Source organism: Zalophus californianus, chromosome 17, assembly GCF_009762305.2.
Source record: "Zalophus californianus isolate mZalCal1 chromosome 17, mZalCal1.pri.v2, whole genome shotgun sequence".
Lineage (NCBI taxonomy): Eukaryota > Metazoa > Chordata > Mammalia > Carnivora > Otariidae > Zalophus > Zalophus californianus.
The window spans coordinates 48,360,091-48,410,691 of NC_045611.1; the positions used below are offsets into that span (position 1 = coordinate 48,360,091).

General features: G+C 53.4%; 1 protein-coding gene across 9 annotated transcripts; it reads left to right on the forward strand.

Annotated features, from left to right (window-relative positions):
- Positions 1-11,535: 11,535 nt before the first annotated feature.
- Positions 11,536-46,007, forward strand: POU2F2 (POU class 2 homeobox 2). Of its 9 annotated transcripts, XM_035725325.1 has the most exons (16): positions 11,554-11,616; positions 18,807-18,872; positions 18,978-19,012; positions 19,155-19,211; positions 22,472-22,588; positions 22,826-23,107; positions 35,899-36,004; positions 36,102-36,193; positions 37,628-37,789; positions 38,025-38,166; positions 38,255-38,403; positions 38,482-38,658; positions 39,875-39,941; positions 41,195-41,396; positions 41,534-41,607; positions 41,863-46,007. In XM_035725325.1, exons 1-16 carry the CDS (start codon positions 11,589-11,591, stop codon positions 42,219-42,221), a joined length of 2,115 nt encoding a protein of 704 aa, XP_035581218.1. In that variant the 5' UTR covers positions 11,554-11,588; the 3' UTR covers positions 42,222-46,007. The 9 variants fall into 9 exon arrangements, with proteins under 9 accessions (XP_027474711.1, XP_027474712.1, XP_027474714.1 ...); XM_027618910.2 differs by lacking the exon at positions 22,826-23,107 and having other exon boundaries at positions 11,536-11,616; XM_027618911.2 differs by lacking the exon at positions 22,826-23,107 and having other exon boundaries at positions 11,536-11,616; positions 37,676-37,789.
- The last annotated feature ends 4,594 nt before the right edge of the window (positions 46,008-50,601 follow it).

The following is a 50,601-nucleotide window of genomic DNA, read 5'->3' on the forward strand; positions in this document are numbered from 1 at the left end:
CTCAAGTCCTGCCTCAGCTGCTTGTCCTCATAAAGGATCCATGTAACTGACACATTCCACACCTCTGCCGAGCCCTTGCTATGTGTCAGGCCCCCTGTTGGGCACTGGAGATAAAGCAGTGAACAAAACCGACACAGTCTACTTTTCGTGGAGTTGACGATTCAGAGTTGATGTGGATCTTTAAGAATAAATATCAATGAAATGCAAAATCAGAAATTGTGATAAATTACTCCAAAGAAGAGACAATTATAGGGAGCCAACAGAGACCGGGCAAGACATTTAAGTGGAACCTTGAAAGAGGAATAGGACTTAACTACACAAAGAGTCTTCCAGGTAGAGGGACTAGCACATGCAAAGGGCCTGGGGTTGCAAAGAGTTTGGTTTGAGGAACAGAGAGGAGGCAGTGTGGCTCAGTGCGGGGTAGGTAAAGCGGAGAGTGGTAGGGGAAGAGATGAGAGGTGAGGGCAGGAGCCGGATCACACAGGACTTTGTGGCCTGGGTTAAGGGGTTTGGGTTATTTCCCCAATGCAGGGAGGCTCCTAAAGTCTTAAGCAAGGGAGTGACGGCCTGATTAAGTTTTAGAAAGACCCTCTCGGGGGGCGCCTGGGTGGCTTAGTCGTTAAGCTTCTGCCTTCGGCTCAGGTCACGATCCCAGGGTCCTGGGATCGAGCCCCACATCGGGCTCCTTGCTCGGTGGGAAGCCTGCTTCTCCCTCTCCCACTCTCCCTGCTTGTGTTCCCTCTCTTGGTGTGTCTTTCTCTGTCAAATAAATAAAAATAAAAATCTAAAAAAAAAAAAAGAAAGACCCTCTTGGGGTGCCAGGGCAAGAGGAGACTTACGGGGGTCAGGGAGACCTGCAGGGAGGAGGCTGGAGATGGCGCCACCCTGGGGGTGTAAAGGAATCAGAGGGGGCTTTCGGGAGGGTGCTCATATAGAGGCTTCGAGTAGCGGAGCTGCCAATCCAAGGTCGCACGGCTGGTCAGGCAGAGTGAGAGTCTGACCCTGCACAGCCCTGAGCCTCTCGTCTCACCAGAGCAGTTTTTTCTCTAGGAGGCCAGGGGCAGCCTCTGGGAGGCAGAATCCTGGGTTGCATATTAAGTGTTTTCTACACAAACCTCAAAGTGTCTGCTGTTTTCAGCCACTGAGGAGAAGTTCACTGCCGGACAGAGGTCCTGCATGGAGGTGACCGAGAGGCCTTTCTTAGGATACTGCCCGGAGGTGGCAAGCTCTGAGCAAGGTGGTATAAGGGTAAGTTGGTCCACAAGTGTTTGCTGTCCTCACAGCTGACCTTGCTGTGTGAACCTGGAGAATGCACTGGGGCCCCCGGGGACACTGCTCAGTGTGCATCCCAGTGTCCCTGTGACTCGGCAAGGCAACCAACATGGAAGCTCTTAGCGAATGGCTCCTATTGGCAGGAGGCCATAGCTGGGACGGGGATGGGAGGCACCTGGATGTCTCAGACAGCAAGTGCAGGCCCAGGCCAAAGGGAAGAAGAAGTGGGCAAGGGTCTGGAAAGAGGTAAAGCAGGTGGATGGCGACAAGACTTTGGAGTCCAACTGCCTGGGTACCGACCCTGGTTCCATCTGTATCAGCCCAGGGAAATGATTTGACCTTGCTGAGCATCAGTTTCTTCATCTATAAAATGGGCATGTTGATATGGTTCTCTTGTAGAACCCCTCAGTGAGAATATTCAATGAGAAAATGAGTGGAAAGTGTTTCTAACCAGTGGGTGCGGGATACCTCCTTTAACACTGAGCTCCCTAGAAATCGTCCCAAATCGGTAAATGGTTGTCACACCAAAAACCTACACATGTCCCTTGATCCTTCACTTTCCTTCAAGTGTCCAGAGCTCACAGTTTGCTTCCACTGTGGCAGGGACTGTCTCATACAATGTGGGCCAACCCGATTCCATCAAGTTAAACACCTCTGGATAAATGTTTGTGGGGCACCTCCTGCAGGCAAGGCCCTCTGTGGATGCTGCACAGAGGCCACACAGTTCCAGGAGAGGCTCAGAGAGGTTGGGTGGCTTACTTGAAGTCACACAGCAAGGACTCAGCAAGTTTCATAGAGGCTGAGAGAACCCCAGGACCCACTTCTACTTTTTGGGTTTCCCAGTATGCTGAGAATAAAGGAACACCAAAATGGACTTATAGACTTGTGCTCTCAATGACAACAACATGCCAAATAACTAATATTTGCCAGGTCATGTATTAAATTATTTGATTTAGTAAAACAAAATTCTTAGTGTCCCCCAGGTCATGTGGTCTGGCAGTGGCACCCAACTGTAAAGTCAAAAATGGGAGTCTTGTTCAATGAGGCCCTTTGTGAAAGGGATAGCTGGCCCATGGGACACCCCTGCCGGTTCCTCACCGAACCCCGCCACTGGGACCTTACCTTACCACCTATTATGTGACTCCAAAGTGGACACCTTTTCCGCCATGCTAGTTGCTTTTGCAGAAATGCAGGGAGCATGCCTGGGGTTAAGAAGAGCCGGGCTCTGAAATCCACCCTGCCCCTTCCTGGTCTGGGCGAGTCCCTGCCCACTCTGGCCCACCTCAGGCTGCTTTTCTGGAAAGAGGGGAAAGGAACAGCACCTGCTTTATTGGCTCATTGGGAAGATGCCAAGAAATGATGCAAGGAGAGCACAGAGCACATGCCTGCATAAAGCAGGCGCCGGCTGGCTCGTCTTACTGCTTAGGATAGCAGCAGACCGCCTGGGGGGCCCCCTGCACGGTGGTTTGAGAACTCCTCACGGGCGGGGTCCCTGGCTGATGTGCTCAGTGTCCTCAGCTCCTGGCACAGTGGGCCCTCCGTGAAGGTGTAGAGCTGAATTGCACAGAAGAGGCTTTGGGCCAGGCTGAGCAGGGGCTGGGGGCACCAGGAAGGACAGGGGAATTTACTGGAGGGCCTGGCCTTTGATTTCTTCTCCACCCCCGTCCGTCCCCTTGGGAGGCCAGGCAGGCACTCCCATTAGCTACCTTTTGCATGTGTGGAGGTCACTGTCCCTTAGCTTATTCTTAAGTAAGTAGCTACCGAGTGCCTCCTATGTGGCAGGCGCTGGGGACATAGAATGAACAAGTCAGGCAAGAGTCAGAGTGATTATTTGCATGGTTCCAATCTGAATATTGAATGGCGAGTTCATGGGAACACATTATTTAAAATAAATGAAATAAGCAAATAAATAATGGCAGGGGGATTGCCCAGCCAACAGTGGGAGTATGTGGTGAACTGAAGTCTATGATTAATGCAATTTTGGGCAGCAGAGGCCCTTTTAAAAGGCAACATAAAACCGAGCAGGACAGACAGGCTGTCCTGTCCTCCTGGCATGGACATTCAGGTGGGGGGAGGCAGATTATAAACAAGCACATAACCCATGAAAACTTGAGTGTTAGTCAGCGAGAAGTGCTGGGAGAGAATAGAAGGGAAGAGAGGAAAGGCTAACGTGAGGCAGGATGACCAAGATCTTTCTGTGTCAAAGACATGTAAGTGGAATCCAGGAATGAGGGAATGCACCACAGAACATCTGGGGAAAGGTGGCACCAGGCAGGGGCAGAGCGCGAGCAAAGGTCCTGAGGCACAACAGAGGCACGATGGACGGTGATGGGGTAGAGGCAGGCTGGGGTCAGGTCACATGGCAGGGTTGAGCGGTGGCCAGTTAGGATAAGGAGTCTCAAAGCTGGCATATTTATTTGGTCAGATCCCAGGCTTGGGCCCTTAGTACCCTGGACAGCGGCTTGGTACTCGGAGCTATGGGGCGCACCCTACTGAACAAGGACTTGTGTGAAGGTCTGCTTCTGTGCAGTGAATTAGGGGCGGGTGGGGAGCAGATGATAGTACGATGTGTATGAGCTGGCCCCTGCCCTCAGGAAGCACAGTCATGCGGATGCGTCATAAACGTACAGCTTAATCAATCTTTATTAAGCAAACATCTTTGCCGTCACCACTTGGGTTGGGATCAAGAAGGCCCGCCAGCTTCCAGCAGCCCCCACCCCTACGTGGCCCTTCTCCAACAATACCCCCCACCCCTGCTGGAAGTAACGACTGTCCTCACTTTGGGGATAACCATTTCTTTGCTTTTCCTTTGTAGTTAGCCACCAATGTCTCATTTAATGTATTCTAATTTTAATTAAAAAAATGAATACGATCTGATTGTAAAAATCAAAACCATAACAGAAAAGGTTAAAAACCCTCTGCTTCCCCAGTCTGGTCCCCTCACTCTGCTTCCCCCCGGGCTGGTCCTCCACGAAAGGTAACTGTCATTAGTCAGTTACTTTCAGACCTTTCTCTCTTCATTTGTCACTACCTGCGCACCCACAGAAAATGTGTGGCAGTGTTTGTAGACGTTTCACATAAATGACATTAAATTGTATAAATCCTTCTGCAAAGTGCTTTCCCACTCAGCAGTGGCTTGGAGAACTTTCCAGGTCTACATCTGGAGGTCTATGTCATTGTCTTTCACGACCACATACTGAGGATGAATATACTTTAATTTACTCAGCCACTGTCCTATTGGTGGCATCCAGGTTGTTGCTGATTTTCCTCTCTTTCAAACCTCGATGTGATGAACACTTTGTGAACTTGCTGAACTCTTCGTGAATGGTGGCAAATATTACATTTAAGATTAATGATGTTCCTGTCAGCCCATGGTACTGCCCCCATTTCAGAGAGGTGGAGCTTGGGCTCAGAGAGGTGAATTCACTTGCCCAGGGTCACACAGCAAGTGAATGGAGGAACCAGTTTGCAAATCCTCATATGGTTGACTCCTAAACCAGGGCTTATCTACGCTGTACAGATAATTACAGTCTGCAGGGTGGGTGCCCTAATGCAATGAACATCCCTGGTGCCCTGCCTGCCTGCAGGCCCAGTGCTGGGCTCTGACTCCACAGTAACGGATCGGACCCCACCCTGCCGTCAAGCCTTGCCCTGTGGGGCAGCCTCATTGGGAAGTAATTGCAATGCAGTGCCGTTGCTGCTAAAGCCCAGAATGCTGCCTGGACGGTGGGAAGATGAGGTCATTTACTATTAATCGGGCCTCTGGTGGAGTCAGAGAAGGCTTCCAGGGAGGTGAGATTTGAGCTGAGGCTGACAAAGGAGGCAGGAAGGCCGGGAATGTAGGGGAATCCAAGGTGTTGACCAGAGGAAGAAGGCGAGCTCTGAGGGCAAAATGGCTGCCCAGGATGGCAGAGGCCCTCAGCCACTTGGGCTTGGAGAGCCAGCCTTGGACTTCATTCTGTGGGCTTTGGGAGCCCAGAGGGATTTATTCATTCAACAGAGAGGGCTGGAGCACCTTCTGTGTGCCAGGTACTATTTTAGGGGCTGGGAATACTACAATGAACAAGACAAAGACACCTGCTTTCGGAGAGCTTCCATTTCAGAGGGGGAACCAGACAGTAAAACAAGTGGAAAATAGTTGAGTTCCAGAGAGCACTACGAAGAAAGTGAAACCAGGTGATGTTGTGGAGAGAGACGAAGGGAGGGCCTCTCAGAGGAGACAGCCTTTGACTTGAGTTCTTAAGGACAAGAGGAATGGGAAGAGATGGGAACAGTATTCTAGGGGAGGGCTCAGCAAGGTCAAAGGTCCCGCGGTGGAGACAGACTCAGCTTCCTCCAGTGTGGCTGGTGTGAGGTGCTCTCTCTCTCTCTCTCCGTGGGGGAGAAGTGAAGGCCTGCAGGGCCCAGGAGGCTGTGATGGTGCAGGGACTGGGCTTGTCCCAGAGGCAGGGCAGACTGGAGAGCCCGTGGACCAAGGACAGTGGCCCTTGTGCTTCAGCCTTTGGACAGCTCCCACCCTGCCTGTGGGATCGCGGTGGCCTTGAGTCATGCTGGAGTATGGGAAGTCTGGGCTGGATTGGTGTGGACAGCATGGGGGTGGGTGGGGGCTCCTGGGCCAAGGGCGGTGCCTTGTCAGGGGAAGGCCCTGGGCCAGGCACCTGCTTCTTTAGCCTCCTTGGAGGCCCTGGTGGGTACGTGTTGATAGATGCCAAGGGTCCTATTCTCAGAGGACCTACAATCTCAGAGAGACATGTACAAGCCAGGAGGAGGAGCAGTGAGCTCAGCACAGCAGTTTAGGCACAGGCTTTGGGGTCAAAGAGCTTGTGTGTATTCCCCAGCCTAACTGTGACCATGGCACTCACTTTCCCTCACTTCTTTAAAATGGGGATAACAAAAGACCCTAATAAAAGGTGAGAAGTCAGTGGAGCCCTGTGTATCCTCAACCAGGTCCTCCTTAGAATAAGCCTGAAATACATTCCCTTTGTCTCCCTGTATTTGTCCTATAGCTAGTTGATCCATCAGATTATCTTGCTCATTCTTGTTTCATTCAAGCAGAGATTATTAGAGCTGGAAGAAGCCTTTGTGAGGTCCTCCAGCCCACCTCCCACCTAGAGATGGGGAAACTGGGGCCCAGAGCATGCAAGGGGCTGCCCTAGGTCACCAAATGGCCAGTTCAGATAGGGATCTGCTTGGCCTTGTGACTTTTGTCTTCTTGAAGTCATATCACAGTGCTTCTTGATTTCTTCTTATTTGAGGTGAACTCTTGGGAATTCTGGCAGGTTTTCGGAAATTGGCGTCACGAGGTTGAGGGTGATACAGCAAAGAATGCTGTGTCCATGTGAATTTATTAAGCATCTGCCGGCTTCCTGGTCCATAGACCTCGCTGCTTCTGACACGCCTCTTCCCAATCTTGTCCCCAGCACTGACCTGGGCATCTGCTTTCCTTCCCATTGTCTACCGGTGATGGTCTCAGTATTTACCCAGCCACGTGCCCAGTCGTCCACCTACAGGCCCACAAGAGTCCTGTAGAATCTCGCATGAACGTGGACCCTCATGGCTCCAACCTCCCTGTCATCTCGCCCATTGTCCCAGTCTTCTCTCTGCTCATCCTGTCTCCAGATTCCACCCACCAGCCTGTCCTCATGCCACGGATCTCTCTTACACACACTGTCCCTGCTCAAAAGTCTTCCACCTACAACATCAAATCCAGCCTCAAGGCATGTATGGCACCCTGCCCAGATCTTTCTCATCCCAGCTTGAGGTCTCCCTTCTCTTCAACCTTTCGAAGGTGGGGAAAGGTACTTCTGCGTTCCTGGGCTTCATCCTTGACTCCTCCCCCCACTCCCACCCACCCCACCTTCAGCAAATCACCAATCCTGTTGGGTCTACTCTCAAAATTGCTTCTAGGAACACCTGTTCCTTCTCCCCCACCCCCACCACCCTGGTCCCAGCCATCATCCCCTCCATCTCACGTGGACACTACCCATTTCCTCATGGCTGACCTCCCTCACACTCCAGCCCTTCATTTTGGCCTCCCACAGTGGCCTGAATTGTCCACAAAACATTCACAGAACCACATCACTTCCCTGCTTAAGACCCTCTCGGTGGCATCCCGCTGTGCTTGCAGTAAAATCCAAAATGCGTGCCTGGCCTGCAAGGCCGTGGGGTCTGGCTTTGCCTCTCCACCTTGTCTCCTCTATCCGCCTTGTCTGCCCTTCACCAAGCCATCCGCGCCTCCCTTTCCACCTTTTCTGTTCCTGTTGTCGGCAGTGCGCTTCCCCACATTTTTGCCTCAAGAAGACCTGACTGCTGTATAAATGCCACCTCCTCACAAGCCTTCTGTACCACACCACCCTCTGTCTTCCATCAGATTATTGGGCAGCTTTCAGCCCAGCTCATCTCTAGATCCTCAGCCCTAGCCCAGGGTTTGGCACCAGGGGACACGCAGGAAATGTCTGAATCGAAGGACATGGAAGGGATGGCCTACCTTCAGCCAGGAGCTGATGAGTCAGAGGGAGTCCACTGCATTGTTGAATATCAAGACTAAGGGCTGCGGGAGTGGGGCTGTGGGCCGTGATGGGATTTGGTGCTCCTGAGCGGGCTTCCTGCTGTCCACTGGAGGACAGGGAGCATTTCAAAGCTCGAAGGAGGCCCATGATTCAGTAGAGAGAGAGAGCAAGCTGTGAGGAGGACAGGTCTGGGTTTGAATCCTGACTCCACCATTCACATGCTGTGTGATGTGGGGCAAGTGACTTCACCTCTCTGAGCTCTAATTCATCAGTAAAATGGAGATGATCATAGACCTTACTTTCTCAAATTGTCATGAAAATTAGAAATAATGTATTGGCTCAACGAGCACAAAGTAGACAGAGCTGCTGCTGCTGCTGCTGCTGCTGCTGGTGGCAATGATGATGGTGAAGAAGAAATATTTTTAAGTCCCTGGATGCTGGGTGCTCCGAAGCAGATCATGGGGTGGTTGCAGCTTGACCTTGACTTATGGCCACTGGAGAAGCAGTTTTGAGGGCAGGGTGGAGGGTGAAGTAGGTGTGTAAACAGAAAATGAAGGCTCAAGCCCAGACACCAGGAAGGTGGGGGAAGAGGTGGGCAAACAGTGCCCAGGGTAGGACGGGGCTCGGTTTGGTTCGAGAGTATCTGAGGCCCACTGGACGACGGCCTTGCAGTAGGACTAGCCAGACACCTCTCTGTCTCTGCGTCTGTCTGCCATTCCTTATCCTGTTTTCCTATGTGTTTGGGTCCCTAAGCCAGTTTTCCCTGACACCCCCCTCCCCCCCCGCCTCCCAAAGGCTGCTCAGCCTGTTCTCTGCTGAAGGCCGACTGTTGAGATGCAGAGGAAGGTTGGTATCAATGAATCACCAGTTCCTCTCCTGGCCCAGCTCTTGACTCAGTGTGGCCTGCATCCCTGTCTTCCTGTCTCCTGCCAAGCTGGGGGTCTGAGGGGCCTCTCTGAGCTCCCACACACGCAGCCCTAAGATGAGGCAGCACTTGTGGAGAAAGACCCCTTGGGTCCCCACGCAGAGCAGGGACATATTGGGGGCTGAGTGGAGAGGTCACCAGAGACAGTGGGAATCCTGAAAGAAGCTGGGGAACCAAGCCACAGAGAGGGTCCCCAGAGGCAAGAGAGAGGAAGAGGCCATGGCTGGGGGCCCTGAGGGGTGAAGAATCCCGCTCTGCTGTCCCCGGTGGGCTGGCTGCTCCCCCCCCCCCACTCCCCGCCGGGCCCCCAGGGGACCTCGCTCTAATAATGTATTTGATCGACTCGCCGGCCGCGTACAAGCGATTATTGTCTTGTCGGGAGTCAAACGTATCGATCCGGTGAGAAATATGAGCAGAGCAATGGGGCCCGCGTGTCAGTTACCAGCCCCGCTGGCCCTGGGGAGCCCCCTACGTCTCCTTTAATTACCGCTCAGCCCTGAGCCCAGCCTGGCCTCCCCTACACCGCCTCCCTCCCAGGCTCCCCGCACCCCGAGAGGCCCCCACTGCTCCCCAGCTCCCATGTTCTACCTGCCTTGCTCAACATGGCTTGAGGCCTCTTCTCTGGCTGAGAGGCCACTACCCACCCTGCCTGGGCCTCCCATTCCTGGCTGCCAGGCCTGCCCCACCCAGTGGCCCCAAACCCTATCCCTCTGTCCTCTCCCAGCAGGCAGACATCTCAGACCCATTCTTCTTTCACCTCCGGACTCCAGCTCAGGGACTCAGTCGGCCTGGGAGGCGAGAGGTGTAGGGCGATTTTATCCCTTGGGGGAGGGCTTGAGGCCTGCCCTCATTTCCCCACTCAGCTACAGACCTGGGAGGGCAGTGCCAGAAATGGGTGGTACTTCTCTTCGTGCTCACCCTAAGGGGCTGACACCCAGTCGTGTCCAAAAGCGTGTACTTGACATGGATGACATTGACTATGTCCATGGTGGACCACGGGGGTGGCTTGGTAGGGTTCTGGCCCCCCATAATGTCCTTGTGACCCTAATTTCCAAGCCCCTCAAGATATAAATCCTAAATCAAAACAGAACCTTACAGGGTCAAGACAAGACTCCAGTACTCACTGCCACCAGCCAGACTGCTGTCCGGAAAGCCGTCATGTACAGAAACCCTGCATCTGAAAGAGAGATGGGGTGGACTAGGAGGCAGGAGGTCTGATTTGAAGCTGGGTTGATGCTGTGTGGTCTCTGGATCTCCTCATTGAAACAGCTGTTATGAAATGGGATGTTGTGGAGTGTAGATGGCTGGGAACTGTCCCCTCTGTGTACAGATGTAAAATGTGCCGGTCATCCCCAATGAGTGGGCCCGCCTGCCTGCCTGGGCGTGTCTGGGTGCACAGGGCCTGTGTGCAGAAGGAAGGGCACTCATGAAGGTCTGCCTGTGTGTTCTGTCCTGTCCGAGTGTGCATGGGTGTGAGCGTGGGCACACATGGCCGGAGGCGCGCCTGGGCACACACGTGTAGATGTGCCCTTGTGCCCACGTGAGGGAGCAGAGGGGTTTCTGTACACAGGAGTCACGGATGGTGGGTAGAGAGGGTTGGTGTTGGACCCTGGGCACATAGAGGAGGGTTCCCGTGTGTCTGCGTGTGCACACGTGTGTGTGAAGTTCTGGGGCCCATGTGTGTAAATACTTGAGTGTATGTGTCTGTCTGGGTGAGTCCAGGTGTCCGTGTGCGCGCGTGTAGTTTGGGGGTGTCTCTCAGCGTGGGCGCGGCGAGTCCTGCGGGGCCTAGCGCGGGCCGGCGGGCTGTTTGGAGGCGCCAGGTGGCCTGACAGCCTCGGACCGGGCGCGGGCAGGAGGAAGAGGGCAGAGGACTCGGCCGCGCCTTTGTCTGCGCCGCCGTGCGCGGGGAGTCCTGCGCCTTTGTGTGACCCTCGCAGGTGTGCGCGCGGGGGCGGGGGGGGGCGGGGAGGGGAGCGGAGGGAGGGGCTTTCTCCTCCGCAACCGGCCCCGCCCTCCGGCCTATTGGCTGGGCGCTGCCGCCCTCTGGCGGGCGCGGAGGGAAATGCTGGGCCGGGAACGCAATTCTGAGAAAGGCCTGCGGGCAGTCAGGGGACCCGGGGCTCTCTTCACCCGAACCGCCTCGGGCGCCCGCATTTGCCCCCTGGTGGACGTCTTGCCACTCTGGGCCAAGGCCCCGCCCTGTCTCCCGCACTGCCACTGCCACTGCCCACGGGCACCGCTTCCTCTCAGCGGACGGACGCCTCACCTGGCGACAGGTGCGTGGCTGGGTACCTCCCCTCCCACAGCCTTGCAGGACGCCCACCACAAACGTCTCCTCCCGCTCTGCTTCTTGGCTTCATCACTTCTTGGCTCTGGGCCCTCGGAAAGGCCACCTCAGTTCTCTGGCCCTCAGTCTTTTCGTCTGTAAAGCGGGGCAAATAGTGATCACCTCAAGAGATGGTGCCTGTCAAGTGCGCCTGTCAAGCCTGGCACTGGGAAAGCCCCCCCACCAAAAAAAACTTCTAGCCAGGGTTAAGTGTTGTTGTTGTTGTCATGGGCCCACCCTCTCTCCCAGACCCATATGCCCTGTTCCAGATGTGTTTGCCTTGGTGGAGGCCGCTGGAGGGCTGGGGCTGCTGTTGCAGCACCTCCCAGAGAGTCTGTTTATCCTGTGCCCTACTACCCCCACTTCCCCAACACACACATGGTTTGGGGTCCGCCACCTCCTGAGGTGGGCCTTTGGGCCAGAGTATTTTCCCTTCTGAAGGGGGCGGACCCTGTGGTTTCCTCCCCGGGTGACTTCCGGCTGAGAGGGCTTGGCCCCCAGAGAGGGCGGGGAGATGACACAGTTGTTCCCCCAGCCCTGCGGGGCGGGCAGCATGGTTCACTCCAGCATGGGGGCTCCAGGTAAGGGGCCTGGGGCCAGCGCCCTCTGCCTGCCCTGCCCTTCCTCCTTAGCTGTCTCCTCTTAGTTGCTTTCACTCTGTACCTCAGCAGCTCCCCCTTTCCCACCCTGGGTCCGGTCCCCACCCTCAGCTCCTCTTTCCCCTTCCCTTCCACTCCAGACACCTGGGGGCTTCTCATCTCCCCCCTCATTTGTGCTGCAGTGTTCTGGGCTCTGGGGGCCGGGGAGGACGGAGCCCCGGTGTTGGCAGCAAGCTCTTGTACGGAGGATCAGTGGGTGGGCTTCTTGGGTGGGGGCTGCAAAGGGGTGGGAACACTGAACTGCAGCACTTTTCAGTGTGTGTGAGTGTCTGTGCACGTGTGTATGTGAGTGTATGTGAGTGGTAGTTCTGAGGCCTCCGAGTGTGCCTGTCATGTGTGTGTGGCATTGTGGGCTCGCCTTGGCAATGACCTCTTGGCTCACTGCCTCCCTTCATTTGTCTCAGATGTTACCTCCTCAGGGAGGCCTTCCCTGACCTCTGTGTCTGGACTGGCAGCCAACCCCACCGTTCTCAGTCCCCTTGCCCCTGCTTTGTCTTTCCTTTATGGCATTTATCACCGCCTGAGAATGTGTCATACATCAGTTCACCGAGTGGATGTTGGGTGCCAGACACCATACAAGATGATTTGTATTTGCTGGCTCATTTGGTAAAATGTGTCTATCTGTGCATAATGATAGTCATCTCCCAGCAGTGTTGATGGGACAGTTAAATGAGGTAATGTGTGTAGATGCTTAACACAGTGCCTGGAACAGAGCAAGCGTCAGTACTGCGTGATTGTTTCGTTTGCGGCCTTATAGGCGTGAGTGTTGGTGTGTGTCACATTCGTGAGTGTCTGTGGGGATGAGTCCTGGTTTGCCGTGGGCCATCCTATCTGCATCCGTGTGCAGGGGCATCCCTGGGATCCTTCAACAACATATATTTACTGAGCCGTTCCATGCTGGGTGTTGGAAATACAACTAAAAAAGGGAGTTTCGGGTCCATCCTTCTAGAGTTCCCAGTCGGGGGAGACAGACCTGTTGCCAGACAGTGGAGGAGGCACAGGGAGAGGGGTCAGGGGTGGGATGCTGGAGACACAGGGAGCCATGGGAGCCCAGTTGAGCCAGTGAGGTGTAAGAGAGGGCTTCCTGGAGGAGGGGACGTCTGGTCTGAGATGTGAAGGTTGAGTGGTTATGAGCAAGGCAAAGGAGATGAGGGAGGGGGTTGTGATGGAGGGAAGACTACATGCAGGATGGCACGTGATTACTTATTGAGGTGACTGTATATGCAACTGTGTGTATGTGCACACATAGCAGTGTAGACCCAGAGATCTGGGGTATCTGCACCCGCATGCCGTCTGCTCCACCACGGACTCATCCCTGTCTGGGGTTGAATGGGGGCCTCGTACGTGCTCAGTACTGAATTAGACCCCTGGCTGGGGATTTCTCACAGAACTGCCCTGCCTGGGAGGCCCACCTGCATTCCCTGCCTGGATGTGAATTAATACACTGCATGGTCTTGGGCAGATCACTCGTCCTGCCTGGGCTCAGGCTCCGCACCTGTGAACTGGGTTCATGGGTCCACTCTGGCCGTCTCCCAAGATGAGCTGATTCTGGGCGTGTGAGTGTGCACACATATGTGTGTATATCTGTCTGAGGGGCCTGGGTATGTGTGTGTCTGCCTATTTGTGTCAATCTGTGTGTCTGTGAGTGACTCTGGATGTGTATGTGCACATCTGTGTGTATTTGAGTAACTGTGTGTGTGTGTGTGTGTTTGTACGTGTGTCTGTGTATGTCTGTCTGAGCGACCTGAGTGTATGTGTGTATGCACATCTGTATCTATCTGTATGTCTGTCTGTGAGTAACTCAGGTGTCTGTGTATCTGAGTGACCTGGGTATGTGTGTGTGTACATGTACGTCTGTTTGTGTATCTGTGAGTGACTCTGGGGCGTGATTTGGGGTCTGTGTGTGTGTAAGTGCAGGTGTGCATGCACATGTCTGGGTGTGTGTTCTACCAGTGTCATTGTGTCTGGGCGTATGTCTTCTCCACAACCATTCCTGCCTGAGGTCTGTGCACACCTGTCCCTGTGTGTGTTTGTGGGTCTCTGTCCTTGTCTGAGCCCTGCCTGGCTGAGGCTGTGGTGTGTGTGCGATGTGGCAGCCCTTACCTGTTGCTGGCACAGCTGTGGGGCCACCCTCTCTTGTTGTGTCTGCTGCCTCTCTCTCCATCCCTTCCTCCTGACGGCTCAGAAGTGTTCACTCCCTTGAGGCCACCCAGGGACAGATGCGGTGCGGTGGGGGTGTGAGGTGCTGCTTCTAGGGAGGCAGGGACTGGGCCAGCTGGGCCCACAGAGGTTCCCGGCAGTGCAAACACTGCCCACAGGGGCTCCCAAGCTGCAGCTTTGATTGAAGCCGGCTCTAAAGGCAGGAGACCCAGGGGACAGGCCAAGAGGGGCCAGGAGGGGTGAGGGGCAGCCCTTGGGCCCTCTATATTTAGCCACATTTTCGGTAAGTGCTAACGAGAAGCTGGCCCAAGTCTGCTAAAACCGGCTGGGGGAAATGCAGAGGAGAAGTGAAAGTCCGGGGAGGGAGGGGCGAGGGAGGGGTGGGGAGGGCGGAGGGGACCCAGAGTCCCAGGCCTGAGGCAGTGGGGCAAGCGAGTGTGACCCCAAGGGTGTGGGTAGCCCTGGGTGTGTCTGACTCCAGGATGGTGGGATTCAAGGGGCCCGGTAGAATTCTGCATTGCTTTTTCCTGCCGGGCCCTCTAAAGAGTTATATACCACCTGGGATGGGAGAAGGGAGGGGTGACTATGGTCATATAACCAAGCAGCCTTTCTGTGTGAACGAGGCCTTGAAATGAGCTTCGGAAGGCGCCAGGGAGCTGGAGCATATTAGATCACCTGGTGGGGGTAGGGGTGGGGACTTTTCAAAATCCAGATATCCAGGTCTTCCCTTGTCCCATTGAAAGCAGAGTGTCTGGGTGGGAATAGGTGTCAGTGTTTCTCTAGAGTCAAGAGAGAGGGGCCTGGGCCAAGGCCGACAGCCTGCAGGACGGGCGCCTCAGCAGGCCTCTTAAGGGGATTGCCAATGCCCTTAGATGTTAAGGCATCATTTGGCTTTGGATCTGTGGTGGAAATGGAGTCCCCTCTTCATCCTTGGTGGGGATGATATGACACCCTTTTCTCAGATTGGGTTCTGATGGGGGCAGGAGGAAAGAAAAGCAAGACAGGCTTGGGCGAAGGGCAACACTGGCCATTTTGCTGTCGACCCAGCCAAATGCTGCAGGGGTGCCTGGGCTGTGTGCGAGTTGGGGTGGGGGGAAGAATTAGGGAGAACAAGGGAAACAGAGTGGTGGAGATTTCCTCTCATGCCACCTTTGCCTCCTCAGCCACTATCCCTGCAGAAATTACTTTAAAGGTTTAGGTTGGAGTTGCTTGGGGAATGGGGCTCAAGGTCAAGGTGGCAGGTAGCAGCAGGGAGAGAGGCTTGTCTGGGACAAGATTGGGTCCTGGTCTGTTAGGGATTCTTGCATGCGTTCATTCATTCCAAAGACACAGTCCCAGCCAGGGCTGTTGGGCTCTAAGGAGCTCACAGTCTGGGGCAGGGGGAATCCATTGCTCAGGGGGTCAGGGTGTGTTAGGGGGCAGAGGCAGGGGGTTCCCAGATGAGAGAGACACTAACCACCTGAGGAGTCAGGGAGGACTTCACAGAGGAGGTGATGTATGAGCTGGGACCTTCAAAAGGAGCAGGAGTTTGGTAATGGAGAAGAAAAGGTCGCCAGGTAGGGAGAAGAGCAGAGGCTAAGGCCTGGAGGGTGGAGGGAGATCAGAGCCTCGGGGCACCCTTGTGCACTCAACCCACACGTCCTGGGCTGGGCAGTGTTGGGGACCCCAAGATGAGTCAGACCTGCCCTCAAGGGGTCCTAGTCTGATGGGGGAGATGTACTGGGGCCCAGATGGCTACAGCCAGGGGAGAGGGCCGGGCCAGCGGGAGCCGGAGTGGAGGGAGCCGCCGTCATAGAGGACAGAGCCTGTGCTGGGGCCTGAAGGATGAGTAGGAGGTCGCCAGGCAGACAGAGTGGGGGACAGCCTTCCAGGAGGAGGGAGACAGACAGCAAGACCGAGGCAGGAACAAGTAGAGAGAGAGCCGCAGGGAGGGACGTTCAGCCAACATTTAGCACCTACTCTTCTGAGCTGGGGGACACCAGGGGGCCAGCAGTGAGTCAGAGCAGGCCTGCCCCCTGGTCTGGTGGGAAAGGACAGTGACACAGAAGGCCACGGCCCTGTGGGCTCAGGGCTAGGACAGTGGGAAGGCAGGGCCGCGGGAGGCTGTATTATTTTCCCAGGGCTGCCGTCACGGACTACTGTACGCTGGGTGGCTTAAACAACAGAAATTAATTTTCCTGAAATCTGGAAGCTAGAAGTCCAAGGTCAAGGTGGCAGTGGGGGTGGTTTCTTCAGAGGTCTGTCTCCTCGGCTTGGGAGGGCTGACTTTGCCCTGTGTCTTCACATGGGCTTCTTTCTGTGAGTCTATGTCATCCCAGTTTCCTCCTCTTATGAGGACACCAGTCATATTGGATTAAGGCCCACCCTAATGGTCTCATTTAACTTGATTACCTCTTTAAAAACCCTATCTGGGCTTTTCCTGGGGAGATGGGGAGCTGTGGAAAGGTTCACGGCCGGGTTGTGGGAAGGATCTCCCTGGGGCCGGATGGACACTGGCTGGGAGGAGGGGCCGGGGAGGGGGTTGGAGCAGGGGTCTCAGGGATGCTAGGAGGGGTGGGATGCAGGGCCCCACTAGCATCAGCAGTTGCCGGGAGCTAGGCCAAGTTCTGGGCCATTTAGAGGCAGAATTAGGCAGGACTCCTGCCTTTGATGTCCCAGAGTCAGGAGTGTGGTCTCTTACCTGGGACTAGGACCTGGGCCCTCCTCCTGTGCCTCAAATGATCATTAGCCACTCACCACCATCCTAGCGCCTAGAAGCAGGGCCTGAGCTCCTATAGCATCCTGGGCCCCTGCTCCCCACACCACCCTCGCCAGCCTATGCCTTAATAGTACTGTGTACTGGCTTTTTTTTTTCTTTAAGCTTTCAATTTTTTTCTTTTTTTATGTGAAAACATACCTACAGTAAGTGCTCAGATTTTAAGGGTGCAGCTTGATGCATTTTTCCCTATGTATAGAACCACATAACCACCAAACAGATGACAATACCGAATATTTCCAACCCCCTGCAGGCCTCCTCACCCTCATTCCCCGTCAGCAACCCCCAGACGTTACCCATAATCTGACCTTGGCCATCTGATATCATCTTGCCTGTTTCTGAGCTTCCTGTAATTGGAATCCTACTGTCTGTCCGCTTTTGTGTCTGATGTCTTTCCCTTGGTGTCGTGCCTGCAAGATTCAGTGGTGCGTGTGATGCAGGAGTTTCTTCCTTTTCTTGCTGTGGGGCGTGTCATTGTATGGACATACCACATTGTGTCCATCCGCTGATAGGCCTTTGACTTGTTTCCAGTTTGGGGAAGGGGCTGCTGTGTGCCCATGGGTTTGGGGGGCAGGATGCTCCTCTGTCTCCCCAGGATGCTCGGGAGTGGATGTGCTGGGTCCTAGGGAGGGGGCACCTAGTCAGTTTTCCTGACTTGTGCTTATATCGATTTAGACTCCCATGAGCAGTGTGTGACCCGGCTTTTTAATCAAGAATTTTAAACCAGAGCAGCGTTTCATGTCGGGTAACCCTCAATTGCAAAATTCCTGGACATTTTTTTTTTTCCAGTTGCTGAGGACGTCCTAGCTCTTGTTAGCTGAACTTCTTTCAATATCTTGGGTGCAGAACGCGCTTGAATTGGACAGCCCCTTTGATAGGGCATCGTGGTTTAGGCAGGGATGTGGAGTGAGTGGTGGGGGAGACCTTGGGGTCAGAATCAGGGTCACGAGTAAGGTCTGAGGCCAAGCTGGGAGTCAAGGTTAGATGAAGGACTTGTACCATCTGGGTGGGAGTTGGGATTCAGGGTGGGTAAGGGGACTGAGAATGGTTAGGGAAGAAGCCTAGGTTTGTGTGGGGTGTAGGACCAGAAAGGTTTGGGTTCGAGTTGGCGTCAGTCAGGGTGAACTTGAGTAGGGGTGACAGCTGGAGATAAGGTGGGTGGAAGTCACAGCAGGGGGCCCACTAGACCATAGCAGTCCTGATTAGAAGCGGGAACTCTGGAGTCATGAAGACAGGTGTCCAGTCGGGGCACCTCTGCTGTCTCATTGTGTTCTCGGGCCCTCAGTTTCCTCCTCTGTAAAATGGGGGTGATATTAGCACCAACTGCTACTGTGAGCTCTGAATCATACTTAACACTGTGCTCAGCACTCGTAAGTGCTCACCTTTCCCTCCTCAGCATCACAGTGTTGTGAGGGCAGAGCAATGCTTTGTGGCCCCAGGGCCAGCTTGCTGTTTGCCCCCTCTCCTCATGTCCTGGGTTTACCGGACGATAGCAGGGGATTGCATTTGTAGGCTGGGGCACCCGGCTTGGATCTGGGTGTGCAGTGGGGATTCAAGGCTTAAGTCCTGGGTGAGGCCTAGGATTAAGTCCGAGGACCTGGTTAGGGGCAGAGCCAAGTGGTGTTGGAGTCGGAGTTCCAAGTGGCAAGTGGGGCTGCCGGGCCTGTGAGCTGAATGTGAGAAAGGAGGCCGGGAAGCCAGGTGGGGGTCAGGTGTGGACAGGAACATTGTGGGCTGAGGGAGGGGCAGGGGGTGCCAAATCCCACGCAGAGATGAGAAGACTCACTCCTTTGGGGATGCTGCAGCCCTTCACACCCCCAGGCCCCACTCAGAGTGGAAAACATGTCTCACCCGAAACCTGGTGAGGCAGGACGGGCGCGCCTCGGGAGGAGGCCCAAGGCTGACTCGCTCCTGTGGAACATCACCCACCTCCTCCTGGGCACCGAAGCCTTCTCATGACCACCGGCTGCCTCCCACCCTGCCCCAGGGCCTCACTGGAGGTGGCCCTCCCCGTGCCACCTTCCGCAGGGGTGAAAAGGATCCCTTTCTTGTCCCGCCAGAGGAGGGCAGAGGCCCAGTAAGGAGGGCATGTCTCCTGGAAAGAGGCACTTACAAGGTGGCAGGGGGTGCGGGGGATTTGGGCCCAAGAGCCCCCCAGGCTTCCCTCACCCCACTTACATCCCTCTTCTATTCCCAGAAATAAGAATGTCTAAGCCCCTGGAGGCCGAGAAGCAAGGTCTGGACTCCCCATCAGAGCACACAGGTGGGTGGGGAGGGGAGCAGGGAGGGCAGGGGGCCTGTGGGGTGGAGGGAGCTGCGGGGCTGTGGGGGGCACAGGTGACGACTCACTCTTTCCCTCTCGTTGCAGACACTGAAAGAAATGGACCAGACACTAACCATCAGGTCAGGAGGGAGTGGATGAGCAGGAGGGGCTGGGAGGGGGAGAAGGGAACAGAGCAGGGGGGCCCCTGTGGGGGAGGGGCATGGTGTCAAAAGCTGCTTCACCTCACTCTTCCCATTCCCCACCCCAACTTTTTCTTCCCAGAACCCCCAGAATAAGACCTCCCCATTCTCCGTGTCCCCAACTGGCCCCAGCACCAAGGTAAGAACCTATCAGAACAGCCAGGGCAGGGGAACGAGAAGGGTGTCCTGTGATGTGTTGGCATCTGGGAGAGGGTCCCGCACACCTTTGTGGGCCCAGGGCCTGAAGGGGGGGCACGGAGCCCCGACACCTTGGTGACAAGGCTCCTCCCGCCCCTTCTCACACTTGGGCTCCCGCCCCAGGCCTGTGACTCACCCAGGCTCCTTCCCCTTCCCTGGGGGGTGGGGGTGGCCAGGGAAATCCCCCCCAGAGCCCCAGGGCGATGAACAACAGGAAGCTGAGGGCCCCACCCCCATCCCAACTTCCCTGACAGGGGCCTGCCCTACCCCCTGCCCCCCAACACACACACTCAGGGGCCATCCAGTAGAGGGGGGTATGGGATGGGGGGCAGACTCAGGGAGGATGGCTGAGGTTGATGGGGAGGCTGGAAGTGGCCAGACAGAACAAATCCCTAATCCAGACGGGGCCCTGCCTGTTTCTGGGCACTGCTGGGCTTCCTGAGGTGTCTGGGGCCCAGGCCTCCATGCTCCAGCCTGGTGGGGGCAGCCGCAGGCCCAGAGGCCTGAAAGCAGCATGGAAGGCAGGGGCAGAGGGGTCCTCTGCAAGGGATGGGGCTGGGGGCCGGGAACTCCTCCATGACCTTGGGAAAATCACTCCCCTCTGCCCCCCACCGCCCCACTACCGCTGGGCTTCTCGGTTTCCTCTTCTCTAACATGGGGGGCTGTCAGATCCGATGGCCTCTCAGGTGCCCTGATGCAGCTTAGTGGGTGGGTATCTTGTACTGAATGACTTGGCCAGGGCCCAGGGGAGGAGGGCTCTGGCTCTGGCCTCCTTCCCTCTGATCTTAGGCGCAGTTCTGGCCTTAGGCCTCAGAGCAGACCGAGTGCCCATTGTCCCGACCCTTTCCTTCCTCAGCTGTGTCTTTGCAGCCTCTCCCAGCCCCACGGCAACCTTGCTTCTCTGTGGGGAAACCAGGGGAGCCCTGGGAAGGAAGGGTCCTTGCCGCCCTTCCCCGGCCTGGACCCTGGTTCCTCGGGAAAACCAGAGGCAGAGAGGGCGTTGACCTCTGACTCCGGGCCTCTGTCCACACCTCGTCCTGTTCGAGGGCAGCCTCTGCTTTCCCCAACTGCAGTGATTCATGTGCTCCCGTCACGATTTCAGACACATCCACACACCACTGTGTACAATTACTTACATCACAATTGTGTTAATTGGCTTCAGTTTTAAAAACATTTTATTATGGAAAATGTTAAGCAGATACAAAAGGAGAAAAAAAAGAGTATCATGAAAATAAGCCCCCAGGTACCCATCTATCAGCTTCAACAATTTTCAGCTTGTGAACTGGCTTGCTTTTTCAGCAGCTCAAATAAATGTTTTTTAAATGGAAATTTCATGAATGGAAAACCAGAATCTCTTGCCATGGAAATAAATACAATGATTTTTTTTTTCTTAAGTAATCTCCATAGTCAACGTGGGGCTCGATCTCACGACCCCGAGATCAAGCATCTGTGCTGCACCGACTGAGCCAGCCAGGTGCCCCAACACAATGATTATTAAAATATACCCAGAGACTCTTGCCTGCTGATGGGTCTAAGCCTGAGGTCTTTCCTTCATTTGTTAGAAAGGGAGATGAGCAGTGTTGGGGGTGAGACGTTAGAACCATCCTAGCACCTAGTGGAGGCTTTCTCAAGAGAACCAGAAGGAATGAAAGAAATCTGAAAGAGGACTAGTATCCTCACCATGTTGGTTGTTTTTTGTTTTTTAAATGGAATGTGACACACGCGGTGATCCTTAGTGGATTTTCACAAACTGAACACCCATGTTGCCCACACCAGATCAAGAGGCAGAACACAACCAGACTTCCAGGGGCCCTCGATTCCCCACCAGGGGATGCTGCATCCCTGCATCCCGTAAACTTTCTGACATTTGTCTCTATTCCCTGGGGCATGCCATTCACCCTCTGTGATTTGGCCTTTTCCAGGGCTCTGTTCATCTCTGAATTCCAAATGCTACACCCCCCGCCAAGCTGCTGTGTCACGTTGCACAAGTCACTTTCCCTCTCTGGACCCCCTTTTGCAAAATGGTGCTGGGACATTGGGCTGAAGGATTAGGGATTGTCCTTCAGCCCAGTGTTCCCTCTGGGCCCGAGAGTGTGATTCTGCAAGCCATGCCTCCCCCCAGCCCCACATGTCCTTTACCAGCCAACCTCTCAAGTAAGCCCACCCTGGAAGGCCAGGACTGCTCTATGCTGGTCTGTCCTATGTATTTGATGCGAGGTGCATCTACATCCTGCACAGAGAGATGAGGAGGGGCTCAGGGGCCTTATGGGGTGGAGGCTGAAAGCTGGCAGCCTCTGGGCCATATCTGGCCTATGTATGTGCTTGGCTGGTCCTGCCAGAGTTTTTGGCACGCTTTTTTTTTTTTTTTTTAGGTTGTTTTTGGGTTTTGCTTTAGATTTTGAAATGACTGGTTGGTGGGAGCAGAGGAGGAGCTGGGCAAGCTTCCCCTTCAGGAGGGCCACACATGCCACCAGCCCATCTCATCCTCGTCTGCCCATGCCACCCGTTTGCACTGTCTGCCTCTTTCCATACTCATTTGAATTCCGATCCAGGTTCCAAGGCGGTGATTTTTTTTTCATAACCTAAGACCTGTTCTTCCAATGAAGTCCTACTTCATTAATGAGAGATGCACCTCCGGCTAAAGCATCTGCCTTCGGCTCAGGTCATGATCCCAGGGTCCTGGAATTGAGCCCCGCATTGGGCTCCCTGCTTAGTGGGAAGCCTGCTTCTCCCTCTCCCACTCCCCCTGCTTGTGTTCCCTCTCTCTCTGTGTCTCCCTCTCTCAAATAAATAAATAAAATCTTTAAAAAAAAAATAAAGCAGATGAGGGATGGGGACCTAGAACGCTATTCTTTGATGCCCTGAGTCCTCTGCTGGCACATTCCCCATTTCACAGATGGGGAAACTGACCCCCACCCCCAGAGGGGAAAACTGCTCTCCAAAGGTGCCCCTCTCCTATTTGGTGCAGGGGGGTGTGTTAGCCCTACTGATTGATGAGGAACCTGAGGACAGAGGGGGGGCCTAAGATCCCCAGTCGGTTGGCGCAGGGCCTTGCCTCTACACCCCCCAGCCTACTCCTCCTGTGCCGGCCCGAGGCTGCCATTGCCACACACGTGCCCTCTCTTTGGTTCACAGGTGGGCATTCTCTCTGGCCTCCACTTAACATTCTGGGGTCCCGGACCCTGCCTCTCTCCCCCCCAGATCAAGGCTGAAGACCCCAGTGGCGACTCAGCCCCAGCAGCACCCCCGCCTCCCCAGCCGGCTCAGCCGCATCTGCCCCAGGCCCAACTCATGTTGACGGGCAGCCAGCTAGCCGGGGTAAGTACTCGGGGAAGGACAGGGAACGTGGGACTCGACCAGCCGCCTCCCATCTGTTACAGGACCCGTGGCAGGGGGTGTCCCACCAGGGCCACCACCACTCTCTCACGCCCTCCTCCTGCCCTCCTCAGGCCTCCTGGAGGACTTGCCCTGCTTGGCTCGGGCACTAACCCCTCTCTGCCTTCTCTGCTCCCCCGCCCCCGCCCCTCCTCTGGCCCTGCCGCCCGCGCCCCACAGCTCACAGCGCTGATGCCAGCTCAGCAGCAGCTCCTCCTGCAGCAAGCCCAGGCCCAGCTCCTGGCCGCCGCCGTGCAACAATCCAGTGCCGCTGCCGCCGCCGCCGCCGCCTCCTCCTCCTCCTCCTCCTCCTCCTCCTCCTCTGCCTCCTCTGCCTCCTCCTCGACCTCACAGCCCCCAGCCTCCTCTGGGGGGGGCGACCTGCCACCTCCACAGCCTGCCAGCCAGCCCCCTGGGACCCCACAGCTCACTCTCTCCCAGCCCATCCAGCTCACAGCACAGGTAAGGGCAGCCCTGGGGGGCAGGCAGGCCCCAGAGCAGGGCCCGCAGAAGCACGGTGTGCAGGGGGCTGACCGGTCTTCGTGGACTCTTCTGAAGGCCGGTCATGTGCCAGGAAGCCACGGGGGATGCTGCCACCTGTGTCTCCGTGGGGTAAATTGATGCTCAGAGGGAGGATGTCCTCCATGTGATGGTGTGCCTGGCTAAGCGCTTTCTGTGTATCTCACTGAGGGCTCCCAGCCACCTGGGAGGTTGGCCCCCATTATCCTCAGTTTCCGGCTGAGGAAACGAGGAGTCACCTCTGTGGAATGGTGCCCATGTGGGCCCAGAAGGAAAGGCTGAGACTCTGAGCCAGTGCCCTATAATGTGTGCTCTGGCGTATCCAGTGAGAGATGCTCTTTCAGAAAAGGGGCCCCTGGCCACTGGGTCAGGGAATGCTGCATCTGCTCTGGCCATTCTGGAGACTTCTGACATATACTGAATCATGAGTTCGTGGCTGTATTCATTTCCCAGGGTGCCATGACAAAGCCCCACAAACTGGGTGGCTCTAGGGAGAATCTCTCTCTGCTTCTTCTAGCTTTTGGTAGTGCCAGAAATATTTGGCATTCTTCTAGACGGATCGCTCCAATCTCTGCCTCTTTGGTCATAGGGCCATCCTCTGTCTGTGCCTGTCTGTCTCCGCGTTCACATTTCCCCTTCTTATTATAAGGACACCAGTCGTTGGATTAGGGCGGACCCTAATGACCTCATTTAACTTGATTACATCTGCAAAGACCATGTTTCCAAATACGGTTGTATTTACAGGCACCAGGGGTTAGGACTTCCGACAAATCTTTTTGGGAGACCCAGTTCAACCCAAGATAGTGGCCCACAAATTTCCTGTAAGGATAGTCTGTGGAACAGAGTAGGTAGAACAGAGCATCCCCTCCTGTTGGGCCTGCTCTCTCCGTCCACACTTTTCCCTGTCACCCACTTGTGCTATCTGCCTGGGTTCCGTAAGCATTTGAGTCTGTGGCCCATGTTCCAGCGCAGTGAAGGTCCTGAGAAGTCCTGCAGCAAGGAACCTTGTTTAACGTCCCTTAACCCTGTGTTCCCCACAATGACTGCTCTTTGGATCGCTTTTCTTTCTCTCTATCCACCGCCTTCCATGAAACCCCGGGGGCAGATGCTGTCTACACAGAGAAGGTGTCCAGTGCCCACAAGTTTGTCCCTTGACAGAGTTCAGCTTCCAATGGGCCCATTCCACTACTGACCAGCTCTTCCACTGAAGACTGTCCTTAACGCTGAGCTGGGTCTGCCTCCTTAGAGCTTCCCGCTTCTGGGCCTGGTTCTGCAGAGACACACAGAACAATCTGTGCCCACTGCTCTGTGACGGCTCTTCCAGACTTAGCCCCGTGGTGCCTGGCTCGCCACGTAACTAGAGTCTGGCAGGTGCTGCCTTTGTAGCAGGCTAACAGTGACCTTGAATCCACAAATCCTCATCCCCGGCGAGGTCACCCCAAGGGGCAGAGCAGCCTGGGAGTTAGGGCTCGGACCACATGATCTGGGGCTGCTGCCTGTAGCCATCCTTCCCACCTCCCCCCCCCACCCCCCCCCCAGAGAGCCCAGCAGCAGGGGAGTGCCTCTCAGCACGTACAGCTCTCCATGGAGCAACGCCAACGCTCAGGACTCCTCCCTCCCCCAGGTCTCAAGTATCCCTGCCCCTGCTCCTGTTCTCCTGTCTGCCTGGAAGTTGGCTCCCTCCCTTTACCTGGACGGCTTCTTTTCAGCCTTTAAGCCTCAGCTTGGGAGTCCACACCTCCAGGAAGTCTTCCAAGACTTCCCTCCCTCCAGCTGGTTTGATTTCCTGCCTCCTGCCTTCTTCGGAGGCCCCCAGCCCTTTTCCTTTGCTTCTGGCCCTAATCACCAGTGCTGAGTCCACATATGCCCGAGGAAGTGTCTGTGGAAGGGACAAGGACTCCAGGGAGAGAGGAGGGACAGAGCAGCCTCGTGCAGGCCAGCAGCAGGCATTCCTTCTGTTCTTACACTCCTAGAACCACCTCCTCCAAGCTCCCTGCCACCTGCTGTCCAGTCCAGACTGATTCTCAAGGCCTCCTCCAACCCCTTCCTCTCGCTCCTCCCTTCCCAGCTCCCATCTGCTCCGGTCTGCCTTTTGCAACTGCAAAGCTTGGCCAAGGTTGTTTTCTGGGAGTTCTGTCACCCTGTGACCTCATTTCCCTAACAGACAAATGTTTCTCCCGTACCACCAAGAGCTCTAGGCACCGTGCCAACCAGCTGCAGTGGGTACTGCAGTCCTCCAGTCCTCCTGCCTTAGCTGCCCACTGCAGCTCCAGCTGTCTTACCCCTGGGCTTGACCCTCTCTTCCTCAGCCCGTGTCCTGCGCCCACCCATCTGCTTCCCATGCCCGCTCCGCTCTGTCCTGTGGTCATTTCAGACATTTCCCGGCCTCCCGTGTGTCAGGCCCTGGTGGGAAGCTAAAGGCTTAGGAATGACTCAGACCCTTCCTTGCCCCCTCAGGGCTCCCAGTCTTCTAGGGAAACAGACACACCAACAAACCACTAAGAAATGTTTTACTTGAACAATACTAAGAAAGTCAAAAACACCCCTAGACCTGTCATTTTAAAAATTACATAAAGTACTAAGGGAGAGTCCCCCATCTGTCCCTCGAATGCCAGCTTCCAAAGTAATGTCAGCTAAACCGTTTGGCAGGAACCTTCCCTGCATTTTCCTAACTCGTATAGAGAAAGGGATGATTATAACACATTTCTATAATTTGTGTGTCCAGTGCTCAGCACGATGCTTTCCACCAAGGGGGGGCACGTGGATGTTTACTGAATCAATGAGGGATGTTTTGCTGTAGCTTTTCAATCAGGGTGGGGAAGACATCTCTCCGGGGGAGTAATTCAGAATGTCTGGGGTAGCGGTAGGCATTGATTGAAAATTTACATTAACCGTTAAAACATCATTTTGTATTTGGAGAGAAAAGAAAAATCCCTATTTTCATAATATGACTGTGGCATATAAAGCTTGACAAAATCTTTTAGGCGGGCAGGACCTAGTGAGTTCAGGTTTCCCAGAGAAACCTACTGGATGTGGTAGGAGTGTGGGAGAAGACAGGTGACCTGTGTCTGAGGGAATCAGAGAAGGCTTCCTGGAAGAGGTGGGATCTGACCTGAGCAGGGACAAGTAGGAGTTTACCAGGTTTACGAAGTGGAGAAGACTGTTCCAGGCATGGAGCATAATGTGAGAGTGCAGTGGGCTCTGGGAGTGGGGGGTCGGGGGCCAGCAGTGGATGACAGAGCAGGATGGGCTAGGAGGGGTGGCAGCTGGACCAGACTCCATGCCAGGTGGCTGAAGAAGGAAAGGGGTATTTGGCTCAGATCACCGAAGAGACCCAGCCTGGAACACAGGGCCTGGCCCCAGGGGCCTGTCTCTTTTTTCATTCTGAGGCAGGCAAAATGCGCGCCTGCCCGCTTCGACTTGCAGCCACTTGTACCCGGGGAGATAAAACCCTCCCACCGGCCAGGGTTGAGTTAGTGTCCTCAACCCCTGAGAAGGTAGGGTCAGCCCCCCTGGACCATGTGACCTGAGAATGAGGGAGGGCAAGTCCCCAAGAGGAAGAGATGGATCCTGTTGCTTGAGGAAGGGGCAGTGGGTGCCAGGTCCGCCACACCTGGAGGCGTGTCGTCAGTGTGCCCACAGGCCCTGGAGTCCAGGAGCCGGGCTGGGGCATCCCAGTCGCCCCACAACTGCGGGATTGGGGTCTGCTGTTGCTCATCTATCCTGACATTTTAACATGAAGAAGTAGCATGGGATGTAACAGAATGTGCAGAGGTCGTTTTTGCTCCCTGTTGGGTGGGTCTTGGTTTGTGGTGTTCTGCCCCAATCGCTGGGACTTCCTGGGCTCCATGTGGCAGGGTCACCTTTGGGGGAGGAGGCACATAGAAGAACTCCTGCTAGAGACAGGCCACCTCTGCCCATACCACCTGCCCCCCCTCCAAACTTTAGGGCTTCCTCTAGTGAAATGACTAGAATAACATAGTCATTCATCCAGCCCTTATTGAGCACCTTGTATATGCCAGGTGCCTATTCATGGCCCCAAGGGGACAGCTGTGAACAAGGCAGGGGTGGCTGCCCTTGAGGACCTCATGTTCTAGTGGGGAGACAGACAGTAAACAAGTAAACAAACGAACAAGACTGTTTTAGAGTGAGTGTCCTGAAGAAAATGAAATAGGCTGGTGTCTTTGAGGGAGGTGGTCAGGAAAAGTTTCACTGAGGAGGTAGCCTTTGAGAGCTGAGGCCTGAATGAGTCAGTCATGAAGAAGCCAGGGGGAAAACTGAGGAAAAGGCAACAGCAAGTGCAAAGGTCCTGAGGTGGAAGGCAGCTTGACATCAGGGCCCAGAGAAAAGTGGTATGTCTGGAGCAGAGCAAGTTAACAGGAGACAAGTAAGAGGTGAGGGGTCTTCTAGGATAGATCGAGGGGTTTGGAATGTATGCCAGGTATGATGAGAAGCTGTTGGGGGGTTGTTAAACAGGTGAGTGGCATGAGCCAACTGACCCTTTACAAAGCTCCCTCCAGCTGCCATGGGGAGAATGGACTGTGGGGGACCAGAGTAGAAGCAAGGGGCCCAGTGGGAAATGCTGGCAGGCATCCAGGCAGGGAGGTGAAGGTGATGGTGGGGGTCTGGAGTGCTATTTTATATGGATAGGGTAGATCAAGGATGACTCCTAGAATTTTGGCTTCAGCAACCGGAGGGTGGTAAGGTGATTTCCTGAGTTGGGGAAGGCAGGGGGGGGCACAGGGTGTTTTGGAGGGCAGGAGTAGGGAAGCAGGAGTTTCCCTTTGGACGTGGCAGGGGATAAAGAGTCTATTCACCATACAAGTGGAGACATCAAATAGGTAGACGGGCATTTGAGGCTGGAGCTCAGCGGGGAGGCTGGCTGGGGACTGGCAGTTATGAGTTGTCAGGCAGAGGACGGGGCTCCCGCCCTTGAGAGCTTGTGCTTGAGGGGGGTGACAGCAGGGGAGTGACAGGAGGGTGTAGGGGCAGCAGATGCTTGTGCTGGGGGAGTATGTTGTGATTTCCCAAACACCTTGCAGATACTAATATTACTCAGGCCTCAGTACAATCCAGTAAAGAGTCAGACATTCTTATCCCCATTTTGTAGATGAGAACACTGAGCCCTGAGAGAGCTATGACTCAGTAGTAATGACTACCATTTATGCAGGACCACTCGAGTGAACAGAGACCAGGCTAAACATGCTACGTGTGTTGCATTTAATTCCTATAATAGCCCCAGGGGGTAAGAGTTATTGTGGTATCACCCGAGGAAATGGAGGCGTAAACAGGGTAAGGGATGCCCACAGTCCCCCAACTGTGTGAGGGACAGCCGGTGTCTGGCCGTCTCCAGGACACCATGCACTGTTACCCTATACAGTTAGGGAAGCCAAGGCCCAGAAGAGAGCTGCCTTTCCCTGAGTCACGCAGCGAGAAGCAAGCAACAGGGCCTAGGCTCAGACCCCCAAGGTTCCCAGCTGGCAGGGACCCTGGCACTCTTCTGACCGCCCTCCCACCTAGCTCCCTCCACACAGTTCTGGGCCAGTCGGGGTGCCGTTTCTCCCAGGTGGCTCCTGGGACAGGTGCTCTCTCCCTTCCCAGGCAGCCCCCTCCACCACGGGGCCACCTGTCATGGGTCAGAGAGTAAGGAAGCCCGTCCTCACTCTGAACGCAACTGATGACAATGTAGTTTACGGGGTCCCCCAGACACCCCCCTTCCTGTTCTCTCCGCCCTGGACTTAATTCTAAACTGTCCATGTCGTGGGATGGGGTGTCCAAAACTGGTCATAGCTTGCCGTCTCAGGGATGGCCGGTGAGTGTCACGCAGACACCATCCCAGTCTGGGTGGCTGCCAGAGCATGTGTGGGGGGCCTGCAGTTGGGGGGGGTGGGGAGTCGGCCCTGTGCGCTGGAGTGAGGCGCTGCACCTGGGCCCAAGCGGCCACAGCAGGGGCCAGGCCTCCTCTAGTTCCTTTTAAAGGCTTTTTTCCACCACCACCCTCCCCCGACCCTCAGGTGGAACCAAGCCCAGATGGGAAAGTGGACAATTATACTCCTGTTCACCCGTGTGTCACGTAAATAGAGCGTCAGTCTTTCTGCCCGACTGTGGCCAAGATCCCAGTTGCGGCAAAGTACAGCCTGAAACCCCATCAATCAGTCCTAGGTTTCACTCATTCATTCACTGGAAATTCATTGATCGCCTGCTGGGTGCCCACACTGGGGTTGGGGTGATCAGAATCCAGCGATGAACGAGAACCGGTCTCTTCCCTTCTCAGCTCTAATGGGATGTGCTAAGCCCTCTGTGCCCGTTTTTCTCACAGGTCAGGAACGGAGCAGATGATCCACTAAATATCCTGGCCAGGGGCCCTTCCCCAGTGTCTCCACTTCCTCTGACTGCTCCACCATCTTGACTTGGTCCTAATGCGCCCCCAAGTGGCTTCAGATTGCATGCTGCTTGTAGATTATGGAGAAATGGGGCCTCCTACTGGTTAACCCCAGTCCTGAGCCAGCACAGCACCCAGAATCTTCTGTCATTCTGCAATTTCTTAGTCAGCAAACATTTCGTGAACATCCACCATGCCCCAGCACATTTTTGCAAGGGGGATACAGTGAGGAATAAGGCAGACAAGCCTGTGCCCTCCCAGAGCTGGCACCTACCCATAGCTGACAATTGCTATGAAGGAAGAAAAAGAGTATAATGTAATAGAGAGAGATTGAGGAGAGGAAGACTCCTCATCAGAGCGGGTAGCCAGGGGAGGCCTCTCACAGGAGGGGGCGTTTTATAGAGACTTGCATGATGAGGCGGGGCCAATCATGTGCAGATCAAGAAGTGGGAGGGCAACAGCATGTGCAAAGGCCCTGAGGTGGGGACCTTTTTCAAGTTCAGTAACAGGAAGGAGACCACTGTGATTCGCTCCGAGTCAAGGAGTGAGAGTCCTGGTTGATGAGGAAGGCCAGGTCATCCAGGGCCATGGCAAGGAGTTGAATTGTCTTACAAGTGTGATGAAAACCAGTGGAGGCTTTATGGTTAGATTAACATTTCAGAACAGGAACCCCCTGGAGGGGTCTGTGGATAGAATTCAGGGGAGTCCATGAACTTGGATGGGAAAAAATTATGTCTCAACTTTTACTATCCTCTAACTGAAAATGTTATGTTTCCTTCTATTATGAATAGACCACAGTAGCATTAGCGGGGCTCTGTCACCAATGGAATCCACAGGTATTTCTATACACAGAGACCTCAAAATATTGTTTTTACTCATCATTGCTTTGAAATTACAGTAGTCATCAGATGTGTTGCTTGATCTTATTATTTAATGGACTAATAAAGAAACCCATAGGTTATTATCACAATTCAAGATGTTGGATGACTTTTTCATATATAGTTGATTTCATAGGAAATCCTATGCATTTTATTTTACCCATTCTTTAACTCTGAGAAGGGGGCAGTAGGTTTTGTCAGACATCAAGTAATTCAGAGCACAGAAAAAATTTAGAACTTTTTTGTTCAGGCTTGCAGATGTGTTGGATGGGGGAGAGAAGGGATGGAGGGTATCGGGACTGCCCCCTAAGTTTCTGGTCTGAGTGACAGTGAGTGGGGGTGTGGTTGGGTTTTTCATGTGGACTTCTCACCATGAGGCCCTCTGCAAATTGGGATGCACTTTCCCCACCCTTTTCCTCTCCAGGGGAGATGCAGAAAGAAATCTGCAGACACCTCTCTTTTAGGCTTCTGGGGAGAAAGGGGGTTTTCACTGAGAGTCACACTAGGGAGAGACAGTAGTTAACAAATACTTAATTAGCAAGGTAGTCAGAAAAACGTTGGTGATAAGTTTTTATATCTGGCTTTATTCCTTGATTCAGCTCAGTGGGCATTTAATGGGGGCTGACCAGATTGTGTTGAGGGTTAGGGATATGAGCAGAGTAAGACCTGGCCTCTGCCTTCTAGAGTTATAGTGTAGCAGAGGAAAATTGTACATAAGCAAATGCACTGCATCGCGAGAAATGCAGGGTAGAGCAGGGTGGGTTCAGTTTTGTGGGGCCTGATTTTTATACAGTGTGCAGGTCTTTTTAGAGAAAAGGAAGACAAAATTATGAGACCAAAATTAGGTACGGGGACTTGGAAGGATCCGTTGTGAAGGGGTGGGGGGCCTGAAATCCAGGCTTCACTCACATCGTGGCCAGGCCTCATGTGGAAGGGACACCACCATGTGATTGATCAGATGGAGAGGCTCTGAAGACAAGGCAAGAATGGACACAGTTTCAAAGGATAGAGTATTGGGACTTCAAACCCCTTAAGCTGTATTCTTAGATGACGAGTAGCTAGAGAGAAGAAGTGAGAGGTCAGGAGCATCTGGGTACTCTGTCCACTTTCTGAGGCACAGGGAGAAGGCAGAGGCCTTTGCAGTGGACGGGAAATAGCCTTGAACAGTCAAAACACGAATGGTTGGGAAAACAGGGATGTCGGGCAGAAATGAGTGTTCGGTTGGGTAGGTGGGGGTGGGACATCTTTATTTCTTTATTTAGGCTAGGTAAATGTTCAAAACTCAAGAGATATGGAAGGATTTACAGTGTTGCCAGTTTCTGGTATAGTTTCCGAGGTATAGTCTATGCATACGCAGGAAATACCTAGAAATACTTAAAAAAAAAATGCAAACAGTAGCACATCATACCCAGTGTTCTGTCTCTTGAGCTCTCCATTCAACAGGACATCTTGGAGATTGTTCCATTTCAGGACACGAAGAGTGTCCTCATTCTTTCGGATGAATGTATAGTATTCCGTCATAAAGATCCACCCTAGTTCATTTGCCTGTTCCCCACTCTTGTGTGTTCAGCTTGTTTCCACTCTTGCTGAACACTGCATGATGCTAGGAATACCCTTCTAGAGAGAGCATTTTGCACGTGTGAATGTATCTCTAAGATAAATTCCTAGAAGTGAAATGGCTGAGTCAAAGGGTATATGCCTTTGTAATTCTTTTTTACTTTTTAAAAATTTTATTTTATTTAAATTCAATTAATTAACATATAATGTATTATTGGTTTCAGAGGTAGAGGTCAGTGATTCATCAGTCTTATATAACACCCAGTACTTATCACATCACATGCCCTCCTTAATGTCCATCACTCAGTTACCCCCTCCCCCCCACCTCCCCTCCAGCAACCCTGAGTTTGTTTCCTATGATTAAGAGTCTCTTATGGTTTGTCTCCCTCTCTGATTTCGTCTTGTTTTATTTTTCCTCTCTTCCCCTGTGATCCTCTGTTTTATTTCTTAAATTCCACATATGAGTGAGATCATATGATAATTGTCTTTCTCTGATCAACTTACATTGCTCAGCATAATACCCTCTAGTTCCATCCACATCGTTGCAAATGGCAAGATTTCATTTTTTGATGGTTGAATAATATTCCATTGTGTGTGTATATTTATATATATACACACCACATTTTCTTTATCCATTCATCTGTCGATGGACATCTGGGCTCTTTCCATAGTTTGGCTGTTGTGGACGTTGCTATGAACATTGGGGTGCAGGTGCCCCTTTGGATCACTGCATTTGTATCTTTGGGGTAAATACCCAGTAGTACAATTGCTGGATCGTAGGGTAGCTCTATTTTCAACTTTCTGAGGAACCTCCATACTGTTTTCCAGAGTGGCTGCACCCGCTTGCATTCCCACCAACAGTGTAGGAGGGTTCCCCTTTCTCCGCATCCCCGCCAACATCTGTCGTTTCCTGACTTGTTAATTTTAGCCATTCTGACTGGTGTGAGGTGGGATCTCATTGTGGTTTTGATTTGGATTTCCCTGATGCTAAGTGATGTTGAGCATTTTTTCATGCGTCTGTTGGCCATTAGTATGTCTTCTTTGGAGAAATGTCTTTCATGTCTTCTGCCCTGCCTTTGTAATTCTGACAGACATTGCCAAATTATCTTCTCACTAGTGATGTGCAAGTGTGTGTTTCCCCATTTGCCCCAACACAGCGTGTTATACACTGCTGTTATCTTTGCCCATCAGATATGTAAAAATAGTATCTCAGTGCAGTTGTAGCTCTGTTTATCTTATTGTGAATGAGTCTGAATGTGTTTTCATTCAGAGCAGTTTATATTTCCTTTGCTGGGCACTCACCAGCCCTATGTTGGCCAGATTACTACTGAATTGTTAGTTTTTCTCTTATTGATTTGTAATCACTCTTTATATGTTAAAGAAACGAACCCTTTGTGTCAAGTTGCGTATGTTTTTTCCTCAGTTTGTTCACTTCCTAGGACATTAAATTGGTCTTTGGAATAACGATAGCCTTGGGAGGAATTGAAGGGCATATGTCATCTGCCTCAATTTTCCAGAAGGAAAAAGAATGTCACCCTAAGTAACATAACTTTCAACTGTCATAAAAGTTGCTGAGCAAATTATGAAGCGTCAGTGTGGGTTCGTTCAACAAATATATGTGGAGTACTTACTGGCTGCCAGATATTCTAGATGCTGAGATTATAATAATGACCAAAACCATCAAGATCACACTCTCATGGAGCTGACATACCAGGTGAGGGAGAGGCACTGCGAAAGGGTAAACAGAGAGATACCTTGAGGTAGTGATAAGTCTTAACAGAGGAGGTGAAATGGAGGTAACAAAGAGAGGGGTGGTGGTGGCTGCTTTAGATTAGGTGGTTAAGGAGGGCATCTCTGAAGAGGTGATTTTTTTTTTTTTAAGAGAGAGAATGTGAGTGCCTGAGGAGGGGGAAAAAAGGGAGAGAGAGAATCTTTTTTTTTTTTTAAGGATTTATTTAATTTTAGAGAGAGGGAGAGCGCGCACAAGCAGAAGGGGCAGAGGGAGAGGGAGAGACTCTTAAGCAGGCTCCACACCCAGCATGGAGCCTGACGTGGGGCTCAATCTCATGACTCTGAGATCATGACCTGAGCTGAAATCGAGAGTCAGACACTTAACTGACTGAGCCACCCAGGCGCCCCTGAAGAGGTGATTTTACGTGAAGACCTGGTGACAGGAAGGGCCTAGGCAGGAGTATAAGAACTAGAACTGCTTGGCAGCGGGAACAGCATGTGCAAAGGCCCTGAGGTAGGAGTTGAGGTCAGGAAGACTAGCACGGGCTTTGGTATGAAGGACCTTAGAGAGCAGGTAAGGGGTTTTGATTGTATTACTGTGGCTATGAGAAGCCACTGGAGTGTGTGTGTGTGTGTGTGTGTGTGTGTGTGTGTGTGTGTGTGTCTGTGTCTGTGTCTGTGTTTAAGGGGGTTTTGCTTTTCCTTTTGGAAATGTTCAAACCTAAAAGTGGAGGGTATGATATAAGGAACTGTACGTGCCTTCACCCGCTCAGTAGACACCAACCTTTTGCCAATCCTGTTTCATCTATACCCTTCACTTTTTTTGTGGAGAGGCTGGATGTTTTTTTCTCTCCCTCTGTCCCTGCTTCACTTCCCTTAAAAAAAAAAATCTTTTCATTGAAGTATAACAAATACTGTAAAGTGCACAAATCATAAATATACAGATCAGTGATGCTCACAAACTGAGCATACTCATGTAACTTGCAGCCAGATCAAGAACTGAATATGGCCAGCTCCCCAGGAGCCCCTGGGGATGCCTTCTAGCCTCTCCCTCCCCAAATGCAAATGGAACCATATAGGATGCTCTCTATCATGTCTAGCTTCTTCCATGTATCATGTCTGGGAAGTTTATTTTGCTGTGTGCCATTACAGAGTGTAGACTGCCCCTTCTCATTGCTGTAGCATTCCAGTGAATCAGTTTACTCACCCATTTCGATTCTGATGGGTACCTGGCCTTTCTTTGGGTTTGGGCCATTACAAATGGTTCTGCCGTGAACACTGTGGCACGTGTCTTTTGGTGAACACATGTATGCACTTACAGTGGCTAACACCCAGGCGGGAAATCGCTGGGTCATGAGACAGGTGTATGTTTGGCTTTAGTAAATACTGCCTGTATTTGTTTTCTAGAGCTGCTATAACAACCAACCACCAACTGGCTGTCTTAAACAACAGAAATGTATTCTTTCACAGCTCTGGAAGCTATAAGTCTGAAGCCAGTGTGTTGGTAGGGTTGGGCATCTTCTCTCTGGGTCTCTTCACAGTGCCTTCCCTCTGTACATGCTTGTCTCTGTGTCCAAATTCCCCCTTACTAAATGGACATCCATCATATTGGATTAGGACCCTATCTTCAAATAAGGCCACTCTCTGGGGTTCTGGGGCGTTAGGATTCCTATATATCTTTTGAGGGGCGGACATAATTCAAACCATAACAGTGCCAAAGAGTTTTCCAAAGTTGTTGAACCAATTTACTGTGCTGGAGTATTTTATTTTATTTTATTTTATTTTATTTTATTTTATTTTATTTTATTTTGCTGTGCTGGAGTATTTTAAAGCTAATTCCAGACATGGTATCGTTTGCCTCAAGTGTTTTAAGAGAAGGGAAGACTTGGTCTGATTTACATTTTTAAACGATACTATTTGTTCTGTGGTTCAATGTAAGACAAGGCAAATATTTCTTCAAGAAAGAGAAGGTAAATCAAGAGCGAGCCCTCCTGGGTCAGCCCAGATAGGATGCTCTGGTAGCCTGGGGTTGGGAGAAGCCTCCTGTGGGCCCTTACCTAAGGGAAGCCATTCACAGACCGTGCTCCATCCCTCCCCGCCCACTCTGTGGAACCCCTCAGGGCTCACACAGTGCAGAGGAGGCTGGGCCAGGACTCAGGCTTTCTGTCCATCCCCCTCCCTGCCAGGACATACAGCAGCTCCTCCAGCTTCAGCAGCTGGTGCTTGTGCCAGGCCACCACCTCCAGCCACCTGCTCAGTTCCTGCTGCCACAGGCCCAGCAGAGTCAGCCAGGTAAGGCCCCACCCACCCCATGGCCTCCCCTCCCCGAGGATGCTTCCACAGAACTCTCCGTCCCCCCTCACCCCTTGCAATCCCCTTGTCTCCCCAGGCCTGCTACCGACGCCAAATCTCTTCCAGCTACCTCAGCAAACCCAGGGAGCTCTTCTGACCTCCCAGCCCCGGGCCGGGCTGCCCCCACAGGTGAGAATGTCCACCGATATGCCAGGCTGGGTGGAGGGGGGGTGGGAGGGTGAGGGTCTCTGCTCCCTTCAACCCTCCCCATGACCATAGGGGCCAGAATAGGAGTTGGGAGACCTGGGGACCAGCCCTGCTCTGCCACTGATTTGCTATGGGACCTTAGACAAGCCACTCTCCCTGTCTGGGTCAGCTTCTTCCTCTATAGAAGGAGGGGAATCAGCCAGGCCCTAGGGGCTCTTAACCCTTTCAGACACATGGACTCCTTTGAGAATCTGACGAAAGATTTTGATCTGACCCCCGCTACCCCAAAATGCACACGTGCAAAAAACCTATAGGTTGTGGCCTGGCCTTTCTTTCAGTTTGCTGACTGGGTTCTAGACTTCAATAATAATCTTTCACGATTCTTTATGGATTTTGACGTTCCTTCCTGCCCACTTTTTTTTAACAGCCCTTTCAAAAAATATGAACTATTTAACCCAAAAAGTTTAGAGACTAATACAGGGCTGAGCTGAATTCTGAAATCCAAAATGCTTGGAAAACCAAGTTGTTTTTGTAATGTGAGACCAGAAGTCATGTGGCTGCAAAACCTGTCTTGAACTAAGGCTAGGAGTATGACTTTCCTTTCTCCCTCCCATGTGATATTTGTGCTTTGCTGAGAGCTGTTAATGTGTTCAGTGATGGGGTGATGCCTCGACCCTGATGGGGGGAGTCACATTATTTGTGACCTGTGTAGGCTTTCTAAAATCTGTAAAATTTCTGAATTCCAAAACCCATCTGGCCCCAGCATTTGGAAAATGGATCAAGGACTTATGTGACCAACATGGTTGCACTCACCACCTGTTTCAGATATTTTTAGGGAAATAAAGCAATTCAGAGAGACCTGTTGCTTCTTTGTAAATCCCCCAGGCACCCTCCTCCTCTACTTTTAAAAATGCTTTCACTTTATCTGCAACCTTTCACGGGATTCTCCCATCAACCCCATGGGGTGGGCGGAGCAACCATGATTGTTTCCATTCTGCAGAGGGGAAAACTGAGGCCCAGGGGGATTAAGAAACTTGCCTGAGTTACCCAACGATTCGGTAGCAGAGCCAGTCATTAATTCCCTGCCTGAGAGAAGGATAAAACCATGGCCCCCAGCTCCAGGGAAAAAGCCGATGGTTGAAAGGAGCTGGCTACTCCTGGGAGTTTGCAGGCTGGGAGGGAATGTGCAGAGAGAGAGTTGGGGGCAGTGAGAGGTCTCTATGGAGCAGCAGAGTGTCCCCTTGATGGGGATTGACAATGAGTGTGCATCAGCCTCCTGGGGACAGGTAGAGGAGAGCCTGCAGGAAGAGGTGGGATGGCAGAGAGGGAAGGAGGGAGGGAGGACTGCGCAGCCATTGCTGAGCCCCATCCTGGTCCTCGATCCTGCACCCCACCCACCCCTGCCCACCTTACCAGGCCGTGACCCGCCCCACGCTGCCCGACCCGCACCTCTCGCACCCGCAGCCCCCCAAATGCTTGGAGCCACCATCCCACCCCGAGGAGCCCAGTGACCTGGAGGAGCTGGAGCAGTTCGCCCGCACCTTCAAGCAACGCCGCATCAAGCTGGGCTTCACACAGGTCTGGGGCCACCCGGCAGCACGGGCGGTGGGCCTGAGGGTGACGCGGCTTGGCCAGGTGGTGGGCGGGGCGCGGGCTCCCTCTCCCCAGCACCGGGCAGTGAGCGTGGCCAAGTGGTGGGGGGGGCGAGAGACCGCAGCCGGCCGGTGGGCGGGGCCAGGGGTGTGGCCAGCCGGTGGACCGGGGTGAGACCTGCGCCCTGACGGCCGACCCATTCCCCACCCCACTCGGCCAGGGTGATGTGGGCCTGGCCATGGGCAAGCTCTACGGCAACGACTTTAGCCAGACGACCATCTCCCGTTTCGAGGCCCTCAACCTGAGCTTCAAGAACATGTGCAAACTCAAGCCCCTCCTGGAGAAGTGGCTCAACGACGCAGGTGGGACTGGGCCGGGGCTCCCAGGGCGGGCGGCCGGTGGTGGGCCCCCGAGGCTCCCTCTCATGCCCCCGTCTCCTCCCGGGCACAGAGACTATGTCTGTGGACTCAAGCCTGCCCAGCCCCAACCAGCTGAGCAGCCCCAGCCTGGGCTTCGACGGGCTCCCTGGCCGGAGACGCAAGAAGAGGACCAGCATCGAGACAAACGTCCGCTTCGCCTTAGAGAAGAGTTTTCTAGCGGTGAGGCCGCGGCCTTCTGGGAGGCTCTGAGGTGGGGGGGCGGGGTGGAACTGGGGTTCACCAGACCTCTGCCCGCAGAACCAGAAGCCTACCTCAGAGGAGATCCTGCTGATTGCAGAGCAGCTGCACATGGAGAAGGAAGTGATCCGCGTCTGGTTCTGCAACCGGCGCCAGAAGGAAAAACGCATCAACCCCTGCAGCGCAGCCCCCATGTTGCCCAGCCCGGGGAAGCCAGCCAGCTACAGCCCCCATCTGGTACCAGGAGCCCCTCTGGGGGTGGGGGGCATAAAGCTCTGGCAACAGCCCACCCCTAGGCAGGTGCCTCTGTGAAGCACAGTCTACTTGGTTGTCCACAGTGCCCGGCACAGGGGCAGGGAGACTCACCCTTGGGGACAGGCTGTCACAAGGTTGGAGCACAGTCACACGGGGACACAATTTCCAGGGAACTGTGGTCTTATGTGGGGGATACAAGCATCCACAGACACATACCAGCAGAGCCAAAAATAGTTCTCACAGTGCATGGCCACATGAAGAGAGATCCCAGGTAGGAGATGGAGGTACCCCCCCCCATACACACACACACAGGTTCACAGCCACACACACAGACACAGGCAGGGACAGCGTTATGTCCCTGAGTGTACATTCAGGTTCACAGCTGCACGCAGACCTGCTTGGGATCAGACGCACTGGGACACCCCTTTATTGCATCTCATGTGGAAAGGGGCTGTGACGTGACAGAGAGGAGCCCCTGAGGCCCCTGGTATGGAGGAAGAAGAGACTACCTGAGCTGAGTTCTAAAGGACAAGGGAGAGGTAGCCAGCCACTTAAAGACTGCCATGCCCAAAGGCCTAGAAGCCGGAGTGTGCTGAGCCCAATCGGATGAACTCCAGTGCAATTTAAATGTGGTTGGAGCAGGAATGTATATGAATGAGTATGGGGGTAGGGGCTGGGCAGGGGCCAGACTCTCAAGTAACATGCTGAGGAGCTTGAACGTGAACCACGGGCAGTGAGGAGCTAAGGAGGAGTTTTGAGCTGGGGAGGGACAGGGTCACATTAAGAGTGAGGCTATTGGAGCTGATGGAGGCAGGGAGGCCAAGAAGGAGGCTGTGGGTGGTCCCAGAAAATCAAGCAATAGGACATCCCAACACTCTGATGCAGAGACGCCCCTTATCATCATAATACTCCCCCCTCCACACACACGCTTTAGCCCTGCAACTGGATGGTGTCAGAGAGGTGGGAGAACACTCAATTAGGAATTACTTTTTCCCACCTATGGTTCAGGATCACTTTGGGTAAATGTTAACGTAGATACGATGGAAAGAACCTAGCATAATACAAGCATAGCATTGTGCCCAAAGTCCCTTCTCCCCTCAGCCTGAGGGCAGATGAATGGGGGTCTTACCCACAGGGAGCATCATGGGGGCTACTGGGAAACAGTGGCCTCACCATGCCTTCTTTCCTCTCTCCCCAGGTCACACCCCAAGGGGGCGCCGGGACCTTGCCATTGTCCCAAGCTTCCAGCAGTCTGAGCACAACAGGTCAGGGCGGGCAGGAGCCCGTGAGGGGGCTTTGGGAGGCCCAGTACAGGCCTGAGGTTCTCTAGTGGCTTAGGGCATCTGTGGGCCTCAAGGCTGAGCCTGGGGATGAGGGAGGCAGGGGGCACAGAGAGGAGAGGGCAGCCTCACCTGTCCCTGCCAGAGCAGCTCGGCTCTCATCTGCTCTACGATTTCCTATGAGAAAAGCACAGGCTTTTTGCTAAAAGTTGATGTACTCGGGTTCTGGTCCTGGCTTTTATAAACTGTGTGAGCTCCAGGAGTGACTTTACCTCTCTGAGCCTCAGGTTTTATAAAATTATTGTGAACGTATAATACATACAAAAGCTATATACATGAACATATACATACAAGAGTGTGTATGTCTGTGTAACCCCCCCGGACACACACACACATACATGCTCTTTTGTGCCCAAAGGTCCCCTTGCTCCCTTCCTGGGACAGGGCCTGTGTAACACCACATATAAGAATAATAGAAAACTGGAGCCTGGCTGGCTCGGTCAGTGGAGTATGTGGCTCCTGATCTTGGGGTTGTGAGTTCGATCCCTACACTGGGTGTAGAGATTACCGAAATAAATAAACTAAAAAAAAAAAAAAAGAATAGAAAACAAACATGATATTGATTTTTCTCAGATTAAGAGATAAGAAGTGGAAGCTTATAAAGTTATAAGTGTGTGCCTGGCACTGTCTAAACTCTTTCTGAAGAATATCGACTCATCTCATCCTCACACTCATTTTATAAAGTAGGCCCTGTTATTATCCCCATTTTCCAGATTAGGCAACTGAAGGCCAGAGAGGTGAAGGTGCTCTCCCAAGGGCACAGATGGGGCGGAACAGGCAGGAAATTGCGGCCGGCCCGTGGCTGTCTGGCCGTCCGGCCGCTGAGTCCTCTCCACCTCTGTGCGCACAGCCGCAGCCCCCTGCCTGGCCCCTAGAGGGAGCCACAGGGCGAAGTCTTAGAGGCGCCCGGCGCCGAGGCTCAGGGCCGGGTTCGCGCCGTGTGAGCGCACCCGGGCACGGGGCTCGGCTCCGGGGGTGGCAGCTGCGCACGCTGCCATTATTGTGATCGCCGTCACGGCGGCCGTGGGAAGAGCCGGTGGGAGGCCTGAGTCTGTTCCCCCGGAGGAGATGCCACAGGGCGCGCGCCGGGCGGGAAGGCGAGCAGGGGTGGACCCCGGGTTCCCCGGTGGAGGACGAGTGGAAGCTGAAGTCTCCGTCTCTCTGTCTCTCTCTGGCAGTTACTACCTTATCCTCAGCTGTGGGGACGCTCCACCCCAGCCGGACAGCCGGAGGGGGTGGGGGCGGGGGCGGAGCCGCGCCCCCCCTCAATTCCATCCCCTCTGTTACTCCCCCACCCCCGGCCACCACCAACAGCACAAATCCCAGCCCTCAAGGCAGCCACTCGGCTATCGGCTTGTCGGGCCTGAACCCCAGCACGGGGTAAGTGGACAGTTGCACTTAGGGAGGCTGTGGGGAGAGAAGCAGGGTCGCCGCTGCTTCCCGGGTGGGAGCCGCGCCCCAGTTCTGCCGCCGGCGGGTCCCTGCCCCTGCTAACGCCTCTGCTTTGCCTCTTGCAGAAGCACAATGGTGGGGTTGAGCTCCGGGCTGAGTCCAGCCCTCATGAGCAACAACCCTTTGGCCACTATCCAAGGTGCGTGCTGCCTCATGTCACTCCCATCGCCACCAGCCTGGCCCCCTGGGGCCTCGAGCCTCCCCCCATTGCTGCTCCAGCCATGCCATCCTGCCCTGCTCACTGCATCGCTCGCCTCTTCATACCCATTTCTCCTTTGGGGAAGGTGTGAGGGCTGCTGATGGGGGTCAGTGGGGCCGATGGGAAGACAGGGGGCACTGCGGGCAGGATGCTGGAAGGTGCCCCCAGCCCAGCCCCTTTCTCTCTCCCCACCAGCCCTGGCCTCTGGTGGAACCCTGCCCCTTACCAGCCTTGACAGCAGCGGGAACCTGGTGCTGGGGGCGGCCAGCGCGGCTCCGGGGAGCCCCGGCCTGGTGACCTCACCGCTCTTCTTGAACCACGCCGGGCTGCCCCTGCTCAGCGCCCCGCCGGGCGTGGGCCTGGTCTCGGCAGCCGCTGCGGCAGTGGCGGCCTCCATCTCCAGCAAGTCTCCGGGCCTCTCCTCCTCCTCCTCCTCCTCCTCCTCCTCCTCTTCCTCCTCCTCCTCCTCCTCCTCGTCCTCCACTTGCAGCGAGGCCACAGCACAGACCCCTGGAGGCCCCGGGGGGCCCGAGGCAGGGTGCAAGCCCGAGTGAGGGCCCGCCTTGCCTCCCCTCCTACTCCTCCGACCCCCACCTCAGTCCCCCCCCCCGCCTGGGAAGAGGGCGAGGAGGCCAGCAGTGGTGGTGCAGAGGGTCCTTGGAGCCGGAGTGACAAGGGAGGAAAGACCAAAAAAAAAAAACCCCAACTAACCAAAAAAACAAAACAAAACAAAACAAAAAAACAAGAAAGAAAGAAAGAAAGAAAGAAAGAAAATGAAAGAAACCAACCAACAAAAAGAAACCAAAAATAATCACAACAGAAACCAGCTGCCCCAAAGGAACCAGAGGTGAAAAACAAACAAAAACCAAAACCAAAAACAAAAAAAATACCCTGCAAAACCAAACCAAAAACCAGTTGCGAGCCAGACCTCAGTGTGCTCACCCTCACTGCTACGACACCAAATAAGAACCCCAGCCAGGGGCAGAGAAGCCTCGGCAGGTCGGACCTCTCGCCGAGCCTCTGGCTGGGGGGGCCAACCCCCAACCTTGCCTCCTCCAGTGGGGGCCAGAGAAGGCAAAAGAGAATGTGCCAGCCTCCAGCCCCAGCCCCCAGCCCTGGGCCAGCGAAGACAGGGCACAGGCTGGGGCCGACGGGGTGGGCTCAGAACCACCCGCCAAATGTTCTTTTCCAGAAGGTGAAAGAGAAGGGGCGAGAACAACCTTACACCAAATATTCAGTAGCTTCATCCAAAGGATGTACAGAATTTTTAGCGTTACGCTCAACAGAATGTGTCCCTACCATGTGTCCCCCTCTCCCTTGGCCCCCGGCTCTCCCCACCTGGGCAAGGGGTCTCGCTTTAACCTCCTCCCTCCCCCAGCCAGGGGAGAGTGCAGGGGCAGGCCTGGGATGACTTTTCACCCCTCGTACCTCCCCCTTTTCCCTTTGAAGGGTGGGCTAGGCCGGTTTGTGAAGTTCTAGCTCTCACATGTCCCCCCCCCCAACCCTGTCACCCTCCTCTGCTCTGGAATCCACCCCCTCCCTGGCCCAGGGGAAGGTGGAAGTTTCGGGCAAGAGGGATGAGGTGAGGGCATTCAAGTTGTCTTTTTTCCCATCCTCGTCTGTCAGTTTCCCTGAAAAAAAAAAATTCATATTCCAGTGCCTATCCGTGGGATCCTTCACGTTCTTTGACATTGACCAGAAACCAAAAAGAGAACTCACCTCGCTCTTCCCACCCTGTGTCCCTCTGATATACTGGCAGATGCCTCTTCCTCCCCCCACCCGACACACATGTACACACGCACGCACCCCAGTGGTGGGGTTCCTCAAGGTGGCATCCCCATCAGGGTCCATGTGGCGGGGACAGTGCCATGACCTGTGGTCCCCATCTGAGAGGGCACTGTGGCGGCCACCACCCCCACGAGACCTCCCTCGAGTCTTGGCTGGACCCCATGTTTGCCCAGCCCTGGACCCGTCTCAATGGACAGAGGAGAGACGCCGCTGGGAGCCACTTTGCCCTCCTGCTATTGTGGAGGCCAACAAAGTTTTGAACCAAAAAAAAAAAAAACAAAAAAAAAACCCAACAGAACAAAACACAAAAAACAAAAAAACCAAACAAACAATAAATTAAAACTAGAAAAAAAAAGAATTTATAGATATATATATATATTTAAGGGAAAGAAGACAAGGACTCTTCAAGAATAAGAAGGAGCCGCGAGGTGGAGCCAAGCCCCTGCGCCAGTGGTCCAGGCCCTTGGTCCCCAAGGCGGATGGAAGGACAGACGCTTCTTTCTCTTCACAAATACCTCATGGACGTCGTCTTCGGGAAAGCCGGAGGGGGAGGCTGGGGCAGGGCCTGTCCCTCAGCCAGGGCGGATGGAAGCGGGTGGGCAGGGCGGAGAGAGGGGGGGTCAGGGACAGGGGTGGAGAGCCCCGAGCTCCCTGCCCCCCAATCCACTGAAAAAGCTTTAAAAAAAAAAAAAAAACGAAACAGGAAACAAGGAATAAGAAAGCAAAAAGAATGGACGAAGGAAAACGAACAAACTTTCGGGTGGTTTGATTCCTCCTTTGATTTCTTTTTCTGTTCTCTTCAGTCTATTCTCTGCTCCTCCCTCTCCCTCTTCCTTCGCTCTTCTCTCGCCCCTCCCAGTCTCCCGTCTTTCTGTGTCTCTCCTCAAACCAAAGTGTTGCTGTGAAGGACTCGAGCCATTGAAATCAGAGGCCTGGCCCCCGCTGGGCAGAGCAGCCGGGAGCCCGGAGCCCGGAGCCTGGAGCCCAGAGCCTGGAGCCCGGAGCCCCAAGCCAGCTGCGCTGCTGGCCGCTCCGAGGAGAGGCGGCCCCCGCGCTGGGCCCCCACCTCCCCAGGCCTCAGAGTTCTTCCTTTCTTTCTTGTCTCCCTTCTCCCACCCGGGAAATGAAACTGTTGGGCTGGGCCACGGAGACAGCAGAGACTTGGCTGTTTTGGGGGTCTCGGGGTGCCTTGTCTGGGCAGCCGTGGAGTGGCCGCCCCTCCCGCCCTGGCACTGATGGGGCCTGGCATGCCGTCGACCCATCCTCGCCAGAATGTAAGCATCTCCGCTGAACCGACTCCCTGCCCTTACCCTACCTCTGAGTTTGTCCATTTTTATTTCCTGAAGAGAAGGGACTGGCGAGAGGGCCTGGGCCCCTGCCCAAGGGTGGAGAGGGGGCCAAGGGCTCCTGAACAGATAGGAAAGACATTTGAGCAGAGCAAAGTGAAAGGAATTACGACCAAATACCCCTCCGAGAAGACAGGCAGCATGGAAGGCATGGTGGAGATGACTCAGAAACTATGATTCTAGACCAAAAAACAAAACAAAACAAAAAAAAAAACAAAAAAGAAAAAAAAAATCCACCAAAAAAAACCAAAAAAAAAAACCAAAAAAAAAAAAAAAAGGAAAAAAAGAAAAAAAAAGGAAAGAAAATCCAGGACTCACCACCACCCACTTCATCCTGCTTCCTCCCCATCAAGTCCTGCCACTGGGGACCTCTCCCGCACCCCGCACCCCTGTGTGGGGGGAGTGGGGCAGAGAGGAGAGGAGGAAGCAGGGGCAGGGATGGGGCCGATGCCCTGACATTGGTGGAGGGACCCCCGTGCAGCCGGGGGTGGGGGGACTCTCCCCATCCAACCCCCATAACTGGGAAAAGAAAAACAAAAAAAAGAAAGAAAATTCCTGGGAGGGGAAAAATAACCAAATCCCAAGCTTTAACTACAGCTGTGAAACCAAATATTTGGAAGGGGGTGGGAGGGAGGGAGGGGCAAGTGTGCCCCAGGTCTCCCCCCTGGGCCCCCCTCCCCCGAGGACTCGAGATAAGGCACCAAATACCTCATAGAACTTTAATGTTAAAAAAAAGGAAACCAAATATCGTTGGCTGGGGGCCAGCCAGGGCAAGGGGCTGGGGGGCTGGAGGGAGCCAGGGTTGGGAAGGTGATGGGGGAATTCATGCCCCCCACCCCGCTCTGCCCCTTCCACTCCAGTACCCTCTGTCTCGACTCCGGGAAACAAAACTATCTCATCGTTTTTATTTTGTGGTCTGTACAGAGCCTGTGTCCGTGTGTCTGTGTGTGAGCGAGAGAGTTGGGGGGCTGGGGGACTTTATGTGGGAGATGGGGAGGGAGACCCCAAGCTAGGCTCTGGGCTAGGTGAGATGTCTGAGGTGGGGGGGCCAGCGGCCTGGGCTAGAAAGAGAGGAAGATGAGTGGACTGGAGGAAGGGGGAGCCTTCTGAATTTCTCTTCTCCCCAACCCTGACCTCCTACTCGAGGGAGGGACAGAGAATGGGTCTACCCTAATGGTGGGCCTTTTGTGCCAAAAAAAAAAAAAATTGCCAGTAACTAAAACACCTCTCTGTTCTCTTCTGGGGGGGTGGGGGCTGGACGTGGGAGGGAGGGGCTGGGGGTATAAGTGGGGGTGGGTGGAGATGGGGAACCCAAGCCCTGTAGGAGTTGGGGCTAAGATCAGGAGGGGAGGGAGAGATATGAGTTTCCCCCCCGCACACCTCCTCCCTGGAGAAGGCCAAGAGAGGGTCTCCTAGCCCCGCACCCTGGGCAGACAGGCTAAGGGATTAGCCTTGTACGTAGGTGATGACCTGACTAATTTCCTTGCCCACTCAAATCCCAGGGTGCCTCTCTCTCCCTTTTAGCCCAGGGTAGGGGGAACTGAGTGAGAGAGAGAGTGAGACCGACTGAGCAAGATTGAGACACGCGGGCCCCCACTGGCCTCCGAGTGGGAAAGGCAAGTGCGAGAGATAAAGGCCTCCAAGAGAAAAAAGAAACAAACCAAAGATTTAACCATTAAAAAAAAAAAAAAAAAAACCCACAGACAACTCCGCTACCTTTTTATACGTTGGAAAAAAAAGTGAAAAAAATTAAAAAATAAAAATTAAAAAAAATACACAAAAACTCCAAGCCGCAGTTCCTTCATGCGGTTTGAACTTTGACCTCAGCAGTCTCCAAAGCAAGATGACGATGACAAAGGCGAAAAAGAAGAAAAAAATAATGTATATTTTTAAGTATTTGTCCTTGAAATGTTAGCTCCTTGTTAAACAAACACAAAAAGGAGAGAAAAATCTAGAGAGAAGTGTTGCTGGGACGGAGACAACTATTTACTATGTCTGTGACCCCTCCCTTCTTCCTCCCCTTCCTCTCCTCTATCCCTGCTGCCCCTCCCCCAGCCCGTCCTCCAAGCCCAGGGGCTCAGTATTTATTTATTTACATGACTGCAGGGTGACTGGGGGCCTCTCTGCACTTGTAGAGAGGACCTTTGGATCATGGTAGGGTGGGGAAGGGGCAAGGAGTCTGGGGGAAAAGCAGGGACCTGATCTCGGATCAACTCCTCTCTGCTAGCTCCTTTCTGGCTTCCTATCCCACTGCAGCCACCGTCCCCTCCCAAATCCAAGCCTGCACTAGAGCAAGATGACCACCCGCCTTGTAAAGATCTGAGTGGCTCAGCCCTTTCTGGGGTGGGTGTCTCCCACCCACTCATTCAGATGACCAGGTTGGAATGGGGAGGGGAGGTAGTGGCGAGGAGCGGGCAAGGGAGACCATGAAGTGGTGTCTGGAAATTGAATAGGCCTGGAGGAGACCTGCCTTTTGTCCGTTCTCAGCAAGTTAGCCCCACTTTCAGTTCTGTCTGACCCCTGTGTTGGTAGCCCCCACCCACCCATCCTGTACCCCCTCCCCGTCTCCTCGTGGTAGCGGGTTAGCGTTTCAGTGTTCTTAACTCCAATCTGCTTGTTCATTGTACAATGTGCTTCTTTTAAGGCCCCGTTTTTGTAACTTGAGTGTGTCATTCATCTGAACAACATCAAAAAATAAAAAAGTAAAAAATGTACAGAGAGAAATGCTTTCTGCTCTCCTGTGGTCTCCTCTCTGTTCCGGTAAGGATGGTGGGTATGTGTGCGCTGTGGACGACGGGGGGTGGGGCATGGCTTTGCTTCTGTTCACACAGAACAAATGTTCAGAAGTGAGGCCCGAGCCGTGTTTTCACCCATCAGAACCAGGTCTCAGAATTTAGGATGAATTCCAATTCCTGAATTCACATCTCAGTTCTGCCATTTTATAGCTTGTGTGATTTTTGATATCTGACCTTCAATGTCCTCATCTGTAACGTGGGCAATGCCAACCCTATGGGGTTGCAAGAATTAAATGAGATGACGAGGTAAGTGCTTAGGACAGATCTCTAGCAACACTGTCTTCAATAAATGAGAACTATGAGAAATCCAGGAAGCCAGTGAGTCTTCCCCACTTCCATCCTCAGAGGACTAACAAGACCCTTGAAAAACAGTTGACTTTGAAGTTGTACACTCTTTTTCAGAGTGACATTAACTCTCACTCACTCAAATTTTTGTGCCCAGCTTGACTAGGTCATTTGGCAAGAACAATGGCTTGGGCCAGGCCATGGGCTGATCCCCGAGACCTCACCACTGAAAATCAGAAATGGTGTCGACAACTGGGTTTTCTCACTGGCATCGTGTCTCCTTGTCACTGTTACATCCCTCTGATGTATGCTTGGCACACAGATGCTGGGATTCTGCAAATTCAACAGGAAGGGATGGGGGAGACAGGAGAAAGGAAAAGAACGGAAGAGGGTTTGGATCACTTAGATAAGAAGTATTAGCGCTGCATCGTTTTGGCAAGACTGAAAGAAAAAAAGCACCTCCCCAATTCTCAAGACAGGTCAGTAGGGATGGGAAAGTGGGATGTTGGTATAGAGGAAGGTCATTTGTCTAGCCCCCTCCGGTGGTGCGGTCAGAACCATACAGACCTGAATTCCTTGTCACCCAGACCATCCTGTGACAAGCACAGACGGCACATCTGAGAGCATCCGCTTGCAGCCCCATGAATGTGTCCAACTGCTCCACATGCCCTTCCTCGGGCCTCCTCTTGTCAAGAGCATATTGGGCTCTAGTGGACCACTGTTGTGTTCCCTTGGTTTTTCTTCTGCTTATGTAGCTTCCATATCCAACTAAAAATAGGATAAGCAAGGCTCTTTTTAGAGGGGTCAGCAAGTCACCTGCATCAGAATTGGTGTTTGTTTATCTGGGGGTGGGGGGCGGGAGAGGCAGAGAGAGAATCTTAGCCTGGAGCCTGCCACAGGGCTTAATTTCACGACCCTGAGATCATGACCTGACTCCAAATCTAGAGTAGGATGCTTAACCGGTGAAGTCACTCAGACACCCTTATTTATTTTTAAAGATTTTATTTTTAAGTAATCTCTACACCCAACGTGGGGCTTGAACTCACAACGCCAAGATCAAGAGTCACATGCTCGGGCGCCTGGATGGCTCAGTTGGTTAAGCGACTGCCTTCGGCTCAGGTCATGATCCTGGAGTCCCTGGATCGAGTCCCGCGTCGGGCTCCCTGCTCGGCAGGGAGTCTGCTTCTCCCTCTGACCCTTCCACCCCTCATGTGCTTTCTCTCTCTCTCATTCTCTCTCTCTCAAATAAATAAATAAAAATCTTTAAAAAAAAAAAAAAAGAGTCACATGCTCTACTAACTGAACCAGCCAGGTGCCCCAGAATTGGTACAGATTCCTGGGGGCACCTGGGTGGCTCAGTCAGGTAAGCATCTAACTCCTGATTTCTGCTTAGGTCATGATCTCAGGGCAGTGGGATTGAACCTCAAGTCAGGCTCTGTGCTGTGTGTGGAGCCTGCTTGGGATTCTTTCTCTCCCTCTTAAAAAAAAAAAAGGAAAATGCAGATTCCTGGATCTCATCCAGACACGTTTGCTGGATCTGAATCTCTGGGGGAACTGCCTAACGAACATTAAAGTTCAAGAACCTTTGTCTGTCCGACTTAAAACCCCAGCATCCAACATGGGTTTGATTCGTGCCATCCTTTTTTAGGACTGTGGTTCAACTGCGGACCATCAAGTTTCAGCGGGGTGATGGTGAACAATGAGTCTTGTTCATCAATAGTGTTTGCACACGTCAACTTTTCTCAGGGTGGGAGCCTAAAGTTTTCATTAGAGGCTCTAAAAAGGAACCACCGTTGAGGAAGGGTGATCACCCCACTGTCACAGAGCCATTCTTCTCTGCTGAACCTGGGAGTCAACCAGCACCCTCAGGGTTCCTCCTTCCCCTATTCCTGTCCCTTTTCTTGATTCAACCTTATTTTTATCTGGTTTGGCAAGGATAATTCCTTCAATTGTTCTAAGCACTTATTTGATACGACTTTGAGGACGTTGCTGCTCTTCTTGGGAGGAGGCAGTTTGAGAATGGATCTCTACCTGGGGATTGAAGGGGATCTGGCATGCAGGGCCAAGATGGCTGGGGGCCTTTGGCAGGGTGTGAGGTCACTGAAAGATGGTGCTCATGATGCACACACTGCTGGAAAGCAACTGCTTAACAGAGAATTGCTCTTCATTAGGTCAGGTTATCAAACAGGTGATCTTTTTCTTTAATAAGCCTTATGTAGTAAACTTTCTATTACAGGTTAGGAGACTTGGTTTCTAGTTCTGGTCCACCGCCTGTGGCCTTGATAGGTCTGCCCTCTCGAGCCATTTTTCACCTGAACATAAGGCAAAACCAGTGTGTCTCCAAGCCCGGTGCCAGATGCTACAGGTCTAGTGACAGGGCCCGAGAGTAACAGACTCTCAGGGCCTCCCTTTCCCTGGTTTCAATACAAATAGCTTCCTTTCACCTCTCATTTATTAGGGGTCCAAGTATGAATTTCCTCCAACAGGAAGACTGGAGTATGCAGTAACCTTGGCGGGGCTTATTTTTCTTGGGCTGAGGCTCTTAGAGACAACACAAGCATAGCAACTGAGCGTTCCCACCAGTCACCATCTTCTTGACTACCCGCCCCTAAGTATGTAGAAGGCAGCAGACTGCGGAGGAAGCATACGGGCGATTAAACCAGATGCAACTAGGCTTCAATTCAAGCTCTAGCCTATGCGGGTTGAATGACTGTGGGCAA

Excerpts from the sequence above, each read along its gene's own strand:
- POU2F2 (XM_035725325.1), top strand. The coding sequence starts at position 11,589 with ATGGTTCACTCCAGCATGGGGGCTCCAG. Across the intron at positions 37,790-38,024 it reads TCAAGCTGGGCTTCACACAG|GGTGATGTGGGCCTGGCCAT; the intron begins GTCTGGGGCCAC and ends CCACTCGGCCAG. Across the intron at positions 38,404-38,481 it reads TAGAGAAGAGTTTTCTAGCG|AACCAGAAGCCTACCTCAGA; the intron begins GTGAGGCCGCGG and ends CTCTGCCCGCAG.